Source organism: Macaca fascicularis, chromosome 10 (genome assembly GCF_037993035.2).
Source record: "Macaca fascicularis isolate 582-1 chromosome 10, T2T-MFA8v1.1".
Taxonomy (NCBI): Eukaryota; Metazoa; Chordata; class Mammalia; order Primates; family Cercopithecidae; genus Macaca; species Macaca fascicularis.
In genome coordinates this window covers 21,825,773-21,896,295 of record NC_088384.1, presented here as the reverse complement: position 1 = coordinate 21,896,295, position 70,523 = coordinate 21,825,773, and the positions used below count along the sequence as shown (strand labels likewise).

The 70,523-nt window shown below is 48.5% G+C and overlaps 1 protein-coding gene across 34 annotated transcripts; it reads right to left on the bottom strand.

Moving 5' to 3' along the window:
* Window positions 1-18,564: 18,564 nt before the first annotated feature.
* Window positions 18,565-70,032, bottom strand: ASCC2 (activating signal cointegrator 1 complex subunit 2). 34 transcript variants are annotated; one of them, XM_065522296.1, is made up of 22 exons: window positions 69,925-70,032; window positions 65,831-65,939; window positions 64,934-65,007; window positions 63,679-63,776; window positions 57,205-57,363; window positions 56,671-56,841; window positions 53,931-54,060; window positions 47,409-47,476; window positions 46,074-46,184; window positions 44,822-44,934; window positions 39,445-39,519; window positions 38,124-38,231; window positions 37,813-37,881; window positions 37,543-37,617; window positions 35,328-35,508; window positions 32,394-32,608; window positions 31,372-31,491; window positions 23,544-23,643; window positions 23,327-23,457; window positions 22,371-22,470; window positions 20,416-20,495; window positions 18,565-19,142 (listed from the first exon to the last, which is right to left on the bottom strand). In XM_065522296.1, the coding sequence occupies exons 4-22, from the start codon at window positions 63,757-63,759 to the stop codon at window positions 18,971-18,973; spliced, it is 2,259 nt and encodes a 752-aa protein (XP_065378368.1). In that variant the 5' UTR covers window positions 63,760-63,776; window positions 64,934-65,007; window positions 65,831-65,939; window positions 69,925-70,032; the 3' UTR covers window positions 18,565-18,970. The 34 variants fall into 34 exon arrangements, 18 of the variants coding, with proteins under 18 accessions (XP_065378368.1, XP_073860167.1, XP_073860164.1 ...); XM_074004066.1 differs by lacking the exon at window positions 64,934-65,007 and adding an exon at window positions 63,035-63,207; XR_012418862.1 differs by lacking the exon at window positions 57,205-57,363 and having other exon boundaries at window positions 32,462-32,608.
* Between the last annotated feature and the right edge of the window lie 491 nt (window positions 70,033-70,523).

The following is a 70,523-nucleotide window of genomic DNA, read 5'->3' as shown; positions in this document are numbered from 1 at the left end:
CTGTAATCCCAGCTACTCGGGAGAGACAGGAGAATTGCTTGAACCTGATATCACACCACTGCCCTCTTGCCTGGGGGACAGAGTGAGACTCCATCTCAAAAAAAAAAAGTCAGACCAAGATGTAGATGTAGATTTTTTTTTGTTTGTGTTTTGTTTTTGTTTTTGTTTTTTTTTTGAGACGGAGTCTTGCTCTGTCACCCAGGCTGGAGTGCAGTGGCATGATCTTGGCTCACTGTAACCTCCGCCTCCCAGGTTCAAGTGATTTTCCCACCTCAGTCTCCTGAGTAGCTGGGACTACAGGCTCCCGCCACCATGTCTGGCTAATTTTGGTATTTTCAGTAGAGACGGGCTTTCGCTATGTTGGCCAGGCTGGTTTCAAACTCCTGATCTCATGATCCACCCGCCTCAGCCTCCGAAAGTGCTGGGATTACAGGCATCAGCCACTGCATCCGGCCATAGATACAGTTTCAACCAAGGCTTCCGCTGACCCTGGTGAGTTCTGAAGCATGGCCGTTCAGAACTGTCCTGATCTGGGTGAGCAGGGCCATTTATAGCCTCTTTTTCTTTTTGAGTTTTTTTTTTTTTTTTTTTTGTGGTAGAGACGGGGTTTCACCATGTTGACCAGGTTGGTCTTGAACTCCTGGACTCAAGCGATCCGCCTGCCTTGGCCTCCCAGGAAGTGCTGGGATTACAGGTGTGAGCCACTGCACTCAGGCTATAGCCTCTTTTGGTTACTTACGGGAGGCTGCTGCCTAGGAAGTGGGCAGACAGGGCAGGGCAGTTCTCTTCAGCCTGGCCAATCCCCGAAGAGGCCGACAGCACATCCAGCACCCGAGGTGGTAAATCCTTCATACTGAAGTGGGTATGGGTGCCCACCACACTCCCCTCCCTACCTCTGCCTCTTTCTCAGGTCCATTTTATACCTGCATTTGCTTCTTGAAGCTGTGTAACAACAGATTGGCAAAATAAAAATCACTAGATGTCCTTTTACTTATTAAATTCAGAGTTTTTTTTTTTTTTTTTTTTTTAAATATCCAGCATGAGCCAAGATGTGGGAAATAGTTTCAAACACTGCTGATGGGAAGACCCATTCGACAATATCAGTCAAAAAACTTGGCCGGACGTGGGGGCTTATGCCTGTAATCCCAGCACTTTGGGAGGCTGAGGCGGGCGGATCACAAGGTCAGGAGATCAAGACCACGGTGAAACCCCATCTCTACTAAAAATCCAAAAAAGAGATTAGCCGGGTGCGGTGGTGGGCACCTGTAGTCCCAGCTACTCAGGAGGCTGAGGAAGGAGAATGGCGTGAACCTGGGAGGCGGAGCTTGCAGTGAGCGGAGATCATGCCACTGCACTCCAGCCTGGGGGACAGAGCAAGACTCCGTCTCAAAAAAAAAAAAAAAAAAACTTGACCCAGCAATTCTATGTCTAAGAATTTATCCTGAGAAGATAATCATGATTGTGGGCAAATATTTAGCCAGGAGACTCATCATTGTAACTTAACAGCAAATAATTAGAAACAACCTAAATGTACAACAACAGGGAATTGCCCGACTAAAGCATGGTGTAATAGAAGACAAGCCATTCAATATGATGCAGATGAGAAATAGAAAGATATTCACAATATCTCATTACCTGAGTAAATGGTGATAACAGCATGTGTAGTACGATCCCGTATTTGTAGAAAACCAGTGTGTATATTTTTTTCTAAAAAAAAAAAAAATCTGGGGAGGATAAGAACTAAAATCTTTTTTTTTTTTTTTTATGTTTACTTCTTGCCTATTATCTTTTTTTATTTTATTTTTTTTTTATTATACTTTAAGTTCTAGGGTACATGTGCATAACGTGCAGGTTTGTTACATATGTATACCTGTGCCATGTTGGCGTGCTGCAGCCATCAACTCGTCAGCACCCATCAACTTGTCATTTACATCAGGTATAACTCCCAATGCAATCCCTCCCGCCTCCCCGTGATAGGCCCCAGTGTGTGATGTTCCCCTTCCCGAGTCCAAGTGATCTCATTGTTCAATTCCCACCTATGAGTGAGAACATGTGGTGTTTGGTTTTCTGTTCTTGTGATAGTTTGCTGAGAATGATGGTTTCCAGCTGCATCCATGTCCCTACAAAGGACACAAACTCATCCTTTCTTATGGCTGCATAGTATTCCATGGTGTATATGTGCCATTTTCTTAATCCAGTCTGTCACTGATGGACATTTGCGTTGATTCCAAGTCTTTGCTATTGTGAATAGTGCTGCAATAAACATACGTGTGCATGTGTCTTTATAGCAGCATGATTTATAATCTTTTGGGTATATACCCAGTAATGAGATGGCTGGGTCATATGGTACTTCTAGTTCTAGATCCTTGAGGAATCACCATACTGTTTTCCTTAATGGTTGAAGTAGTTTACAATCCCACCAGCAGTGTAAAAGTGTTCCTATTTCTCCACATCCTCTCCAGCATCTGTTGTTTCCTGACTTTTTAATGATTGCCATTCTAACTGGTATGAGATGGTATTTCATTGTGGTTTTGATTTGCATTTCTCTGATGGCCAGTGATGATGAGCATTTTTTCATGTGTCTGTTGGCTGTATGAACATGTTCTTTTGAAAACTGTCCGTTCATATCCTTTGCCCACTTTTCGATGGGGTTGTTTTTTTCTTGTAAATTTGTTTGAGTTCTTTGTAGGTTCTGGATGTTAGCCCTTTGTCAGATGAGTAGATTGCAAAAATTTTCTCCCATTCTGTAGGTTGCCTGTTCACTCTGATGGTAGTTTCTTTTGCTGTGCAGAAGCTTTTTAGTTTAATTAGATCCCATTTGTCAATTTTGGCTTTTGTTGCCGTTGCTTTTGGTGTTTGAGACATGAAGTCCTTGCCCATGCCTATGTCCTGAATGGTATTACCTAGGTTTTCTTCTAGGGTTTTTATGGTATTAGGTCTAACATTTAAGTCTCTAATCCATCTTGAATTAATTTTTGTATAAGGAGTAAGGAAAGGATCCAGTTTCAGTTTTCTACTTAAGGCTAGCCAATTTTCCCAGCACCATTTATTAAATAGGGAATCCTTTCCCCATTGTTTTTCTGAGGTTTGTCAAAGATCAGATGGCTGTAGATGTGTGGTGGTATTTCTGAGGACTCTGTTCTGTTCCATTGGTCTATATCTCTGTTTTGGTACCAGTACCATGCTGTTTTGGTTACTGTAGCCTTGTAGTATAGTTTGAAGTCAGGTAGCGTGATGCCTCCAGCTTTGTTCTTTTGACTTAGGATTGTCTTGGCAATGTGGGCTCTTTTTTGGTTCCATATGAACTTTAAAGCAGATTTTTCCAATTCTGTGAAGAAACTCATTGGTAGCTTGATGGGGATGGCATTGAATCTATAAATTACCTTGGGCAGTATGGCCATTTTCACAATGTTCTTCCTTTCCATGAGCATGGTATGTTCTTCCATTTGTTTGTGTCCTCTTTTATTTCACTGAGCAGTGGTTTGTAGTTCTCCTTGAAGAGGTCCTTTACATCCCTAGTAAGTTGGATTCCTAGGTATTTCATTCTCTTTGAAGCAATTGTGAATGGAAGTTCATTCATGATTTGGCTCTCTGTTTGTCTGTTACTGGTGTATAAGAATGCTTGTGATTTTTGCACATTAATTTTGTATCCTGAGACTTTGCTGAAGTTGCTTATCAGCTTAAGGAGATTTTGGGCTGAGACAATGGGGTTTTCTAAATATACAATCATGTCATCTGCAAACAGGGACAATTTGACTTCTTCTTTTCCTAACTGAATACCCTTTATTTCTTTCTCTTGCCTGATTGCCCTAGCCAGAACTTCCAACACTATGTTGAACAGGAGTGGTGAGAGAGGGCATCCCTGTCTTGTGCCAGTTTTCAAAGGGAATTTTTCCAGTTTTTGCCCATTCAGTATGATATTGGCTGTGGGTTTGTCATAAACAGCTGTTGTTATTTTGAGATACGTTCCATCAATACCGAATTTATTGAGCGTTTTTAGCATGAAGGGCTGTTGAATTTTGTCAAAGGCCTTTTCTGCATCTATGGAGATAATCATGTGGTTTTTGTCTTTGGTTCTGTTTATATGCTGGATTACGTTTATTGACTTGCATATGTTGAACCAGCCTTGCATCCCAGGGATGAAGCCCACTTGATCATGGTGGATAAGCTTTTTGATGTGCTGCTGGATCCGGTTTGCCAGTATTTTATTGAGGATTTTTGCATCGATGTTCATCAGGGATATTGGTCTAAAATTCTCTTTTGTTGTTGTCTCTGCCAGGCTTTGGTATCAGGATGATGTTGGCCTCATAAAATGATTAGGGAGGATTCCCTCTTTTTCTATTGATTGGAATAGTTTCAGAAGGAATGGTACCAGTTCCTCCTTGTACCTCTGGTAGAATTCAGCTGTGAATCCATCTGGGCCTGGACTTTTTTTCGTTGGTAGGCTATTAGTTATTGCCTCATTTTCAGAGCCTGCTATTGGTCTATTCAGGAATTCAGCTTCTTCCTGGTTTAGTCTTGGGAGAGTGTAAGTGTCCAGGAAATTATCCATTTCTTCTAGATTTTCTAGTTTATTTGCGTAGAGGTGTTTATAGTATTCTCTGATGGTAGTTTGTATTTCTGTGGGGTCGGTGGTGATATCCCCTTTATCATTTTTTATTGCGTCTGTTTGATTCTTCTCTCTTTATTAGTCTTGCTAGCGGTCTATCAATTTTGTTGATCTTTTCAAAAAACCAATTCCTGGATTCATTGATTTTTTGGAGGGTTTTTTGTGTCTCTATCTCCTTCAGTTCTGCTCTGATCTTAGTTATTTCTTGCCTTCTGCTAGCTTTTGAATGTGTTCTTGTTTCTCTAGTTCTTTTAATTGTGATGTTAGAGTGTCAATTTTAGATATTTCTAGCTTTCTCTTGTGTGCATTTAGTGCTATAAATTTCCCTCTACACACTGCTTTAAATGTGTCCCAGAGATTCTGGTATGTTGTATCTTTGTTCTCGTCGGTTTCAAAGAACATCTTTATTTCTGCTTTCATTTCGTTATGTACCCAGTAGTCATTCAGGAGCAGGTTATTCAGTTTCCATGTAGTTGAGTGGTTTTGATTGAGTTTCTTAGTCCTGAGTTCTAGTTTGATTGCACTGTGGTCTGAGAGACAGTTTGTTATAATTTTTGTTCTTGTACATTTGCTGAGGAGTGCTTTACTTCCAATTATGTGGTCAATTTTGGAGTAAGTGTGATGTGGTGCTGAGTAGAATGTATATTCTGTTGATTTGGGGTGGAGAGTTCTGTAGATGTCTATTAGGTCTGCTTGCTGCAGAGCTGAGTTCAATTCCTGGATATCCTTGTTAAATTTCTGTCTCGTTGATCTGTCTAATGTTGACAGTGGGGTGTTGAAGTCTCCCATTGTTATTGTATGGGAGTCTAAGTCTCTTTGTAAGTCTCTAAGGACTTGCTTTATGAATCTGGGTGCTCCTGTATTGGGTGCATATATATTTAGGATAGTTAGCTCTTCCTGTTGAATTGATCCTTTTACCATTATGTAATGGCCTTCTTTGTCTCTTTTGATCTTTGATGGTTTGAAGTCTGTTTTATCAGAGACTAGTATTGCAACCCCTGATTTTCTTTGTTCTCCATTTGCTTGGTAGACCTTCCTCCATCCCTTTATTTTGAGTCTGTGTATGTCTCTGCATGTGAGATAGGTCTCCTGAATACAGCAGACTGATGGGTCTTGACACTCAATCCAGTTTGCCAGTCTGTGTCTTTTAATTGGAGCATTTAGTCCATTTATATTTAAGGTTAATATTGTTATGTGTGAACTTGATCCTGCCATTATGATATTAACTGGTTATTTTGCTCGTTAGTTGATGCAGTTTCTTCCTAGCCTCGATGGTCTTTACATTTTGGCATGTTTTTGCAATGGCTAGTACCGGTTGTTCCTTTCCATGTTTAGTGCTTCCTTCAGGGTCTCTTGTAAGGCAGGCCTGGTGGTGACAAAATCTCTAAGCATTTGCTTATCTGTAAAGGATTTTATTTCTCCTTCACTTACGAAACTTAGTTTGGCTGGATATGAAATTCTGGGTTTAAAATTCTTTTCTTTAAGAATGTTGAATATTGGCCCCCACTCTCTTCAGGCTTGTAGAGTTTCTGCCGAGAGATCTGCTGTTAGTCTGATGGGCTTCCCTTTGTGGGTAACCCGACCTTTCTCTCTGGCTGCCCTTAAGATTTTTCCCTTCATTTCAACTTTGGTGAATCTGGCAATTATGTGTCTTGGAGTTGCTCTTCTCGAGGAATATCTTTGTAGCGTTCTCTGTATTTCCTGAATTTGAATGTTGGCCTGCCCTACTAGGTTGGGGAAGTTCTCCTGGATGATATCCTGAAGAGTGTTTTCCAACTTGGTTCCATTTTCCCCCTCACTTTCAGGCACCCCAATCAGACGTAGATTTGGTCTTTTTACATAATCTCATACTTCTTGCAGGCTTTGTTCATTTCTTTTTTCTTTAGGTTTCTCTTCTTGCTTCATTTCATTCATTTGATCCTCAATCGCTGATACTCTTTCTTCCAGTTGATCGAGTCGGTTACTGAAGCTTGTGCATTTGTCACGTATTTCTCGTGTCATGGTTTTTATCTCTGTCCATTCGTTTATGGCCTTCTCTGCATTAATAATTCTAGTTATCAATTCTTCCACTTTTTTTTCAAGATTTTTAGTTTCTTTGCGCTGGGTACGTAATTCCTCCTTTAGCTCTGAGAAGTTTGATGGACTGGAGCCTTCTCTCATCTCGTCAAAGTCATTCTCCGTCCAGCTTTGATCTGTTGCTGGCGATGAGCTGCGCTCCTTTGCAGGGGGCGATGCGCTCTTATTTTTTGAATTTCCAGCTTTTCTGCCCTGCTTTTTCCCCATCTTTGGTTTTATCTGCCTCTGGTCTTTGATGATGGTGACGTACTGATGGGGTTTTGGTGTGGGTGTCCCTCCTGTTTGTTAGTTTTCCTTCTAACAGTCAGGACCCTCAGCTGTAGGTCTGTTGAAATTGCTTGAGGTCCACTCCAGACCCTGTTTGCCTGGGTATCAGCAGCAGAGGCTGCAGAAGATAGAATATTGCTGAACAGCGAGTGTACCTGTCTGATTCTTGCTATGGAAGCTTCCTCTCAGGGGTGTACTCCACCGTGTGAGATGTGGGGTGTCGGTCTGCCCCTAGTGGGGGATGTCTCCCAGTTAGGCTACTCAGGGGTCAGGGACCCACTTGAGCAGGCAGTCTATCTGTTCTCAGATCTCAACCTCCGTGTTGGGAGATCCACTGCTCACTTCAAAGCTGTCAGACAGAGTCGTTTGTGTCTGCAGAGGTTTCAGCTGCTTTTTGTTGTTGTTGTTGTTGTTTAGCTGTGCCCTGTCCCCAGAGGTGGAGTCTCAGTTGAAAATGCAGAAATCACCTGTCTTCTGTGTCGCTCGCACCTGGAGTTGGAGACCGGCGCTGTTCCTATTCGGCCATCTTGCTCCGCCCCCGCCTATTCAAGAACTAAAATCTTAACAGTGATTATTTCCACATGATAGGATTATCAGTAGTTTTCCTCTGCTTATTTGTGTGAACCACACTGAGCATGTTACTGCTTTTGTACTAAGAGGGGAAAGCACTGTAAGTTATTAAAAAGAAATAGATTCCATCTCCGTGACTCAGTCAGCCCTTCCAAAAACAAGGAACAAGGGCTGTCCTACAAATGAGTTTGAAGTCTTCCAGGGAGAGGACAGAAATCATTGAATTTAAAATGCCTGAGCAATGTGCACATTTGGAGAGAATACAAATTCCTTGCACAAGACGGAGGTTGTGGCAGCCGCTTGAGTGATAGCAAAGGACGAACACTCTGTACTATGTGGGGCAGGCAACCAGCATACGCAGAGGATCACACGCACAAAAATAGTGCCTTCTCTGGGCACTCACCCGGGGGCAGGCCTGGGCCAGGTGCCGCACATGCACCCTGTGTCACTGGATCCTCATCCCAAGGTGGAAAATGAGGCTCAGAGAGGTTAAGTATCTTGACCAGGGTAACACAGCTAGTGAGAATAGAGCAGAGATCCAAATGCAGGACCATTGGCTATGCTCATATTACTCTGTGCCATGTACAAAAAAAAAAAAACATTTTTCTCTTTGGGGCCTTGGCCTGATATGCTTGGATTTATATACAGACCGAATGCCAAGGGCAGACTCCAGCAGGCATCAAGGACAAGGCAATGATGGAGTGTAGCGAAAGTGTTGGCTGGCAGCTGCTTGATGCTGACTGCCTTCTTGCTGCTCCTGGCGTATCCTCATTTTGAAACTTCTGCCTAGACCAGGCACGGTGGCTCACACCTGTAGTCCCAGCACTTTGGGAATCTGAGGCAGGCAGATCGCTTGAGCTCAGGAGTTTGAGACCAGCCTGGGAAACATGGGGGAACCCCATCTCTACAAAAAATACAAAAATTAGCTGGGTGTGGTGGTGTACACCTGTAGTCCCAGCTACTCAGGAAGCTGAGGTGGGAGGATCGCTTGAGCTTGGGAGGTGGTGGTTGCAGTGAACCAAGGTAACTATACTGCCCTCCAGCCCGGGTGGCAAAGTGACACCCTGTCTCAGAAGCAAAACAAAACAAAAAAAAGCTTTTGTCTGGAACTTTCCCTGACTGCTCTGGAACGCTTCTCCATTGTACTCCTTTTTTTTTTTTTTTTTTTTTTTTTTTTTTTTTTTGAGACGGAGTTTCACTCTTGTTGCTCAGGCTGGAGTACAATGGTACTCTCTCAGCTCACTGCAACCTCCGCCTCCTGGGTTCAAGCGATTCTCCTGCCTCAGCCTCCCAAGTACCTGGGATTACAGGCATGCACCACCACACTCAGCTAATTTTGTATTTTTGGTAGAGACGTGGTTTCACCATGTGACTCAGGCTGGTCTCGAACTCCTGACCTCAGGTGATCCACCCACCTTGGCCTCCCAAAGTGCTGGGATTACAGGCATGAGCCATCGCGCCTGGCCTCCATTGCACTCTTGTAAGGCCAGACTGATGCCCCTGCTCAAACACCTTCAGTGGCTCCCCGCTGCCCACAACAAGACCAAGTTCATATTCCCTAGCCTGACATGTAAGACCCAGGCTACCTCAAATCTCACTTCACAAACCTACCAAGTAGGATCCCGGCTGGGCTTCCCTTTGCTCTAGCACCTTGTGCCTGGGCATGAGTTGGGACAGGACATGCCTGAATTTGAATCCGAGCCCTGCTGCTCTTCAGCTGGGGCTCCTTGGGCAGGTTGCCTCCCCTCTCTGAGCCTCATTTTCCTCAGCTGAAAAATGGAGTAATGATTGCGACGTGTCACAGGGCGGTTGGGAAAGTATATGAGAGAGTGCTTGTGATGTGCTTAGCACAGGTCTAGGAGGGGTAGTTTTTTTTTTTTTTTTTTTTTTTTTTTTTTTTGAGACGGAGTCTGGCTCCGTCGCCCAGGCTGGAGTGCAGTGGCTGGATCTCAGCTCACTGCAAGCTCCGCCTCCCGGGTTTGCGCCATTCTCCTGCCTCAGCCTCCCGAGTAGCTGGGACTACAGGCGCCCGCCACCTCGCCCGGCTAGTTTTTTGTATTTTTTAGTAGAAACGGGGTTTCACTGTGTTAGCCAGGATGGTCTCGATCTCCTGACCTCGTGATCCGCCCGTCTCGGCCTCCCAAAGTGCTGGGATTACAGGCTTGAGCCACCGCGCCCGGCCTAGGAGGGGTAGTTTTGTTATGTTGCCACAGAGAGCAAATGAATGGGTGGGTCTCCCCGCACAGTCTTCAGGGACCTGTGCCTAATTAGCGTATTTGATCCACAAAAATGCAGGCTGAGAGCTTTGGGGCTGACTGTACAGCTGAATCAGCCGAGTGCCTTCCCGTCGTCGTCCCAGCTGCTTTAAAATTGTGTTCTCGGCATCCCTTCCCTCCCTCTGAGGCCCGATCGCTTTCCTGTGTTCTCCTTTTTGTCCCTTGGCAATCCCATTTTTCATGCCTCCAACACTATTTTAAGCCCCAGCAACCTTGCGTCTTCCTCGGGCATCCGTTATCTCTCCCAACACCTTTCACCGAGAACGGAGTCCTCTCAGTTCCCTCCATCCTTGCTGTCTGAGCAGCCTTCTGTCTCCCTCCTGTGCAGGCCCCAAGCAGGGAGGGCCACCTCCTGCCCTGGGGCTGCAACTCCATGCGATGCCTGATCTCCTTAGGTCACCAAGCTTTCCTAATGAAAACATCTCCCTCCATTGGTCCCTCTGCAGGGAATCTTTTCCCTCCACTGGCAGACAGGAGAGGCTACGGCAGAGCAGAGATTGGGGAAATATGTCCTGCCCAGCTTCCTACTCTCTTCCCTTTCCCCTGCCCCTCTGCCAATAGGATGACTTGAATTACAGGCTATATTAGTAAAAGCATGGTATTTAGACCAAAGGACGTGATAGGCCTTCTTTTTCGTGCCGAGTTAACCACATGTGGAATGTTGTGGCTTCCAGTTCAAGTGCCAAGCTATAGGGAAGGAAAGCCTATAGGGGCTGAGAGAATGGACTTCAGAAGCCGCAAACCTGGGTTTAAATTCTGACTCAGCCACTTTGCAGCCAGACGCAAGAGACTGAACTTCCTTTTTTTTTTTTTTTTTTTGGTGAGACAGTCTTGCTTTATTGCCCAGGCTGGAGTGCAGTGGTGCGATCTCAGCTCACTGCAACCTCCGCCTCCTGGGTCCAAGCAATTCTCTTGCCTCAGCCTCTCTAGTAGCTGGGACTATAGGCGCATGCCACCACGCCGGGCTAATTTTTTTATTTTTAGTAGAGATAGGGTTTCACTATGTTGGCCAGGCTGGTCTCGAACTCCTGACCTCAGGTGATCCACCCACCTCAGCCTCCCAAAGTACTGGGATTACAGGCATGAGCCACTGCGCCTGGCCTGAACTTCTAAACAAGGCTTTTTTAATCAACCTATTTCCTGGCTTTGTTTCAAGGATTCACTGAGGGTAATTTCCAGTCCTACAAGGCTGTGTGGGGCACCTCCTCTGGGCTCCCAGGACACCCAGTGCACACTTACCAGGCCTGTCTTCTGTGTCCAGGCCATCCAGAGCCCGAAGGCTTCTGGGAGATGGCCCAGGAGGAATTAGGGCAGCTATGCCAAGAGAGTGGGGGGTGGGGTACACAGAAAGCCAACTGGAGCATTGGCAGGAGGTACCTGTCACTCCTCTCCCAGGCTGGTCCCTGTGGGCAAGTCCCTGTGAGCTCACTAGCCTGTCTCATGGCAGGCTGGGACTGTACACACCTTATCCCAGCTACCCTGCCAACATCTCCAGTTTACTGATAGGACAACTGTGGCTTCGAAAGGTGAGGCCACCTTGCTCAAAGTCAGAGAGCCAGGGAGTGGCTGAGCCCAGCTCATTTCTGACCCCAGAGCCTAGCCCCTGCTCTGAATGACAAAAGCAAAAATAGGCCACCAGCCATTTAGAGGACCCTGGTCCCCCAAGGAAAAAGTCTGACCTGGCCATCACGTCTTACTCTGAATTAACACTCTACAGAGTGTCAAATGCCTTTCTGTGTAGACCCCTCTCAAGCAGGGGAGTGTGGTTTTCCGGGTGTGACAGGCCACCTCCTGACAGGTCACCAAGCTGGTCCTCATCTGTCACTATTACTGTCCTATGGCAAGGCCTCTGACCCTGAAGCCTGGGCTGTGGACATTGGCTCTGTCATGTGGCACCTGGGGAGTCCATCAGAGTGAAGGGGCCAGTAGCTTCACTTTCTTCTAAACAAACTCCCATCCAAAGGGCTCAACTATGCAGTTTCCAGCCTTCCTTAGAGACAAGGGCTTGAGGAGAGGCTGTTTCACGACAGAATTCACCCATGGAGGCAAAAGCCTTGGAGTTCAAGTCACCCCCGATTCTGTCCCACCAGCAAGAACTACCCAAAACCCAGGGAGACAGGCAGCTCTATAACTGTTTATGGCCCTAGGACCCCAGAATTCCATGCTTGGAGCTGTGCCCACCCCCCCACCGGAAATAGCAGGTGATGTATGCAGAGAGGTTTCCGGCAGGGTGATTAAAAGAAGGGAGATGGCTGGGCACAGTGGCTCACGCCTGTAATCCCAGCACTTTGGGAGACCGAGGGAGGTGGATCACCTGAGGTCAGGAGTTCGAGCCCTGCCTTGCCAACATGGTGAAACCCAGTCTCTACTAAAAATACAAAAATTAGCTGGGCCTAGTGGTGCGTGACTATAATCCCATCTACTCGGGAGGCTGAGGCAGGAGAATTACTTGAACCTGGGAGGTGGAGGTTGCAGTGAGCCGAGATTGTGCCACTGCACTCCAGCCTGGGTGACAGAGCAAGACTCCATCTCAAAAAAAAAAAAAAAAAAAAAATGGGAGAGGTGGAAATGGCTCCAAAGACAGGGTAGACAGGGCTGCCTGCTCGTCACAGGAGTTTCCATCTCTCCCATTTGAACAGGGTGTACTGCTTTCACAGTGCCCTCCTCATTCTGATCTCGTCTGATCCTTGAGATTACCTGTGCCCATGAGGCAAGAGGGCAAGGGACAATGCTTATCCCCCACTTGTCTTTTTCTTCTTTTTTTTTTTTTTTTTGAGAGGGAGTCTCGCTCTGTTTCCCAGGCTGAAGTGCAATCATGCGATCTTGGCTCACTGAAACATCTACCTCCCAGGCTCAAGTGATTCTCCTGCCTCGGCCGCACCACTATGTCCGGATAATTTTTGTATTTTTAGTAGAGATGGGGTCTCACCATGTTGGCCAGGCTGGTCTCGAACTCCTGACCTCAAGTGCTCTGCCCACCTGGGCCTCCCAAAATGCTGGGATTATAGGTGTGAGCCACTGCGCCTGGCCTCCCCCTTTTCTTAAAAGAAGAAACCAAAGCCCAGAGAGGCCAAGTGACTGACCCAAGGTCACACAGGTGCTTAAAATCTAGGGCTAGACCCTAGCCTCCTAAATTTTAATCCAGTGCTCTTTTCACTACCCCAGGCCACCTTTATGAACAAACGAACAGTGAAAAAGGACAAGTATGTTGAAGCCTGGAGTCTGGATGTAAAAGAACATTCAAGATGCAGACCAGCCCCTGAGATGGGAGGTGAGGGGGAGCCTGCTTGTAAACTCTTCAAAGAAAATTCCCAACCTGGCTGGGCACAGTGGCTCATGCCTGTAATCCCAGCACTTTGGGAGGTCAAGGCGGGAGGATCACTTGAGCCCAGGTGTTTGAAACCAGCCTGGGCAACATGGTGAAACCCTGTCTGTATTATTAAAAATAATAATAAAATAAGAAAGAGAAGTCCCCAACTTTATAGGAATCATTGGTGGTGGTTCCCCTTTTCTACCTGGCTCTTCCGGGTAAAATCACTTTAAGGAGGAGAAAACCATAATTACCTCCCTGGGTTGGCAGAGCACTTAAGGGACATGTCAGAGTGCTGAGAGTAGACTCCTGTTGCTAGAAAAGGCAGCATCACTGTCATTTCATATTTAGAAAACTAGAATTAAGTACCTGTCATTTTTGTAATTCAGACCACAGTAAGTAAAGCTGGAGGAAACCTCCATGACTGGGAGAGACCCACAGAAGCTCAGCAAAGTCTTTTTTTTTTTTTTTTTTTGAGAAAGAGTCTTGCTCTGTTGCCCAGGCTGGAGTGCAGTGGTGTGATCTTGGCTCGCTGCAAACTCCACCTCCTGGGTTCAAGTGATTCTTGTGCCTCGGCCTCCTGAGTAGCTGGAGACTACAGATGTGTGCCACCATGCCCAGCTAATTTTTGTATTTTTAGTAGAGATGGGATTTCACCATGTTGGCCAGGCTGGTCTCCAAGTCCTGGCCTCAGGTGATTTGCCTGCCTCGGCCTCCCAAAGTACTGGGATTACAGGCATGAGCCACCGCACCCGGCCCCAGCAAAGTCTTAAGCAGGACAAAGCTCCCCACCCCCAGGGGCCGGGGGAGGGGGGAATGTCTGGAATTCCAAAGCCTAAGATTGGGGCTGGTTGGGGGTTGAAATAGGTTGAGAAAATCTGGACTAAATGCCCTTTAAGATGTACTGAATTCTGCCAGTCTGTGTGAAATCCTCTTGCTGATTATCGATCGTCGGAAGGGAATTTTCAGTGTGATGCGAAGTGAGAATTTCATGCTCGTTTTGAGGACCCCACCCCACCCTGTGTACACATAGGGTAACCTCTAGACAGAATGAATTTTTTTTTTTTTTTTGAGACAGGGTCTTGCTCTGTTGCCCAGGTTGAAGTGCAGTGGCATGCTCAGGGCTCACTGCAGCCTCCACCCCACCAGGCTCAAGTGATCCTCCTACCTCAGGCTCCCGAGTAGCCAGGGCTACAGGTGCATGCCACCACACCGGGCTAATTTTTCTATTTTTTGTAGAGATGAGATCTCGCCATGTTGCCCTGGCTGTTCCTGAACCCCTGCGCTCAAGTGATCCACCTGCCTTGATCTTTCAAAGTGCTGGGATTATAGGCATGAGCCACTGCACTCAGCCCTCAGAATGAATCTTTAACGCTAGTTCTGACTACTGAATTGCAACAGCCTCTGGCCACAGTGAAAGCCCCTGCCTTGCTGCCCCACACTCAGAGATTTAGAGAAGGCCAGATGCCAAGTTGCTCTGGGGAGCCTCTGCTCCACCCTTCCTCTCCCTGGGGACTAGCCTTCCTCCAGGTGGGTCCCTTGGAGCCTGGGTGCCTCCTCAGCTCCTTCCAGGCATCACATAAACATGCTCTGGATGCCAACACCCCTCCCCACCTCTAAGCCCCCTCTTCCTTGTCAATGCCCATTTCCTTCCAAGAAGGATCCTCCTGTTCCATTCGTCCTGCTGGCTGCCTCCCTGCCACTTCCTGGCAGAGCCCCAGTGAACCCCATTGCCTCTGCCTAGTTGATCTCTCTCTCTCTTTCTCTTTCTTTGCTTCTGGGAATTCTCTTTGCTCTCAGCCTTTTTCTCTTGATTTTGCTTGTTTATTTCTCTTCCCACTCATTCCTTCATTCATGTATTGGGACTTAGCACAATTATTATTAATCATTTTTCCAAAATGTCTTATTTAATATCCATATGCCTCTTGTACTGTGATTTCCAAGACGGCAGAGTCTGGGTCTTTCTCACACATGCCTGGCACATAGTCGATTTTTGGCGAATATGTGAGTAGATGCACTTGCCCTCCCCTTCCTTTTCCCTTCCAGCCGGGCTGACTGCCCAGTCCCTGACTCCTGAGAACAAGCTGCAAACACTGAGAGCTGGGCTTTGAACCAATGACTGGGCCGTGGGCTGGCCTGCCTTGTGGCCTTAACTCCCTCCCTTCTGCCTTCTTTTCTTTTTCTTTTTCTTTTTTTTTAGAGACAAGGCCTTGCTCTGTCATCCAAGCCTGTGTGGTGGCTTGATAATAGCTCACTGCAGCCTCGAACTCCTGAGCTTAGCCTCAGCCTCATGAATAGCCGGGACGGGGACTACAGCTGAGCACCACCATGCCTGGCTAATTTTTATTTTTTAATTAATTTAAATTATTATTATTTTGAGACAGAGTCTCGCTCTGTTGCCCAGGCTGGAGTGCAATCCGCTCACTGCAACCTCTGCCTCCTCGGTTCAAGCGATTCTCCTGCCTCAGCCTCCTGGGTGGCTGGGATTACAGGTGCGTGCCAACCGGCTACTTTTTGTATTTTTAGTAGAGATGGGGTTTCGCTATGTTGGCCAGGCTGGTCTCGAACTCCTGACTTCAGGTGATCCACTTGCCCCAGCCTCCCAAAGTGCTGAGATTATAGGTGTGAGCCACCATGCCCGGCCTCTATTATTTTCATTTATGCACATTCCCTTCCAGACTTGCTTGGTTTGTATGAGAAAAAAGAAATTAACATTTTCACAATCATGGTGCATCACACAATCATGTATTCCACTTTTAAAAATTCTGGAATATTTAGTTTCCCATGTCACTACCAAGTCTGTCAATATCATTTTAAATGGCTACACAACACCCCCTTGCATTTTTTGTTTGCTTTTTTTTCTTCTTTATAGAGGTGCTCGAGTTACCCCCCTGCATTTCTTGAGTATTGACTTTTATTAGTTTTTTGTTTCCCTCCCTGTATGATTTTACCCAAGCTCCTGGCATGGCAGGGCCATGCAAGTTCTCACCAATCCTTTCTTCTTCCAGACTGCACCTGGCTCTTTAAGCCTAACCTGTCCTCCCACCCCTGTGGGGACTCTCAGGTCCCTTTTAGTAAACAAGGACAGGCTCTGCCCCACCACCTCACAGAGGCACAGAAGCACTGTTCAAACACACATGCCCACGACATTGCCACCCACGGACTAGGAACAAAGACACTGGAGTCTTAAGTCCTCTTGGAGACACAAGGTCTTCAAAGCTTGCCGGCAAATGTGGTAGTCGTGCTCTTTGCCAGGGCCTAGAGAAGGCACTTAGAAAATAACTGTGTAGAAGCAGCAGTGGGGAGGTGGGATGCAGTGACCCAGCAGGCATTTCTAACCCCACTTTGCTTCTAACACTTCAGCAGCTGCAATTTTTTTTTTTTTCTTTTTAAGAGACAAGGTCTCTGGCTGGGTGCAGTGGCTCACGCTTTTAATCACAGCACTTTGGGAGGCCGAGGTGGGCATATCATGAGGTCAGGAGTTCGAGACCAGCCTGGCCAACAAGCCTGGCCAACATGGTGAAACCCCATCTCTACTACAAATACAAAAATTAGCCGGGCATGGTGGCATGTGCCTGTAATCCCAGCTACTCAGGTGGCTGAGGCAGCAGCATTGCTGGAACCCGGGAAGCGGAGGTTGTAGTGAGCTGAGATCGTGCCACTGCACTCCAGCCTGGGTGACAGAGCAAGACTCCGTCTCAAAAAAAAAAAAAAGTCTCATTCGTTGCCCAGGCTGGAGTGCAGTGGCATGATTATAGCTCACTGCAGCCTCCAACTCCTGGGCTCAAGTGATCCTCCAGCCTCAGCCTCCTGAGTAGCTGGGACTACAGGTGTGCACCACCATACCCACCTTATTATTTTCTGTAGGGATCGGGTCTCACTCTGTTGCACAGGCTGGAGCAGCTGCCAATGTTAATTAAACCTTGGGATCTCTTCAGAGGATTTAATTGGCACCAAGTGGAAATATTTCATCCAGTCCAACTGGATCACTGTACAGATGGGAAAACTGAGGCCCTGAGAGGCGAGGCGGTAGGTGTAGGAACACCATTCTGGATAGCCCCTGAGCTGTTCTCAAAGCACCCCTGAAAGAGTGCTTTCGAGATCTGAAATGAGATAGTAGTAGTTCCTCAAGGGAGATGAAGTTTGACCTGGCACTATATTCTGAAAAATTTGAAAAACTGCCTCCTCCTCAAATCCTTTAAACCAGGATTTTCACATGAGGCCTGAACACCAGTCTAGGTGGGTGGGAGGTATAGAGACTAAGAGAAGGTGAGAGGGGCCGTGTGAACAGGAACGGGTAAGACCAGTAAATCCTGGGAACTCCCAACTCACCTCGCCTTGCTCCAGGGACAAGCACTGGACCTGAGGAGTTCAGGGAGGTCCCTGGCAAATGCCTCCAGGAGGAAACAGAGTCTTCCTGCTGCCCATCAGGACGGCTGACCCTGGGCCTGATCTCAGCTAATTCAGCAGCTCAGGGGGAGGACACCATCCCCGTATCTGCTCTGCATCTCAAATAGACCAAGAGAGCTGGCAAGGCAGAGGGATTGCTATTGATTTTCACTTGTGTGGGCTGACCTAACAAAACCAATCCATCAAGTGCCTGTCTGCCTCTGCTTCAGACTCTCATCCTAAGCACGTGCAAATAAATTGCACCAGCATCCAGGGTGATTTGTCAAGGTCCAGCCAGGCATGGGCCCTGGCTTCCGCTGACAGGATGGGGCTCCAGGCTGGGCTGGGCTAGGGTCAGCCCAGTCAATGCCCCACTGTTGACTCGCCACTGACAACATGCATGGTGGCCTGGCAGCTGCTGCCACGCTAGGAACTGGTTGGCCCTGCCTGGGAAGGGGCTTTGAGGAACCAAGTCCCACTCACTTCGACAGGGCTGGGCAGTGACATTCTCACTTGTTTCTTCAGGTTTCTGTGTGAACTCTCGATTTGGGGGGATTTATTACAGTGCAGATGCAACCACGAGGTGCTGAGTTTGGGTGCTGCCTCTGCCACTGGCTGAATGTCCTCGCGCCCGTTGTGAGATGGAGATGACACCACCTACAGGGTCTATAGCCCTATAAAGGCCAGGGTCCAATTCCTGTTCTGCCACTTTCTAGCTGTGGCCGGGGCAGGTGCCTTCAGCCCTTGGTGCCTCATTTTCCTCACCTGCACTATGGGGCTGAAAATGGTCCCTACCTCCTACGGTGGAGCTGTCATAACTGAATGAGAAAATGGACCACAGGGGCTCCCCCCACCCAGCCCTTCATTCCACTAGCAAGGACTGGAGGCTCAGAGAAGGGGGTGACAGTCTGGGGTCACAGAGCATTAGGGGAGTTACAGGGGCCGTAAGCAAGAGAGGCTGATGGAGACAGCACCTGACCATTCTGACTGACCATCCTGCCCTCCAACTGGTGGCCGTCCCTGAAGAATGAGACACAGGGAATGTGGGTCATGGGCATACACGGATCTTTGTTTGAAAGGGTCAAAAATTTTATTAGCAGGCCTTTTTCTGTTTTTGAATATACAGGTTTCCTGCTGTCCAGGGTAAAGGGGAAGTGGTGTCTTGTGGCCCGAGGTTTGCGGCGCTTGCCTTGGGACTCCATGCCCGTCCCTTTCCCACCAGCACAGCTGGGGGAAGGTGCCTGCTTGCCGGCCCCATGGATTCTTCGGCTGTGGCATAAGGCACTGTGTGTTCTGCAGGAAGGCGCTCATGGCTGGCTGGTAGATGAGAGGCGGCCTTCTCAGGGGCTGCAAAGCTGAGGCTGTTGAGGGGTCGAGTTGAACTTGGGGACCCTGGTGAGGAGGCCCCAGGTGATGGGAGCGCAGCCTGGTGAATCTGGTGCCGCTGCCTCCCCGCTGGCCCTGCACCAGGCCTCAGGATGGGATCATGCCTTTGCTCCTCTTGCGGTCAGCCATCGTTCTCCGGTTGTGGTTGGCTCTTGTTGCCTTGTTGGCTTCCTTCTTCCTGCGTTCCTGGGTTGTCTCGCGGCTCTGCCCATGGCCCCGGGGGCTGCCGGCCACTGCTGTTGAGCTGTCATGCCGGTACCTGAGGGAGACACAACCCATCCCACGAGAATCTGTCAGCCGGAAGAGACTCTGGCAGGGAGAGCGCACAGCCTGCCTTGGTGTTCACTGGGAAAGGACACACAGACTGGGCTGGGTCACCCATGTCCCAACTTCAGATGGAAGGAGAGATGGAACCCGGCAGGGGCAGGGCCCTGGGGCTCTGACCAGCCCCGAGCCTGGTGTTTTCTCTCAGCCTTGCTTCCAGGTGCCCCCATCGCTATGTGTAGCGGAGGCACAGCTAGAGGGCTGACACAGCGTACAGGAGACGGGGCGGGCTTTGGGGGGGGTCTCCTCCTTTCTCCGTCTGGGGCCACATGCTGCAGCTGAGACATTACTCCTGTTCTCCACCCTAGGGCTTTGCTTGGCAGCCTCCAAAGACCAAGAGCACTCACAGATGCGACCTAGGGCCCTTTCAGACCATCTAGACCACCGGGATTTGCCAGAGCTCTGCACTTGGGGTTGGGATGGATGAGAAGTCAGGGTTGCTCTGCTCCCTGCTCAACAACCTTGTGTGGCTCCCCACTGCCCTCAAAATGAAATCCAGATGCCTTCCCTGTGGCCAGGCCTCCTGCACCCAGTAGACAGTGCTGCATGAAGCCTAGGGCCACGATCGGGGAGTGGGCTTTTACTCCTGGCTTGGCCTTAGGTGGAGGCAGATCCTTGGCCCCTCTGAATATTTCCTCACTGGGAAGATGCGGGGCCTGGATGAGGAGTCTCTGGGTACTGATCTCAGTTCCCCTCAAAGATCCCTCTCCTGACCATGCCTGCTTTCTTTTCTGCCCTCATATGACAAACTCTTCTGAGCCCTTTTCACCCTTAGGGGCCCAGCTCAAGTGCTCCTCACTTCCATACCTCTATCAGCCGGAAAGGATGTGTGTCTGTCTGAGCTCTCTCACATTTACACTCTGCCTGACATCAGCTAGCCCTGGACGCACTGGGTGATAAATCCCCTCCTGTGTTCACCAAATAATGGTTATGAGTGGGGACCCTGGAGCTGAGCCATCTGGGCTCCATCTTTGCTCCGTCACGTACTAGCTGTGTGACCTCTGGCTGGTTACCTAACGTCTCTGGGCCTGAGTTTTTTCATCTGTCAAATGAGGATAGTGATAATGGTAGCTACTTCACAGGGTTGTCGTGAGAACTAAATACACATGGAGCACTTAGGGTGTACGTGTGGGTTTCCTGGGTGGCTGGTTGGGCCCTCCCCAGATGCTGGGAGGGGTCCCCCTAGAAGCAGCCCCTTGAATGCTCACCCCTTCTTGGCGAGAAAGGCCATGCGCCTGGCTTCTGCTTTCTCTCTCAGCACTGCAGGGTCCTGCACGAAATGGTCAGGCTGTGGAAGGGAGACGAGACCAAATCTGGAGTCAGGAGCTGCCGCATTTTCCTAAGCGGCAGTGAGGCCCTGCTCAAGTGAATCTTGTCGATGCCTCCATGTCATGTGTGGGGGGAAGCTGCAGCCTGGCAGAGCAATGCCCAGGAATGGAGCGGGATTACTGTGGTCTGAGGTTTCCATTAGGAGCCCCCTGCCCCACCTCTTCCCTGAGCAGGTGGCAGCTGAAGGGACTGAGGCTTCCTGGATAGGCTGGTAGAGTGGATAGACCATAGTTATGGCAAAACAATGACAAATGGGAGTGTCGGGGAGGCCAGGATGGCCACTATGAGAGGCCATGAAGGGCCCTGAAGGCTGTGGGAGCCACCCCTGGGAGCTGAGTGGTCCTGGGAGCTGCAGGCCTAGGCCTCACTCTAGCACCACCAGCAGCATGTGTGAGAGTGCCCACTCTCAAGGACAGCCTTCTGTGCCAATAGTGCAAGGAAAAACCGGGACCTAGGAACCACAGACAGGCTTTGGTGGCCAGTAGCTTTAAAAAGGAAAAAAAAAAAAAGGCCAGGCACTGTAGTTTACATCTGTAATCCCAGCACTTTGGGAGGTCTAGGTGGGAAGATCACTTGAGTCCAGGAGTTTGAGACCAGCCTGGGCAACACTAGGAGATCCCATCTCTACAAAAACATATAAAAACTAGCCAGGCGTGGTAGTGTGAGCCCATAATCCCAGCTACTTGGGAAGCTGAGGTGGGAGGATTGCCTGGGCCTGGAAGTTTGAGGCTGTAATGAGCCATGACTATACCACTGCACCCCAGCGTGGGTGACAAAGCAAGACTCTGTCTCTACAAACAACAAGAAGGCTGGGCACGGTGGCTCACGCCTGTAATCCCAGCACTTTGGGAGGCCGAGGCGGGTGGATCACCTGAGGTCAGGAGTTGGAGACCAGCTTGGCCAACATGATGAAATCCCATCTCTATTGAAAATACAAAAAATTAGCCAGGTGTGGTGGCGAGCTCCTGTAATCCCAGCTCCTTGGGAGCCTGAAGCAGGAGAATCACTTGAATCTGGGAGGCGGAGGTTGCAGTGAGCCAAGATCGCGCCATTGCACTCCTGCCTGGAGGACAGAAGTGGGACTCCATCTCCAAAACAACAACAACAAAACACACACACACACAAAACTGGTAGGTTTTACATAAAAATCTGGGCTGACCCCTTGCCTGAGAAGCAGAGAGATCTGTGGAAACCCTGAGTCTGTGCTTCCACCGAGGAGCCCCTGAGGCAGGGCATGTGCTTCCCGCTGCTCAGCGCAGTCCCCACCAGGCCCCGCTACTCATTGCTGTTGGTGACCCAGCCCCAGAAACATCTGAATTTGTCACCCTGGTGTGGGGCATGATCCCAGCTTGCTGCCCCGTCACCTGAGTAGTACCGCTTTTATCTATTCTATATGTTGAGGTTCCAGTTAAGATTTCATTCAAATAAAAAGTTTAGCTGCTAAAAAGTAGAATTTTCTAACCTACTGATCCAGATGACCTCCCAGGGCCCTTGGGCTCTAACTCCTCTCTGATTTTAAGAATTGCCATCCTGGGCAGGGTGCTGGTAACTGCCCTTCTCCTGACCTCCAGGTTCCTGGGCCTAATAATGAAGCTGGCAGCTCAGAGGCCCTGCCTTTAATCTGTCCCCTGGGTCCTCACTAGTGGGCAGCAGAAGTGAGTTCTAAGCCAGCAGCTCTCCAAGCAGACAACCTGGGCTCAACGTGACTCCTCCTGTCCCTGCCAGTGACGCTGGGGCTGCCTCACGGCCAGATGTAGGGAGGGGTGAGGGGCACTTCTGATTCACCCTTCAGAACTGCACTTTCCCCTTCATCTGCCACCTGCCAGGGAGGTACCTTGGGAGCCTCGTCAGCCTCCTCTTCCTCATCGTCGTCATCCTCCTCCTGCCCTTCTCTAGGCACTTTGGTTCTCAGCACCTGAGGGATGGTGAATGGCCTGAGGGTGTGGAGAGAAATGAGATCAAAGACAAGGTTCAACCAGGAGCAAGAGCCACAAGGAGGAGGGAACCTGGCTGGGTGAGGGGGGGCCGCCAGGAGGGCTCAGGAGGCTGAGAAAAACCAAAGGGGTTTCAAGCCAGCTTTGCTCCAGCCCCTGGATTCTCTGAGGTTAACAGAATTTGAGGTGGGGGTTCAGGGGGAGGCTGAGATGGGGCCAGGAGGGTCTCCAGTTCTCTCTCTAGTCAGGACAGCTCTGCTTTGTATTGGGGAAATCGCTGTAACATTCCACCTGAAAACGTTTTATTCAATTAAGAAGAAAAACGGACTGCACGCGGTGGCTCACACCTGTAATGCCCACACTTTGGGAGGTTGAGGTGGAAGGACTGCTTGAGCCCAGGAAGTGAGACTAGTCTGGGCAACATAGTGAGAACCCCACCTCTGCAAAAAAGAGAAGAGCTAGCAGGGTGTGGAGGTGCGTGGCGGGGTGTGGTGGGGTGTGGCAGTGCGCACCACTACACCTGTAGTCCCAGCTACTCAGGAGGCTGAGGTGGGACGATCACTTGTAGTCCAGGAGACCAAGGCTGCAGTCAGCCATGATTCCATCACTGCACTCCAGCCTGGGCGACAGAGAGAAACTCTGTCTCACAAAAGAAAAATGCAAAGCTACTGCATGACACCGAATAAATGTTGCCCCATTTAGGGTGGGCTGGGGGGTGGAGGAGCACTGGATTAGGAGTCAGGAGGACTGGGTTTGGGCCCTGGATCTGCCACATCTGTGTAAACAAGTGGGTGAGGGAGACCCACGGGCCTGCGAGCTGCTCTGCCCTGGAATGCCACCCCCTCTATGGCCTCACCTGCGGCTGATGAGCTCGTCGTCTGAGTCTGCATCATTGGCGCCCACCTGGTTGCCGTCGTATGTGTCATCGTACTCATCCTCGTAGTAGACACTGTGGTAGGGCAGGCTCTCGCCTGGCTGCAGTGGCACCTGCAATGACATAAGCATGGGTTTGGGGGGCTCAGGGGCTGGCCCGGTCTCCCCGGCCCCGCAGAGACCTGGCCTTGGTAGCCTACCTCCTCCACCACCACGCTGTACTGCTCGTAGCGCTGCCGCTGTGCCGCCACTGCACGCTTGTCGTTCAGCAAACTCCGCGTGTTTTCCTCCTTCCCGGTGCTGAGAAGGAACAGCAGAAAGAGAGGAAGGAAAACCATCAGGCTTGGAAGGTCACAGGGTACGGAGGGTCCATAGACCACAGGCTTAACTGCTCCAGCCCTCAGACTGTCACAGAGACAAATGAAATCAAGCCTTGGTGAGGGCGTGGGAAGGTGGGACTCTCACTGCTGCTGGTGCCCATAAGGATGGCTCCAGTCACTTTAGAGGGCATCCCAAGAGCCATTGTTTTTTCTTTGTTTTTTGTTTTTTTGAGAGGAAGTCTTGCTCTGTTGCCTAGGCTGAAGTGCAGTGGCACAATCTCGGCTCACTGCAACCTCCGCCTCCCAGGTTCAAGCAATTCTTCTGTCTCAGCCTCCCGTATAGCTGGGACTACACACCCAGTTAATTTTTGCATTTTTATTAGAGATGGGGTTTCACCATGTTGGCCTGGTTGGCCTCAAACTCCTGACCGCAAGTGATCCCCCCACCTCAGCCTCCCAAAGTGCTGGGATTACAGGTGTGAGCCACTGTGCCAGGCCAAGAGCCACTGTTCAAAGGTAAAATGGGGCCAGATGCAGTGGCTCACTCCTGTAATCCCAACACTTTGGGAGGCCGAGGCGGGTGGATCACGAGGTCAGAAGTTCAAGACCAGCCTGGCCAAGACAGTGAAACCCTGTCTCTACTAAAAATACAAAAATTAGCGGGGCATAGTGGTGGGTGCCTGTAATCCCAGCTACACAGGAGGCTGAGGCAGGAGAATCACTTGAATCTGCGAGGCAGAGGTTGCAGTGAGCCGAGATCATGCCACTGCACTCCAGCCTGGGCGACAGAGCGAGACTCCGTCTCAAAAAAATAAATAAATAAAAAAGGTAAAATGTGCTCACCTTTCAACCAGGATATTCCCTGTCAAGGCATGGACCCTAAAGAAACACTGACTGTGTGTACAGAGGTGTGATTAGGGATTTTCTTTTAAGCATTGTTTGCAACAGTGAAAAATGGAAAGCAACTAATGTCCATCATGAGTGAAAGAGCCAAATGAACTGTGCCACATCTAAATTACAGATCGCTGTGTGGCAGTTAAGAAAGACATTGATCTATTTGTACTAACTCGGAAAGAATTCTCACTTATTCCCAAGGAAAAAAAGCAAGCTACAGAAAAATGCATACAGTATGATCCCAAAAGCAAACCACACTAACTCTGTTTCTATGGCCACATACCTATGCATGTCAATGCAGAGAGAAGGCTAGTAAGCCCCTCACCAAATGACAGTGGTTACTGCTTGGAAGCACTTGGAGTTGTTTAAATCTTTTTTTTTGTTACAGGCTACAGTGCAATGATATGATCTTGGCTCATTGCAACTTCCGCCTCCTGAGCTCAAGCGATTCTCGTGCCTCAAGCTCCTGAGTAGTTGGGAGTACAGGCGCGTGCCACCATGCCTGGCTAATTTTTGTATTTTTTTATAGAGATGGACTATCTGCCATGTTGGCCAGGCTGGTCTGGAACTCCTGGCCTCAAGTGATCCGCTTGCCTCAACCTCCCAAAGTGCTAGGATTACAGGAATGAGCCACCGCGCCCGGCCTAATTTTTAAATTTTTTTGTAGAGACAGGGTCTCACTATATTGCTCAGGCTGGGCTTGAACTCCTGGGCTCAAGTGATCCTCTGCTTCAGCCTTCCAAAGTGCTAGGATTACAGGTGTGAGCTACTGTGCCCAGACTGGATCACTTAAACAAAAATTTTTTTCATTTTAAAATTTTTACTTGTTTATTGTTTTTTCAAAAATGACCTTTCCTTGCCAACAAACAAAAATTTAAGCAGCAGCAAGGCCACATGTGGCTTTCTGACTGAGCTCAAGGGAGCCCTAGGGACCTTTGGGATGTAAGAAAAGGTGGGAGGCTCAGTCCTCTTCCTATCACCCCCACCTCACCACAGCAGCCTTCTGTCTCTTCCACAGCTCAAGTTTCCATGTAAAATTTCACTGGAAGAAAATGTTTGGAAGCCCAACTCCGGTCATGTTACACGTGAGGAAACCTGGGGCCGGACGCGGTGGCTCATGCCTATAATCCCAGCACTTTGGGAGGCCGAGGTGGGCGGATCGCGAGGTCAGGAGATCAAGACCATCCTGGCGAACACAGTGAAACCCCGTCTCTACTAAAAAATACAAAAAATTAGCTGGGCGTGGTGGTGGACACCTGTGGTCCCAGCTACTCGGGAGGCTGAGGCAGGAGAATGGTGGCACCCAGTGAACCCAGGAGGCGGAGCTTGCAGTGAGCCGAGATTGTGCCACTGCACTCCAGCCTGGGAGACAGAGCTAGACTCCGTCTCAGAACAAAACAAAACAAACAAAAAGGTGAGGAAACTCGGGTGCACTGGGTTGGGGAAGGGACATGTTTGGGTCACAAGTGAGCTGAGCTCGGCAGAGACTGAGGCTTCTTAACTTGTGGCTTTGCAAACCTGTGAAAAAACCTGGCTTGTCAGAAACATACCCAGGCCTGTGGAATGTAGCTTCTAGCCCTGCAGGGGAAAATCAATATCAGATGCCAGGCAAGAAAATCCAGCTTAGCTGTGAAATCGGGTCTCTGGAATGTATCAAGGGTAAGATAATAAAAAAAAAAAGAAAAGACACAAAGCCAAACACAGCTTCCATAAAAATCTTCTATTAACTGGCTTTTGGTGCAGGGAAAGGCAGGCGTCTGAGTCCGTCTCAGTCTGTCGGGCTGTCTGCCTGGCAGCCAGGGCAGGTCAGGACTGCAGCCTTCAGCGTGGTGGACAACGGTTTGCCTCCCTTCACGTCTTTTTTTTTTTTTTTTTTTTTTTCTGAGACAGAGTCTCACTCTGTTGCCAAGGCTGGAGTGCAGTGGCGTGATCTCAGCTCACTGCAACCTCTGCCAACCAGGTTCAAGCAATTCTCCTGCCTTAGCCTCCCGAGTAGCTGGGACTACAGGTGTGTGCCACCAAGCTCGGCTAATATTTTGTGTTTTTTTTTTTTCAGTAGTCTTTATTAAGGACCTGCTCTGTGCCAGGCAAGGTATGAGGCTGAGTTGGGGAGAGATTCAGAAATGAAGAAAATATAGCTCTGCCCTCATGAACTCAGTGTAGTGGGGATGACAGACCAATCAACACAAAATGTGCTGAACAGAGGCCCTGGAAACAAAAGGAATGAACTTGGTTCAGGAGGACTGCCGGGGCATCTGTAGGAAGGGTTAATGGAGGTTCCACGGTAGGAGGCTACTTGACTGGACCAGGAGCCCCAGGGTATGGCAGGAGGGATGGTGCACTTGATTTAGACCAGGGAGAAATCTCAGTTCAAAGAAATCTTTCACATCCACCAGGGAAGGGGCCTGTGACTGTGACCTTGGCCCTGTACCTGGCTTTCTTCGCTAAGTTGAAAAAGAGGTAGAGAGGAAGAAAAAGGAGCCCAGGCTTGTTCAGGCGGTAGGTGCCACTGGTAGGAGCACATCCATGCATTTGACACATATTTCCTAAGGGCCTAATAGCTTCCAGGACCTGCGCTGGGCCATGAGACTGAGGAAGAATGAGAGGCGTCACCATCCTTTCTGCTACACCTTTGGCTTCTGGTCCATCCCGTCCCTGGTTCTGTGCAGTGGGGCAGTTCTTCCATGCTATGTGGCCTCTGGTTATGTGGCTTCCTGGCAGGGCCAGGCAGAGAAGCATGGCAAGCTCCACCCACCCAGCTGTGCCCTGGAAGAAGACACACGTAGGGACAGTGAAACCCAGGCACCCGGGCAGCCTGTCCAGGGAGGTGTAACCTTGGCCCCAGACATAATTTGGAGCCAGGAAGGAAAAAGAAAAATCAGGATCAAAGTCAGCTGGGAGAAGATGCATTAGAGGCCAGAACTTCAGTCAAGCCTGGAAACACAGGCAATGGTGGCTGCAGAGACCCGCTGGAGCAGGTAGCTTCCTCAGCCTCCAAGTTGGAAGCAAGCCCAGGGAACATGCGGGTTCCCCTGAAACCTCACCACCTTTCCCTTCCTCATCTACTCAAGCCTGTCCTTCAAGGCCCAATTCAAACTGGTCCTTAGCAGGGTGACCCCTGCCTTTGAACTTCTAAAGAGCGTGCAGAAGCAACAGACTCCTTTTCCAGGTGAAGAATCAGGGGATCCAGAGAGGCAGAGCAACCCTCTTAAGGTCACACAGCTACTAAGAGCAGAGCCAGGGCCAGGCATAGGTCTCCTGCTTCAGGTCTGCTTTGCCACTTCCTGGGCTGTGTGACCACAGGCAAGTCCCTCATCCTCGCTAAGTCTCAGTTCCTTCTCTCGGCGCCCACTTCCCAGGGCTGATGTGAGAAAGAAATAAGATGACATGTAGAAGTAGATCCAGCACCTTCTGGGCTCAACAAAGTGAATCCTGTTTCTTTTACTACAGGACTTTTCAGAGCCTTAATGTGCTCTGTGACTCCCCAAAAGGCAGACCAAGGGCACAGACATTTAAAAAAAAATTAAATTATTTTTTGAGACGGGGTTTCACTCTTGTTGCCCAAGCTGGAGTGCAATGGCCCGATCTCGGCTCACCACAACCTCTGCCTCCCAGGTTCAAGCGATTCTCCTGCCTCAGCCTCCCAAGTAGCTGGGATTACAGACACCTGCCACCACACCCGGCTAATTTTTTGTATTTTTAGTAGAGATGGGGTTTCACCATGTTGGCCAGGCTGGTTTTGAACTCCTGACCTCAGCTGATTCCCCCATCTCGGCCTCCCAAAGTGCAGGGATTACAGGCATGAGTCACCATGCTCGGCCGGCACATTTTTAGAACACATATTATCTTCCAGGGCACCATGGAATTGTCCAAAGGCATTAGGGGACCCTGCCTCTTGCCCACTGACTCCTTCACTGGCTATGATATACCTGTAGCACATGTATTGATGTCTGCACAATAGCCATGCTGCACCTCACCTATTCTCCAAACAGACCCTACATTTTCTTTAGGTCTTTCTACCTTTCCATTGGACCCTGGAGCTACAGGCCTGGACTCTGTGACTTGGTTTTCCTGATGAGATATGAGGGGTATTGGAGACTTCTGGGAAAGGTACCCTAGTCTCTAGGAGAGACACAGGAAGACCTGGTCTGGACTATCTCCTGGCACTGTCATGTCTGGAAGCCATAGTAGAAACAGCTCCTGCTGCAGCCCCCACTGCAGCCTCAAAGGAAGTAGCCTGACCACGAAGTGAGGCCCCAAGAGACAGAAAAGATACATTCTGGATGATAGCTCAACCAAGCCTAGACTGCCCTACCTTACACTGCCTTGTCATGCAAGGGAACAGATTTCCTTACTACTTAGGCCACTCAGTTCAACAACAGCCTATCTGATTCAACAACAAACACATTTTAACTCCAGTACCATCTGCAGTGTCCTACCTAATTTCTCATGTGATTAGGACATGTGTCCTTGCTGAAGTTCCTGTGTACCCCAACCCAGCACCTCCCACTCTGTCCTTACTTGTTTAATGGTCTTCCTCATGATCGTTTGAAGGCAAGGCCTGGGTATCCAGCTCACCCTGTTTCCCTGGTGTCTAGCATACGATCTGGTGCTAGTAAATCGCTTAATAAATATTTGCTGAATGAATAAATAATGAACACATGAATGGAGGCTTTGCCTCTTTGCAATCTGCAGCCCCTGGGCTACCCAGCACAATGAGTCTCTCTGCATGGCAGCCCAGAGGGCCCCAGGAGCAAGGGCACAGCGCTCCAGAAACCTGGCCACCTCAATGCCAGCCACTCTGCTGACCCTGACAGCTGGGACCAGCCCCTTGGCAAATGCTCATAGGTGACTTACGACCTACGTGGGGTGAGATGAGACCTTACAATACCATGGGCCCTGGGCAAAACCACAGATCAAGGTGAAAGGCCATGTCCAGAGATGGCTAACTTCCGTGGGGAACTTACCAATCAGGCTCCCTGGATTGGAGCAGGGGGCCAGCCTTCTACCAGCCTGGAGGACCCCTTGTCTGCTCCTTGCCCACCGCTAGAGCTACAGAGGGTCATGCTAGCCTGGAAAGCAGCCACTGGTCCAGGATAACATCTTTGGCCTGGGATCTGGGGATGTCGCAATGATGCAGGATAACACCTCTAGTCTGGGATCTGGGGGTGTTGCAATGTGTATGACTAAGCAGTTTGCAAGTGCTTCCTGTCCAGCCAGCCAGATGGCTTTGTAGTTGCCCTGCGTCGGTTCCCCAAGCCCTCAGCCAGCCAAGCTTTTAACAGTGAACGGCCCTAGGGAGGGGTAACAACACAGGGCCCTAACTGAAGAAGCACCTGACATTTCCACCACTGGGGCTCCTACCACAAGAATGAGGCTGACTGGTCTCCTCCCTCTCTGAACCTCACAATCCCCATCCACGTGATGGTGAAAGAGCAACCTGTACTTGTCCAGAGGTCCCCTGATTTCTAGCTTCCATGCAGAACTCGGGGGGACTAGAATACATCTTATTTTGCAGTTTTCCACTTGGATGTTGTACTCTTTACCAATACATCCGACTCTCTGTCCCTCTGATGGGTCATCATTCCAAAGCTGAGTGAACTCTTTTTTTTTTTTTTCTTGAGACAGGTTGTTACTGTGTCACCCAGGCTGGAGTACAGTGGCATGGTAACAGCTCACTGCAGCCTTGACCTGGGCTTAAGTGATCTTACCGCCTCAGCCTCCAGAATAGTTGGAACTATAGGCGTGTGCCAGCACACACGGCTAATTTTTGTATTTCTTGTAGATATGGGGCTTCACCATGTTGCCCAGGCTGTTCTCGAACTCCTGGGCTCAAGTGATCCACCTGCCTTGGCCTCCCAAAGTGCTGGGACTATAGGCATGAGCTGCCGCACCCGGCCCTGCTCTTTTCAAAACATAAAACATGCCGGCCTTGTCGGTTCATGGGACCCTTTGCTGTACTCACTATGGCCTTGGGACCACTGTCCCTGTTGCTCACTCTGCTTGGGAACCTCTCCTTCCCTCCTTTGCAGAACTGACCCCTCCTCACCCTTTAGCTCTCGGTGCCATGTCATGTTCTCAGAGGAGCCTTCCTGCCTGGGGTGAAGCCCTACCAAAGGCTCAGAATTCTGTGCACCTCCAGCTTGTAGTATTTGTTATATCTGTGATTTGGTGTTGCTTGTTTGATGAGTTGATTAATGCAAACTCCACGTGGGCAGGGGCCGTGTCTGTTTCACTCCCCACTATATCCTCAGAACCTAATTAATCCAGAGCCTAGAATGCTGTAAGTATTAGACAAATATTTGTTGAATAAATGAATAAATCATGAACGGACTTTTCAATGCCAAAAAAGTAGGAAGGACATAAACTAAAAATAAATAGAAAGGCCTTAAAGTGGAATATGTTCACCTTCTGAAAAGCTCACTCAAAGTCCTTAATTTTCTCATTTTGTCACAGCCTGGGGAAAATCAGGTCAAAGAGTGGTTTCTGGGAAGCACTGTCCACCAGTGATTTGATGGTTAACACATTAAAGATGTAAGAAGAAGGGAAGCGGGGATAGTTTTGGCCCTTCTGGCCTTTTGCTATCAACAAGGGGGATTCACTAACAGCCTCCCTGCACAGAGTCAGAACCTGAAGACCGATCATTAGAGAACCTGCTTCTAACCACTGGGGGTGCACAGGTCTAGGGTTGTGAAGGGATCCCTGTGCTGATACTCCATGTCCAGTTCTGCGAAGATGGAGCCCTTGGTTTCCCTGTGTCCTCTCTGCACTTCCAGAGTTGGGGTATCGGAACTGCATGGCCCACTGCACTCACCTCTTGCCCTTGTGCACCCGGCTCAGGTCTACTGAGTCCCTGCTGAACACATCAAACTCGTCATTCTGGAAGACGTTGTGGCGAGACGTCAGCAGGGGTGTAGGGTCTGGTTTCATTTCTCTGGGTGGGGGACACAGAGATCAATTTAAGGGGGCCCTGCCAGCTGAAGCAACGTGCACCCCACGCCTCCCTGCTGTGTTAAATCCATCGGATTTTTCAGTCCCCTTCAACAGACACTCCTAGGACACAATCTCAAACCTTGAAGAGGGAGATAAGCCTCCGCCTGACCTGGCCCCTGCCTGGGTATGCAGCCACACCTCGAACAAAGCTCCCCCTCCATACCCTGCATGCCATTCACACAGGGTTTCCTTCTGTTTCTTAAAAGCGCTATCCCTCATTTAATGCTTGTAATAGTCCCATGAGATCAATAGTCACAGATCACTCAACGTCATCGTGCCTCAGTGCCCTCATCTGTAAAATGTGGCACAAGGAGGCTGAGGAACTTGTCCAAAGGCACAAAGCTAACTTCACTCATTCATTTGGTAAACATCACTTGCTTATGGAAGACACACCCTTTCGGGCACTGGTTCCTGCTGTCCCATGGGGCCTTCAGGGCAGCAGTGGGCCAAAGAAATGGTAGATGTGATGAAAGTGAGAAGCTGTGGCCATCCTCTCTCACAAATCTAGTGGGAACGTGGTAATGACAGGGGCAGGTCAGGAATGTAGGGGATCAGAAGGGCTCAACAACTCTGTGTCACATCCCTAAAGACACATCCATGGCTCTAATCAACCTTCCCACAAAGTGTGGCAGGGATGTGTATACTCTGCCCTGCGTGGGGCAAGTGAAAAACTCCTGTGGGGCCTAAGGTTTTTATGTTTCCCCAAAGAGGGCTTTAGTTTAAATGGCTGGGAAGAGAGAACAAGCTGAGTCCTGGGCCACAAATGAGGGAAGGAAGAGAGGAAGGGGCCCCATCCTGAGGCAGCCTGGGCAGCGGGAGCCTCCTCCCACCTGTCTCTCCCACCTGTCTAGGTTGCGGTCCAGCTGGCTGAGGGTGGGGGCCAGCCGCTCCTCCAGGATATTGTTGATCACCTGCTCTGGGTCGTAGTGGTAGTACTCCAGGCAGGCCAGGATGAAGCCCTCACCAAGGTCTGGCAGCAGGTCCTTCACTTGGGAGATGAGTGAGTCCAGCTCCACCCCACACACAGCAGGGCCCACAGCCGCGGCTGCTCCCATGCACTGTAGTGAGAGCCAGAGCCAAGAAGGGGAAGGCTAAGTGGGCCGGTGATAGGGCCACAGGCCCCAAACAGCACTGGACTAGGCATGAGGGATCTGGTTCAAGTCCTGGAACTGCCCCTCCTGCCTGTGAGAACTTCGCCAAGTGACTCAAGTCTCTCTGAGCCTCCATTTCTTTCTCTGTGAAAAAGGGGGCTCGTGATTGTTATGATTATTGCATGCCTGTATCAAAATAGCTCATGTAACCTATAAATATATACACCTACTACATATCCAGGAAAATAAACAAAAAATAAAAAAAATTTAAGGCCAGGTACAGTCGCTCATACCTGTAATCTCAGCACTTTGGGAGGCTGAGGCAAGAGAATTATTTGAGCTCAGGAGCTAGATCAGCCTGAGCAACAGAGCAAGACCCTATCAGTTCAAAAAATTTTAAAAAGTAGCCAGGTGGCTGGGCGTAGTGGCTCATGCCTGTAATCCTAGCACTTTGGGAGGCCGAGACAGGTAGATTGCCTGAGTTCAGGAGTTCAAGACCAGCCTGGGTAACACAGTGAAACCCTGTCTCTACTAAAAAAATTAGCCAGGCATGGCGGCATGTGCCTTTGGTCCCAGCTACTTAGGAGGCTGAGGTGGGAGGATCACTTGATCCCAGGAGGTCAAGGCTGCAGTAAGCTTGATCAAGCCACTGCACTCCAGCCTGGGTGACAGAGCAAGAACCTGTCTCAAAAAATAAAAAATAAAATAAATTAGGCCGGGCGTGGTGCTCATGTCTATAATCCCAGCACTTTAGGAAGCTGAGCCAGGCGGATCATCTGAGGTCAGGAGTTTGAGACCAGCCTGTCCAACATGGTGAAACCCCATCTCTACTAAAAAAATACAAAAAATTAGCTGGGTGTGGTGGTGGGTGTCTATAATCCCAGTTACTCAGGAGGCTGAGGCAGGAGAATTGCTTGATCCCAGGAGGCGGAGGTTACAGTGAGCAGAGATCGCACTATTGCACTCCAGCCTGGGCAACAAGAGTAAAACTCAATCTCAAAACAAAACAAAACAAAACAAAAACAAACCAACCAAATAAATAAATTAAATTAAATTAAAATTTTGAAGGGACTGTATGACTTACCAGCTGGGCTACTGGCTGTGTGACTTTGGGCAGGGTGCTTCCCCTCTCTGAACCTCAGTTTCCTCCTCATAAAATGGGCCTATACCACCCACCTCATGGGGTTGTTTCAAATAGTTCAAAGATGGCACAAAACCCAGTGAGCACAGTACCTGGCACAGACCAGGCCCTCCATAAACAGCCCTGGTTTCTACCGATTCTTTCTACTAATCCAAGGTCCTTTTCCAACTCTAACAAGTTGACTGACGTTGGAGGCGAACAGCAACCACCAGAGCTGGACTGTGTGGAGATGCTCCCCTTTAATTATAAAATTATAATTTCCTTTTTTTTTTTGAGACGGAGTCTCGCTCTGTCACCCAGGCTGGAGTGCAGTGGCACGATCTCAGCTCGCTGCAAGCTCTGCCTCCCGGGTTCACACCATTCTCCTGCCTCAGCCTCCCGAGTAGCTGGGACTACAGGCGCACACTACCGCAACTGGCTAATTTTTTGTATTTTTAGTAGAGACAGGGTTTCACCGTGGTCTCGATCTTCTGACCTCGTGATCCGCCCGCCTCGGCCTCCCAAAGTGCTGGGATTACAGGTGTGATCCACCGTGCCCGGCCTATAATCTCCTTTTTAAGTAAGGGGCACGCATTTTATATATTGCTCAATATTACTTAATTGTGTTAGCCTTTTAATTTAAGGACATTTACAGATCACAACAATACAAATCTCCATGAGTCTGCTAAGCAGCGAAATGGGGAAGAGGGTGGGAAAAGGTGAAGGAAGCTATTGTTTTCCAAGGCCCTGCAGGAATCACAGGGCCTGGGGTCTGGGAGGAAGGACAGCGGCATTTGTTAATGGAGCACTGAAGGCCAGCCAGGCTCAGGGTGAGCCTGGGCATGTGATAGCTCTCGGAATCCCAGCACCTCGTGGAGGTGGCCACTGCATGTGTCCCTACCTTACAGATGAGGAACCAAGGTTCAATGTCAGTGACGCGCCTAAGACCATACAGCTGCCACGTGGCAGAACCAGGTCACACCCCTGAGCTGCCTGGTTTGAGTCTGTGTGGTCTTCACCACTCTTATCATGCTGCCTCCCAACATGCAGGGGAGTCCTGGCCTTGGTGGCCAATCAAGACAGCCACAGATTTGGCCAGTCCTGGTAAAGCCTGGAGAGAAGGCACCAGATCCGAGGTTTCTACATTTGTTCAGTGGCATCCTGGAGCCCCACTGAGGGGCTTCCGAGAAGGCCAAACCATGGGACTTGGCACTGTTCCCAGTTGCAACCAAAGGAGCTCCACTTTTATCTGTTGAGAGGAGAGCTCCGGGAGGGGCTCGTGGAAACATTCACAGAAAGTTTCGCCCCTTCATTTTATAGAGGGGAAGCTGAGGTTTCGATAGTTGAAGCAACTTGCTCTCTCCTCACACCCAGTCCAGCATGCCCCTGGCTTGGGACCCTCTAAAGGCAGCACAGAGCTGACCAGTTGCTTGAGGCTGTCTATTCCCAAAAAACCTTTTTCCCTGAGTATAAAAGCAAAGAAGGGAGGTTTCCTGCTGCCCCAGCCTCTCAGATGGGGCCAAGGAGGGACAAGCGCAGAGGGAAAAGTGCCACCCAGACACATACCTCCTCTTCCTCCGAGTTCTCCGGGTGTGATGACGCTTGACTGACTGCCTCTGCCATCACCGTGACCCCATTAGGCTCCTCAGTCACCGATGGATCTTTAGCATCTGTGGCTTTCCGTCTGTCCACCCCTTCCCATGCACTCTCGACTGCCTGGAGGATGTAGGCAGTCCGCGTCTCATCCCTGTGAGGACTTGTTAAAGGGTCTGTCTTAGGTTCCTAGCTCTGAAGCAGCACAATTTCTCAGTCCCTCCCCAGCATCTGACCACATGGTTCCTGCCAGGGGCTTTCTGGGCTATACCTAAGCGGGCATCACGGGCACCTGGGATGCATGGGAAAATGGGCCAGACTACAGCCATGCTGGCTTCACAACCTAGGGCCTGCCACTCAGCAGAAAGCAGCTCTGAGTAAAGACAGGGCCAGGGCTGCCATCAGTGTCCTGGGGCACAGGTTTGGACGAGCCAGCAGCTCTTCTTTTGTACTGACTGCCAGGAGGAGGGCGTGGTAGGGCCACTGCCACTGGACTTCCTGTCCAACTAGCTGAGGGCATTCTGCAAAGGTTGTGGGCCATCAGGTTTCCCTGAAGCAGGACTGAGCAATCTACTGCAACCACTAGAATGACCCATAGGCTGCCCCTCCCTGTCCTTCCTCCTTGTCAACCACCCTGGGCACTGTGAAGCCAGAAATCTGAGAGTTCCCTTAGACTTCCTCACTCTGCTTCTTGTCCAAACCCTCATCACCCATGCTTGGATGCCAGCAACAGCCTCCTCACTGGCCTGAGCCTCATGGTGGTTCTGGGCCAGTCCATTCTCTTCCCTGTGCCAGACAGAGCTTTTCCAAAGTATAGAACTGCCCATGTCACCTCCTGCTTCACAACCTTCCACGCTCCCCAGCGCTTGCAGGACAGAGCCCAAACTTCTTAGTGATGGTCACCCCAGGGCTGTGCACATTGCTGGCCTTCACCTCACCTGCAACACCCCAATTCCTCCTCCTGGGAGACCCCTCCTTAATGACTGCCCCCTGTACTCTATACATGACGTCTGTGGCTCCAAGGAGCCTGTTTTCTCTGTCCTCTGTCCACTGGGAACATTCTTGTCCTTGTCCTTGCTCCTAGCTTGGTGCTCTCCCACTCTTTCTGCTGTTCTTCTGCTTGGACATCACTTCCATCTGACACCCCCACCTGGAGCTCCGCTGGGTGAGGCGCCTCCTCTGGTTTCCTGCCCTCTGAAATCTTCCCACGTGACGCTCTAACTGCCTGTTTACTTGTCCACCTCCCCTCCTGCTGTGAGGAGGAGCTGAGTACATCTTGGTCATATAGGCCCAGATGTTCAGGAAACACATAGGGAAATTAGGACTGCATCCCCCCTGCCCCAAGCATCAGAGCAGCCATCTTCTCTAGAAAAGGCGAGGCTGGGAGGCTGGGCGTGGAGGCTCATGCCTGTAATCCCAGCACTTTGGGAGGCTGAGGCGGGCAGATCACGAGGTCAGGAGATACAGACCATACTGGCTAACACGGTGAAACCCCGTCTCTACTAAAAAAATACAAAAAAATTAGCCCCCATCTCTACTAAAAAAATACAAAAAAATACAGGCGGGCGCCTGTAGTCCCAGCTACTTGTGAGGCTGAGGCAGGAGAATGGTGTGAACCTGGGAGACGGAGCTTGCAGTGAGCCAAAATTGCGCCACTGCACTCCAGCCTGGGCAACAGAGAGAGACTCTGTCTCAAAAAATAAAATTAAAAAAAAAAAAAAAAAAAGGCTGGGCACGCTGGCTCATGCCTGCAATTCCAGCACTTTGGGAGGCCGAGGGGGGCAGATCATGAGGTCAGGAGATCGAGACCGTCTTGGCTAACATGGTGAAACCCGGTCTCTACTAAAAATACAAAAAATTAGCCAGGCGTGGTGGCGGGTGGCTGTAGTCCCAGCTACTCGGGAGGCTGAGGCAGAAGAACGGTGTGAACCCTCAGTGAGCCAAGATCGCACTACTGTACTCCAGCCTGGGCGACAGAGCGAGACTCCATCTCAAAAAAAAAAAAAGAAAGAAAGAAAAAACAGAAAAGGCAAGGCTGGGACCTTGGCAGGCCACCTCGGACAGCTGGCTGACCCATGCGTGGGTTCTGGGGCTAAACCTCTTTCCACTCCTCTGGGTTCCAGCAGCCTGTCTCACCTCTGACCTAGTCAAGCTGGGCCCTGTCGCAGTGGCTATGGTAGAAGGATACAAGACTGACGAGGCCTGCTGCAGCAAGCTGATGTCTTCGGCCACGGGGAAGAGTGCATCATAGTCCCGGAGGAACCTGCAGGCAGAGGAGAGCAGATGGGATGGACAGGGCTGGGGCCACAGGAACACTGTGCTGCTGCAGGCCACTCCCTGTGTCTACTGCCCGACCTTATTAGAGCTGTGGTGGGCCTATGGCGGGGGCTCTATCATGTAAGGCCTCTTGGGGACTGGTGGGAGGGTCATAGGCCTGGCCCAGCTCAGCCGCACTCACCTCTTCTCCTGCAGCAAGGAGCTGAAGATCTGAAGGAACTCTTCGATGAAGCCCTGAATGTTGTCACAGCTAGAACAGGACACCAGGGAAGATAAGCTCATGCAATGCAAGATGAGCTACAGCTCCTTTATACACCCCCTGCCCCTCTTCAGGGCTGAGGCCCGATGGACGAATGAGGCATTTTTCTCAGTTTCTCATCTCTGTTCAGCCAACCCCAGTGCAGGGGAGGAAGCCAAGACAAAAGAATGGAAATGCTCCTGCAGGGCTTGGGGAGGAGACTCTTCCACCAGGAGGCAATTCCTGAGGGTTACCTGCTTTCTAGGATGGGAAGGAGGCAGATCTGATTCAGGATGATGTGGAAAATCTCTATCAGCTTCTTCCTGGAATGGGAGAGCCTCTGCCACAGGTCACCTAGAAGCCTAGGCCAGAGAGAAAAAAGACACAGGTTTAGGAGACAAAAAGGGCCTGAGGTGTCAGGCGCAATGGTTTACACCTGAAATACCAGCACCTTGGGAAGCTAAGGTGGGAGGATCACTTGAGCCCCAGGAGTTTGAGATCAGCCTAAGTAACTAAGTGAAATCCTGTCTCTACAAAAAACACAAAAAATTAGTCAAGTGTGGTGATGCAGGCCTGTAGTTCCAGCTCCTGGGGAGGCTAAGGCAGGGGGATCGCGTTTGCCTGGGAGGTCAAGGCTGCAGTGAGCCATGATGGCGCCACTGCCTTCCAGCCTGAGTGACAGAGCAAGACTCTGTCTCAAAAAAAAAAAAAAAGGAAAAGAAAAAGAAAAAAAGGCACGAAGGGAGCTTCTCCCCAGCAGTTGCAGGTGCCTCCCTGGAGCACAGAAGGCCTCACAATTCACTGCTGAGAGCAGCTGGCAAAAGCCACAGGCCCAGAGAAGCCAGCTGCTTCCAGGGCTGCTTCTCAGTTCAAATGGTGGGTCAGGAACCAGCAGGCTGAGTATCAACAATGTGAGTAACAGCTGAGGGTAGGGCTTAAATGCAGGGGCCAGCCATCATGGTATTTTGGGGGATTGGGTTAACAGACATAACTGCCTTGGGACAAGCAGGACTTTGGGTCAAATCTCCTTCATGCTGTTTAGTAACACTTAACTCTAGCTGTTGCGATCTTTCTAGTTAGGTCCTCACACAAGTCTTTACAGACAACACACACACACATATATATATATTTTAATATGCTAAGAGTTTAAAAAAAAAAAAAAAAAGCAGTTCAAGACTAGCCTGGCCAATACGTCAAAACCCCATCTCTACAAAAAATACAAAAATTAGCCGGGTGTGGTGGCACACACCTATAATCCCAGCTACTCGGGGGACTGAGGTGGGAGGACTGATTGACGTCAGGAGGTCAAGGCTACAGTGAGTTGTGACTGTACCACTGCACTCCAGCCTGGGTGACAGAGTGAGACCCTGTCTCAAACAATAACAACAACAACAACAACAAACCAATGCAGAGGTCAGGAAGTGGCTAGACAGGGATGCAGAAGCCCAAAAGCAGCACAGTCCCTGGTCCCACCCACTTGTCTTAGAGATGGGGATGCTAATGCCTAGGGAAGGCAGGGCCCTGCTCGGGGCTTTCTCTCCCACAACAACATTCTTAATTTTGTCCCCGCCTCACTTGCTATCTTCAAGCCTCCTCTTCTTAATTGCAGACTCCATTTCGGGAATTGCTGCTTCGTAGAAGGAAGCTAGTCTGTGCAGGCACACACAGGGAAAATGTTGGATTAGTTCATAAATACCACACTTCGTAAGAACATCAAAGCAAACCCCAGGGAGTGGGAAGGTCCATTTCTTCTTTTTCCACACAATTTTCTCCAGGGACCCCTTGGTTCTTCCCTGAGCTCACCCCAGACTGACCCCCTGGGGCTGGTCCCAGGAATAGCTTCATAAGAAGTGACCTATAGCCATGTCCCTCATTCAGATGGGCAACTAAGGCCCAGATAGGCTCATACTAACAGAGGAATCAGAAGACCACTCAGGACCCACTGAAGTTTGAGAAGCAGATCAAAGATTACTTGCTTGTAATTTTCTTGCTCAAACACTGTCAGTTAGCCAGGCACAGTGGCTCAGGCCTGTAATCCCAGCACTTTGTGCGGCTGAGGCAGGAGGATTGCTTGAGCCAGGAGCTCAAGATCAGCCTGGGAAACAGGCTGGTGAAACTCCATCTCTATAAAAAATACAAAAATTAGCCAGGCATGGTGGTGCACACCTGTAGCCCCAGCTACTTGGGAGGCTGAGGCAGTAGGCCGGTAGGTTACGGCTACAGTGAGCCATGATCATCACACCACTGCATTCCAGCCTGGGTGACAGAGAGAGACCCTGTCACAAAAAAAAAAAAAAAAAAAAAAAAAAAAATTGTTCTGGCTGGGTGTGGTGGCTCACGCCTGTAATCCTAGCACTTTGGGAGACCAAGTTGGGTGGATAACTTGAGGACAGGAGTTTGAGAACAGCCTGGCCAACATGGTGAAACCTGGTCTCTACTAAAAATACAAAAATTAGCCGGGAGTGGTGATACATGCCTGTAATCCCAGCTACTCAGGAGGCTGAGGCAGGAGAATTGCTTGAACCCGGGACGTAGAGGTTGCAGTGAGCCAAGATCGCACTACTGAACTCTAGCCTGGGCAACAGAGTGAGACTCTATCTCAAAAAAAAAAAATTGTTTTAATATGAAAATCTCAACACAGTATTTGTATTTGGTCAAAATAGGCTAAATGTTCTCAGGATTTTTTCCAATCCCACTGGAAATGAGAAAAAATATATTAAAATAAAAAGTAATAATTAAAAAATTTAAGAAAAAAGTAAATGTATCATATTTTCTACATTGGCTTATGAGTTAAGCCAGTTAGCACTGTTTCTATAACTTTTAAATTAACTAATTAATTTTTTTTTTTTTTTGAGATGAAGTCTAGTTATATTGCGCAGGCTGGTTTTGACCTCCTGGGTTCAAGCGATCCTCCTGCCTCAGCCTCCCAAGAAGCTGAGATTACAGGTACCTGGCTTAAAACTTTTATAAAATTAAGGCTGTGCACGGTGGCTTCTGCCTGTAATCCCAGCACTTTGGGAGGCTGAGGTGGGCATATCACTTGAGGTCAGGAGTTTGAGACCAGCCTGGCCAACATGGGAAACCCTGTCTCCACTAAAAATATGAACAATAGCTAGGCATGGGGGCGGGCACCTGTAATTCCAGCTACTTGGGAGGCTGAGGAGGGAGAATCACTTGAATCTGGGAGGTGGAGGTTGCAGTGAGCCGAAATCATGACACTGCACCCTAGCCTGGAAGACAGAATGAGACTCTGTCTCAAAAAATAAAAAAAAATGTAAATTAAAAATAATTTCTATGAAATTATTTTCAAACAAATATAATTATACTAATAAAAAAAAAAAAAAAAGAAAAACACCTGCTAGCAGTTCCCTACCTCTTATGACAGCAAACCATAATTATTTTCTCTGGTACATCCATATCTGTCACAGTACAGCCAATCTTGCTTCTCACCTTGGTGATTTCACACCACCCTTTCCCAACTCAAATTCAAACTCTCCATCCCAGTCGCACGGCCCCTCAACATTCTTCCAGAGATCAGCACTCCCACAGCCCTCTCTGGCTTCCTCTCAGGCTAATGCTGGCCACTGCTCTCCTCTTCTTTCTCCTTATTCTCCTCCTCCTCCTCCACGCAGCATTCCAGGCTCACCTCCTCCCTGTGCACTTCCTGATCATGCTCACTCATGGGAATTCTTCCTTTCCAGAACTAGATGCACTGCATGTGGAATATATTGCCCTGTTGCTCTGGCAAGTGAAACTGCAGCTGCCTCTTTTCTGTGGTATAATTCTTCCCCCAAACATCTTAAGCTTCCCAAAGCCGGAACTGCAGCTTAAGTGTCTAGGTTGGTGCTGAATTTGGAGCAAGTCCTCTGTAAACATGTGCCTGTCAATTGGCTGGTTTCTGGCAACGTCTATCCTACTACAATGCTATACACAACAAAGGGTAACTAGGCCAAAAGAGGCGGGTCCCACTAGGCCCACAGCATAGCCCAGAAAATGACAGAGAGGGCAGTTTGGCCTAAACAGGTTTAGCTGTTGCCAGGATATGTTGCTGGTGGGAGAGTAAATTGGAACAACCCCTATGGAGGGCGATTTGGCAAGATCTATGGAAATTAAAAATGCACATTCCATCTGTCTCTGCTAGTCTACTTCTAGGAATTATTCCTCAGATATACTTGCAGAGGTACCAAAGGATGTGTGTGTAAAGTTATTCTTGGTTTTTTTTTTAATGAGACAGAGTCTCGCTCTGTCGCCTAGGCTGGAGGGCAGTGGTGCAATCCCTGCTCACTGCAACCTCTGCCTCTTGGGTTCAAGCAATTCTCCCACCTCAGCCTCCCGAATAGCTGGAATTACAGGCGTGTGCCACCACATCCAGCTAATTTTTGTATTTTTAGTAGAGGTGGGGTTTCACCATGCTGGCCAGGCTGGTCTTGAACTCCTGACCCCAAGTGGTCTGCCTGCCTTAGCCTCCCAGAGTGCTGGAATTACGGCCATGAGCCACTGCGCCTGGCTTCTGTAGTATTTTTTTGTATAGCAAGCAACTGAAGAAAACCTAAAGGACCATCAATGGGATCTGGTATTCCATACAGTGGAATTCTACCCAGTCATACCAAAGACATCAGAGAAAGAGTGCTTAATGCACGGATACGGCACCACTGTTTAGTAAAAAAGTAAAATGCAAACAGTAAATACTCATAATATGCAAGCCTTAAATTTTCCAAAAGGAGGGAGACATATAATGTGCATAGTTGCTCATATGTGCATAATATACTTGCATATCTCTGGAAAATTTCACCAAAAAAACCTAATGGCGATGGCTGTATGTGAATAATAGAATTGGGAAAGTGGAAAGGGAGACTTCTCAGTGTGTATTTTATACTTTTTGAGTTTTGAACCATGTGAATATATTATTTATTCTTAAAAGGGCAGAAAGAGGCATACTCAGCTATACTTGAGTAGATGGGAGAGGAAGGAGGAAAAAGGTTATTTTGAGAGGGATTCTCAACAAAGCCGACTGGGCAACTGTAACCACTTTCAGAGAGTTCTGGAGAACTGAGGTGGCTGCATTTGCTCAGGAGGGCGTTCCTGGCCTCCAGCACGGTTGGAACAGCCTGGGTCAGCCCCAGGGTGTTTGTGGGTCAAAGGCAGTGTTGCCTTTAGTCAAAAGTGTTTCCCTTTCTTCCTCCTCACCCTGAGATGGGCATAGCTTCTCTCCTGCCTCTGCTGTCCCTTGCAGTAAAGTCGGCTCTTCCAAAACTTACCCCTTCCCCATCTCCAAAGAGCCTTTCAAAAGCAATCTGTGCCACATTTGGGGAAACACTTTAACAAAATGGGAAAATGCCTACGATAAGCGAAAATACGCAAGGTACAAAATTCTAAGAATAATACGATTTCTTATGGTGCTTTTAATTTCCTACTTTTCTGGATTTGCCAAATGTCCTACAAGCACATGCTGCTTTTATCATGAGAAAAGATACCTTTTTTAAAAAGTGGACAGCTACATACCCCTCTCTGCTGGGGAAAATGCTGGGCAGCACGTTATCCTAACATTCTCTGGGAGGCTCAGTAACCCTAATGTCTGATTTTTATAAGCTGAGGCGACCAGGGAGGGGTCACAGCACCAGCTGCCATCTCTGGCACATGTAAGGACTAAATAAATGTTTTGTTAAATGGGTGAGTAAATGACAGAACGGACAGGCAGCTGAATGGACGGAGTTGGGCAGCTCCCAGAGGCTGCTACAAACGGTGGGGAGAGACGTCTTGCTAGAGTGGCAGTCAGAGGCCACGGGGAAGAGGCCTGTGCCCACAACTGCGAGGCAACATGCAGGTTGCCAGCCCTTTCACCCTGGCCTGGAATGCCCATGCCCACCCCTTACTGCACTAGCAACAGATGCTCTTGGCGCTAAGAGGGCAAAGTGGGTCTGCCTCCCTCGCTCATATTCTCTTTCCCATCTGCCTCCATCCCACCAGGATCTTTCTAAAGGCTCCTTTGGATAAAAGCCTCCAGGGGCTCCCCACTGCCTACAGCATAAAGGCCCTGCCAGCACATCCCAGGCTCCTCACAATCTGACTTCTACTGACTTACCCAAAGTGGGCTCTTGTTACTGGCTTGTTTTCCTGCTGTCCTGTGTGTCTCCCCACTCTGCCTCATGTCACACTTCACTCCCGAGCTCTCTCTCTGGGCCTCTGCATGCTTCACTTCACCTGCCTAAGATGCCCTTCCTGCTATGGGATCTTTTCTTTGTCTGGAAGATATCTGTTCCTTCAAGACATCCTTCAAGGGTGATCTCCTAGCCCCACGTTGGAGCACTCTGTTGTTTCCTTGTGTGTGTTCCCCTCGGGCTACTCTATTGAACTGAAACTATTCTTAGTTGTGTGTTTTTTTTTTTCTTTTTTTAGATGGAGTCTTGCTCTGTCGTGCAGGGTGGAGTATAGTGGCGCAATCTCAGCTCACTGCAACCTCCGCTGCGCGGGTTCAACTGATTCTCCTGTCTCGGCCTCCTGAGTAGCTGGGACTACAGGTGCATGCTGCCATGCCCAGCTAATTTTGTATTTTTAGTAGAGACGGGGTTTCACCATATTGGTCAGGCTGGTCTTGAACTGCTGACCTCAGGTGATCCACCCACCTCGGCCTCCCAAAGTACTGGGATTACGCATGAGCCACCGTGCCCGGCTCATTGTGTGTGTGTGTGTGTGTGTCTGTGTGTGTGTGTGTGTGTGTGTGTATTTTTTTTTCCCCTACCCTATCCTGGTCTTGGCCAAAAAATGGGAGTGCTTCTAAAACACAGGCTCCACACAAGCAGGAGGCTTATCTGTTGTTTTCACTGCTGCATCCCCAGGCTGGAAGACTGGCACATTCTAAGCACCCAGTAAATATTTGTTAAATAAGTAAATATTTGTTAAATTAGTACATAAGCCAGTACCTCTATTTCAACAGCCAGAACTACTGCCATACCTGTAACAAAAGTCATGCTTCTGGAAGGTCTGGCAAGCCAAAGGGAAGATATCCAGAAAGGCCCAAAGTGTGGTGCAGGTATCACAAAGGTAGAGAACAATGTCCTTTAACTCCTGTTGCCAAAAGAATACACTGCATTATTCTCCTCTGCCCGCACATACAGATCTGCAGAGTGTCTGAGACAACTTTAACACGGTCAGGGTCCCAAACAGGCAGGATGCTAACATGGGAGGAAGGGAACACTGGAGGTTTCGGGCAAAGCCTGGTTGGCTGGTCCATCTTCAGGAGCATGATCTGGGTGAGTCACCTAACCTCTCTAAGCCTCAGGTCTTTCTATGGTAGCTCCAATGGCCTTACACACAATCATCGCTAGGGTTACTTCCAGTTCTGAGATAATATGATTCCCTCTTCTAAGTTAAAGGAAAACCAACTCTTGAATCTGAAGACATCATGCAAAGAAGGAACATCCGAGGCAGGACAAGACTATCAAGTCCATAGGTTTTTCACATCTTGAAGAGGGTATACAAAACACTTTCTTCTAAGTTTTCTACACACTTTCCTGGTTCTTATGACAACTCTGAAAAGTAGGCTGGGAAGCTGTTGAGGATCTCTATTTTACAGATAAGGAAACCGAGGTTCTGAGGGGTAAAATGATTTGTTCCCACAGCACCTGCCACGTGCCCTTCTGAAATGTGATCACAATCTCCAGGAGGATAGCTCATAGCTGCCTTGTTCCTGTTCTATCTCCAGGGCTTAGGGCAGCACCCGATACGTCGAGGCTTCCTGATTGTTTGCCTTCTGTCACTCTTGTCAACTCTAAATTCCATGAGCGCGGGGGCCAGTCTGCTTTTGTTTGCTGCCTTACCTCCAGACATAGCACAGGGTCTGGCACATGCTGCAGACTCCTCAATGTAAGTCCACTGAATGAATGGCTCAATGAATAATGCACAAATGAACATGTCAAACTGAAACAAATGAGGACTCTGAATTCTTATTCCCCGGTTCTTTCCACTACTCTGTAAATGAGGCTCCCAGAGAGAAATCCAAACCAACTGAAAATGCTCTAAACCTGTGTGATAGGACATAACAGTTGCTCACTGCACTGGGGAAAGGGGCCCTGGCGGGGAAGGGGCCCTGGTCTGGGAAGAGACCACTGGGTCCTCTACTGGGGCAATCTTCCCAGCCTCTGGGTAGCCAGGCCCTGGATGGAGGGACCCAGCAGGAAAGAGACTGGGCTGAAGGGCAACCTTACCAGGAGAGGCATGTCGCTGGGGGTCAATCGGCCCCTCTCCTCGAGCTTCTGGGGTGTGGTACTGGCCCCGTCCCCTTGCAAACCACAGTGCTGGAGGATATTGCTGAAGACCTGTGAAAGACAAGAACGGGCTCTCTCACATCATACTGAACCAGGGCTAGGACCCCTGGCCGGAGCCAGGGTCAGGTGATCTGAAAACTGCCTTGGAGTTTCTAGAATATTTATCCATGTTTTCAGGATATAAGCTGAGACAATTACCTTCTCCAATAGTAAGGTCAGAGTAAAAACTATGTAAGATGGGAATGATGGGAGCATCCTTCTTACAGGAGGGCGGAGAGGATTAAAAAGACAACCTGGGGCCAGGTGTGGTGGCTCACTCCTGTAATCCCCAAACTTTGAGAGGCCAAGGATGGAGGATCATTTGAGGCCGGAAGTTCAAGACCAGCCTGGGCAACATAAGTGAGACCCCTCATCTCTACAAAAATTTTTTTAAATTAGCTGGGCAAGATGGTATGTACTTGTAATCCCAGCTACTTGGGAGGCTGAGGTGGGAGGATCAATTGAGGCCAAGAGTTCAAGGCTGCAGTGAGCTATGATTATGCCACTGCACTCTAGCCTCAGTGACAGAGCAAGATCCTGTCTTCCCTCCCAGAATCCTGTAGATATTATCTGACCGTATAGGCCAAGCAAGTATGATAATGAACATTTAAGATATACCTTTCGCAATGTATAACAAATCTTTAGAGCCCCTGTAGATAGCTATTTATGGAAACTACATTGAAATAAGACAAATCAACAGTGAGAGGAAAACAGAGTCCATCGTAGGGACTGAACTGACTGTGCCATTTTTAAGGAGGCTAGCATGTAAGGATTCCAAAACTTACTGTGAATAGTGGATATCTCTTAGTGGTGGGATTATGAGGGAATGGTAATGTTCCTCTTTCATTTTTTATTTTCCAAATTTTCTACAATGAACATTATTTCATGAAATAATTTTATAAAACTTTAAAGCTACTTTTTGAGAAACACTGGTCTCTTAAAGGGATATCCTTAGAGGCATATGGCTGTTGGCAAGCAACACAAAATGCAAGCCAAACTCCGTCTGTAGGAGCGCCAGACAGCCAGCCCTTAGGCTTAAGTCTTGTTCAAAAGGGAAAAGGGCGAATTTAAAGAGGTGTAGTCAGGGGTAAGACAAAGAGACTGTCTGGGGAGACGGGGGAGTCAGGGAATAAACTTTTCCTCAGCTCTTCCAGGACGTCAGGAAACACCACTGAGTTGGGGAGGTGGCCTATACCCCAAGCTTAACCTCCCTTGGGCAGGGCCAAGAGCCGGTACCTGAAGGATGGTAGGCAGGGTTTCATCCAGGTCATTGTAGTAACTTGGCTGCTGTGTAAAGATGTTTCCTAAAAAGAGAAGAGAAAGGTCAGAATTGAGAAAAGGTGGGGGCTTGGTGGAGTGAAGAGGACACATTACATATGGTTGCCAGCATATCTGTGACCTTTCTCCCTTTTCTTAATCCCATCTGCAGCTAGGACCTCGGATGAGTTCTGGCCCCAGGCCTTGCTGGCGCTGAGCTTTGGCCCAGCCTAGAAGCTTCCCCAGGATTGGGGAGGGACCTTGCTCAGTATGATTTAACCTTTTAAGTACCTCTGCCTAGTGAATTACATAAAAGACTGCCCTGGTCAAACCAGCTCACCCTGATGTCCCCAAGGAGTGATTACACTTGGGCACCCTGCCTCCTATGACAGCTATGGCTCTGGAAGTTGGAGTTATTCATCCAGGAAAATTAGCAGATAGGATCTCTTTGCTCAAGAAACATGGATGCAATAATCCAGGACTCTCCAATAATGTGAGGAGATTGCAGGGAGATATTTCTCTGGAAATTTCATACCTTCCACTTGTAGATATGCCAACCATACTAATCCTACTCCAAGGTGAGAGGCCTGAGAAGGACCTGGAGACAGATTTACCACACACTTGCAGTTGTTCCTATAAGATGAAGCTTGTCTCCAAGTGTTTACTATTCTCCAAGTGCTGCCGCTGTAAGTGCGTAGGTTTGAGCATATGGTAACTGGAACAGAAACCAAGTGTTCTGGCTGCCCAAATGGTGAGAGAGGGAGGGAGGGAGGGAGGGAGGGAAGATCACAGCTAGCTTGGGGATGTGACAATGTGAAATGCCAATGCCCTTAAGAGGCCAGGGTACTCGGCCCCCTATAATCCCACTATCTAAGGCTGGCTGATGGTCAGGATGTTCTGAATTCTAGGTGTTCTCTGCCTTTGGGCAGGTCTGTCCTTGGTTTCCTTATTGATGACCCTGCAGCCCTTGCTGGACTCTGGAGGATTTGAAAAATGAATGAGTTTAAAAACCAGATGGGGCTGGGTGAGTAAGCAAGTCACTAGGTGGCTGGACTTTCTGTAAGCACTTTCCTGGATGCCACGCCACTGTATTTCTTGATTCCAGAAAGCTGAGTTTTACCAGCCCAGACTTGCTCAGCACCTCCCATCTCCAGATGGGTGCTGATCCCATAACCTGTGAAGGTGTGCTCAGACCATCCGCACCCACCTCCTACTCCTGACAGGCAAGGAACGACAGAGCTATCTCCCCACCAAACTCTGTTCTTCCTATAAAACCCTCAAGGTTAAGTCCAAACTCCTGACGATGGCACAAAAGACCCTGTGAGATCTGGCCTCTGCTGGTATCCTAGGCTACCCTTTCTCCCTTCCCTACACCGCACTCCTCCCTCACACCATCCTCAACCTCAGAAAACCAGCCCTGTCCCTGCCTTCTGTTTGGAGTGCCTTCCTAGAGCTAACTCCACCATAAAGCAGGTGTCACCTACTCCACGCAGTGCCTCCTGACCCAGGCATTAGGAGAGGTTTCCTCTCACAATCCCCAGGGCCATACCATGTTCTCTAAAGCATCCCAACCACCTTGCACTGGGGAGGCACCCTCTCATGATCCTTCCAGTGCTGCAGTCTGAGTAAAGCGAGGTTTTACATTTGATCTATTAGTATAGATCAAATTTCATATTCTATTCTTGGGGTCTTCTAAGTCCCTTTCCTCACCTTCATCTGATTCTAATGACAGTGACGATCTTAACTTTTGATCTCCTAAAGAAATAATAAAAATGTAAGGAACAGCAATGGGATCCTTTGAAATGTCCCTTCTCAGATGAAAGCAGTTCAAAAACCCAGGGTGAATGGAGATACTGCCAAGTAGATCACTGCAGTCCACTATTGGGCCAAGGTCCAAGTCATTCCTGGTTTGCAAAGCAGTGCTGAGAGTCTAACTGAAAGGGCTTGCTTTCAAAATTACACTTGTTGATGCATAATACTAGCCTTGAAGGTTAAAAAAAACGTGGGGGAATAGGGATAGGTACTCAGGAGGTCAAGGTGGGAGGATCGCTTGGGGAAAAAAAAAGGCAATGTAAGGAACTGGGCTTCTACTCACAGAACACTCAACCAGTCCCCTTTCTCCCACCTTCTTTCACTTGTCAATCCTCTTACAAGTGATCACTTTGCCTGAGTTTCTGCAGTATAGAAATTGGAGGCTGCCCCTTCTTGTACCTTCTGCTCAAAGGTTAAAAAGAGAGCTGTTATGTACGTGTGTGTGAGAGAGACAGACAGAAACTGCAGGCACCTTCTCTGCATCTCTTCCTGTCTACACACACACACACACACACACACACACACACACACACACACACACAGAGTGAAGGGGCTCCTGAGGCCTGGTCCTGACTTCTTTTGTGCTGACTCCCCTCAAAGAGCCAAAGAAGGGGCTCTTCTTAATAAGCCAGTTTAGGATTCTCAATCTCAAGGTTTGAGAACTCTTAAAAAAACACCTCAGAATCTATGAAGGAGGACATTTTTCTGTATAGAAGTTTTCATCTGATTCTCAAAGGAGTCAGTGATCCAGATGATTCGGAGCCCAGGCAGTAAGTGAGTGGGCGTTCTCACTCTTCCATCACCACGCAGTCCCCTCTGGATACCTGCAGCATCTTACACCCAATAGGTCCCATGCTGAACCTCCCCTCTACCCACAGCTCCCTCTCCCACCTCCCAGAGGGCCTTTTTTTCTGCAACCAACACCAGTTCTAGATGACCTCACCAAGCCCTGCTTAAATCAGGTTCCTGGATTTCCTTTTCCTCCCCAGCAGCCCAGCCAGGCTCTCACCTTCAAACCCACACAGATGCGCCCACCTCCTACAAAGCCTCCTGTCTCCACCCGTCCCACCTGCATGCTGCCAGATGAATCTTGTTACCTGCTCCAAGTTCCTGTAGGCTCCACGGTCTCATCACAGCAAGAGCTCATGCTTACCAATGGTTGTGACATGCCAGTCATGGTGCTGAGCATTCTACTCATGCTATTTCAACAACTCAATTTGTTTTTACCTTTTTTTTTTTTTTTTTTTTGAGGCGGAGTTTCGCTCTTGTTGCCCAGGCTGGAGTGCAATGGCACAATCTCGGCTCACCGCAATCTCCGCCTCCCAGGTTCAAGCGATTCTTCTGCCTCAGCCTCCTGAGTAGCTGGGATTACAGGCGCCTGCCACCATGCCTGGCTAATTTTTTGTATTTTTAGTAGAGATGGAGTTTCGCCGTATTGGCCTGGCTGGTCTCAAACTCCTGACCTCAGGTGATCCGCCTGCCTCGGCCTCCCAAAGTGCTGAGATTACAGGCATGAGCCACCACACCCAGCCTCAACAACTCAATTTAATCCTTGCACCCATCCTATGGGTAGGTATATTATTAGTCTTTCCATTCTGCAGATGAAAAAACTGGGGCTTAGAGTAGTTAATTGAGTTGGTTAAGGGGACACAGCCAGGAATAGAGCTGTGGTATGAATTAGGCAGTTCAATTTCAGAGCCTGTCTTCTTAGCCACCAAGCAATACCACTCCCCAAGTGCTAAAGCCTGGCATGAAGCCCTTCCCAATCCAGCTCCAAGGCTCCAACTTCCCCTCCCCTGTCTCCTGCTGCTGCCCTCCTGGAATGCTCCACTCTCTAAGCAAACTGGCCTAAGAATTGTTTCTCTAACTAACTGTGCCTTCTGGTGCTCACTCGCTCCATCCTCTCAGTATGTGGTAAAATTACTAGCAGTCTTTCTTAGTCAGGGTCTAAGAGACAGGATCTCACTTTGTCACCCAGGCTGGAGGGCCGAATCAGCCTCCAGAGTAACTGAGACTACAAGGGCATGCCACCACGCCTGACTAATTTTTAATTTTTTGTAGAGACAGGGTGTCGCTGTTTCCCAGGCTGGGAAAAAAAAAAAGATTAACTGATGATCAGGAAATAATTAGATATGAATGAGAAACCAGAGACTATTCCAATGAAAACATTGGATGCAAAATTTCTTTTTTTCTTTTTTTTTTTTGAGATGGAGTCTCGCACTGTCTCCCAGGCTGGAGTGCAATGGCACCATCTTGGCTCACTGCAACCTCTGTCTCCTGGGTTAACGTGATTCTCCTGCCTCAGCCTCCCGAGTAGCTGGGATTACAGGTGCATACCACCACACCCGGCTACTTTTTTGTATTTTTAGTAGAGACGGGGTTTCACTATGTTGGCCAGATTGGTCACAAACTCCTGACCTCGTGATTTGCCTGCCTCGGCTCCCAAAGTGCTGGGATTACAGGCGTGAGCCACCACGCCTGGCTGCAAAATTTCATATACATTATGATCGAGTATGGTTTAAGAAAAATACAGAGAAAAGACTAGAAGGAAAAAACAACCAAATGGTTGTTTCTTGTAGAAATCTGGTAACTGCTTTCCTGCTTCACTATGCTTTATATCCTTTCAAAATTTCTTTTTTTTTTTTTGAGACTGAGTCTGGCTCTGTCGCCCAGGCTGGAGTGCAGTGGCCGGATCTCAGCTCACTGCAAGCTCCGCCTCCTGGGTTTACGCCATTCTCCTGCCTCAGCCTCCCGAGTAGCTGGGACCACAGGCGCCCGCCACTTCGCCCGGCTAGTTTTTTTGTATTTTTTAGTAGAGATGGGGTTTCACCGTGTTAGCCAGGATGGTCTCGATCTCCTGACCTCGTGATCCGCCCGTCTCGGCCTCCCAAAGTGCTGGGATTACAGGCTTGAGCCACCGCGCCCGGCCCAAAATTTCTTAAATTAACATGTATTACCTTTACCATTAAGGAAAAGAAAAGGCTGGGTGCAGTGGCTCACGCCTGTAATCCCAACACTTTGGGAGGCTGAGATGGGAGGATCACCTGAGGTCAGGAGTTTGAGACCAGCCGGACCAACATGGAGAAACCCCATCTCTACTAAAAATACCTGTAATCCCAGCTACTTGGGAGGCTGAAGCAAGAGAATCTCTTGAACCTGGGAGGCGGAGGTTGCAGTGAGCCGAGATTGCACCTTTGCACTCCAGCCTGGGCAACAAGAGCGAAACTCCATCTCAATAAATAAAAAAAAGAAGAAAAAAAAAAAAAGGAAGGAAAGAATAAAGGAAAGCGACCATTACAAGGGGTAACTCAGTTTTGTAACTAGATATTTAGAAGACTATGTCCTACAAGCTCCAGGTGAGGGGAGCTGACAAGGGCATCCAGGGTGAACACCTCTCTGTGCCTGGCCCAACTCCATGAGTTACAATTCAAAGAGGATATCACTGGGACGCACCCTCTGTAACATCCCACAACGCTTGTGTTTCTTTTTTTTTCTTATTTGTGTGTGTGTGTGTGTGTGTGTGTATAAAGAGGAACCTCTAAAATAACTGCTTGTTTTTTATCAAACCTTCTAGCCCTCTGCCTGCTAATGGGATCCAACTGCTAATGTCCGTTCCTTTTGCAACCCAGAAGAGCCGTCTCTGAACTCTGTCCCTATCTGCTCTCAGCAGCAATGCAAATCATGACGTTTTTGATGCAGTGCCATCATCCCTCAAGCAGGAAGTTGCAGAGCAAGAGCTTGAGAGTCAGGTCTATGTGGACACACGTCCCAACTGGGCCACTTATTAGTCATATCCTCTCAGGCAAGTCCCCTACATTTGAACCTCAGTTTCCTTATCTGTAAGTGGGGATGATGACAGCACTCATCTCACAGGGCTGCTGTGAGGATCCAATTGACATGACATATGTGGAGTACTTGGCAGAATGCCGGGTCCCCGGAACACGCAATAAAGGTTAGCTTAGTTATCACTGCTGTTCTTACATTCATCGCCAAAGGAAACTTCCCCATTCCGATGTTTGACGCATGGCCAATTGCGTAATACTAATACACTCCCAAGCCAGAATGCTGGCTTACACTGTAATCTCAGCTGTTCAGGAAGCTAAGGCAGGAGGATCACTTGGGGCCATGAGTTCGAGACCAGTTGAACGACATAGTGAGACCCCATCTACCGAAAATTCGTTTAATTTGCTAGGCATGGTGGCATGCACCTGTAGTCCCAGGTACCTGGGAGGCTGAGTTGGGGGGATAGCTTGAATCCAGGAATGTGAAGCTACAGTGAGATATGATTGCACCACCGCACTCTTGCCTGAGTGACAGAGCAAGGCTTTGTCTCTCTTTTTTTTTTTTTTTTTTTTTTTTGAGATAGAGGCTTGCTCCATCTCAAACACTGCAACTTCTGCCTCCGAGGTTCAAGTGATTCTCCTGAGAAACAAAACAAAACAAAACAAAACAAACTTCCAGATCCTTGAGGAACTGTCTGGTACACAGTTTTGTTTCCACCTCCCTAGGTAGTGTCACTACCTAGTCATTTTGAGATGACACTCATATATCTGTTAAGCAATTTCCCAAGACTCCCTGCCCTTACCGCCCTGAGTCCCAGGGCACTGTCAAAGCGCTGGCCTTTGCAACCTTTAGTTTGGCATGTGGGGGCCATGTCGGTGCATCCTCCCAGTCCCGCATCCTACACACCTATCATCTTCTGGAGCAGTGGTGAGTTGCCTTTTCCAAAGAGCACACAGAGGTCCAGGATCTTTGGAATGTCAAAAAGGAAGTTATTGTAGAGGATTTCTCCAAACGCAGAAGGGGAAATGAAGTGATCCTAAGGAAAAATGCAGAGAGAAAGGATAGAGATTTTCTGAACACTCCTGCATTACAAATAGCAAACTCATGAGAAACAATCTTCAGGTCCATCAAATGGGGACTGGCTAATGATGCCTTATGCATAGACCTGGAGCAATGGCCATTCTCCCCACTTTTTTTTTTTTTTTTAATGTTCATCTATCTGTGTCTTTGTGTCTCTAGACTAAACATCCCCATGACTTTTAGAACTGGCTGTATTATCATGTCTTTTATTTTATTTTATTTTTTGAGACAGGGTCTGGCTCTGTTGCCCAGGCTGATGTGCAGTGGTGCAATCTCTGTTCATTGCAAACTCCACCTCTTCAGCTCAAGCCATCCTCCCACTTTAGTCTCTCGAGTAGCCGGGACTACAGGTATGTGCCACAACGCCTGGCTAATTTTTGTATTTTTTATAGAGATAGGGTTTCCCTATATTGCTCAAGCTGGTCTTGAACTCCTGATCTCAAGCAATGAGCTTGCCTCGGCCTCCCAAAGTGCTAGGATTACAGGTGTGACCCACAGTGCCCAGCCCCCACTTAAAAATTTTTTTAATTTAATTTTATTATTATTATTTTTTTAGACAGAGTCTTGCTCTGTTGCCCAGGCTGGAGTGCAGTGGCATGATCTCGGCTCACTGCAAGCTCCGCCTCCCGGGTTCACGCCATTCTCCTGCCTTAGCCTCCCAAGTAGCTGGGATTACAGAAGCTTGCCACCACACCCAGCTAATTTTTGTATTTTTAGTAGAGACAGGGTTTCGCCATGTTGGGCAGGCTGGTCTCGAACTCCTGACCTCAAATGATCCACCTGCCTCGGCCTCCCAAAGTACTGGGATTATAGACGTGAGCCACCATACCAGGCCCATTCTCCCTTTAAATGTAAAAAGAAACAAAACACGCTGTAAAACAGTCAGTTGGGAATTCATCCTGAAATATCTGCAGATAAATTAGTATGATATCTGGGATTGCTTTAAAATACTTCAGGAAAAAAAAGAGAACTAAGGGGAAGAGATAAAACGAGATTGGCAGAATTGTTGATAATTGTTGAAGGGTACATGGGATTTACTGTACTTTGTACATGAAAATTTTGTATTTGTGGCCAGGTATGATGGCTCGCGCCGATAATCCCAGCACTTTGGGAGGCTGAGGCGGGCGAATGAGGTCAGGAGTTCGAGATCAGCCTGGCCAACATGGTGAAACCCCATTTCTACTAAAAATACAAAAATTAGATGGGCATGGTGGCAGATCCCTGTAATCCCAGCAACTTGGGAGGCTGAGGTAGGAGAATGCTTGAATCCAGGAGGTGGAGGCTGCAGTGAGTAGAGATCATGCCATTGCACTCCAGCCTGGGCAACAGGGGTGAAACTCCATCTCAAAAAAAAAAAAAGAAAGAAAGAAAAAAAATTTATATGTATGTATATTTGGAAATTTCTATTCTAGGCCAGGTGTGGTGGCTAGTGCCTATAATCCCAGCTACTTGGGAGGCTGAGGAGGGAGGACTGCTTGAAGCCAGGAATTCAAAACCAACCGGGGCAACATAGCAAGATCCCCGCTGTCAAAAAAAATTTTTTTAATTAGCCAGGTGTGGTGGTGCCTGTAGTTCCAGGTACTTTGAAGCCTGAGGCAGGAGGATTCTTGAGCTCAGGAGTTTGAGGCTGCAGGAAGCTATGATTGCGCCACTGCACTCCAGCTTGGGTGACAGAGATTCTGTCTCTAAAAATAAAGAAAAAGGAAAAGAATATGTCCATATTATAAAACTTTTTAAAAAGCAAGATCCTATTTTTTAAATACACACACTCACACATTCAAAGGGAATAAATTCTCTGGAGAAATAAGCATGTAACAGGGTTGGGTGTAGTGGCTCATGCTTGTAATTTCAGCACTTTGGGAGCCTCAGGTGGGAATATAACTTGAGTTCAGGAGTTCAAGACTAGCCTGAGAAACATAGAGAGACCTCATCTCTACTAAAAATCAAATAAATTAGCCAGGCACGATGGTGCATGCCTGTATCTCAGCTATTTGGGGGGCTGAGGTGGGAGAATCACTTGAGCCTGGGAGATCGAAGCTGCAATGAGCTATAATTGTGCCACTGCACTCCATCCTGGGCAACAGAGTGACACCCTGTCTCAAAAAAAGAAAAGAAAGATGTACCTAACAGTGGTTATTTTGCAGGACTGAGATTTTGTTGGTGACATTCATATTTCTGCAATGTTTGGGTTGTTTAGAGACAGCAGTATTATTTTTAAAGTCAGGAAAAAAAAACAGTAAAGATTTTTTAAAAGAGTATACAAGTTCCTTTAAGAAGTCAGAATCAGTGTTCTTCTCTCTGACGCACAAGTCAAGGCAGTCACGCGTCAGCTGGCAAAGGGCCCTCGGCTCTCTTTGATGGAAACACTGGGTGTAACACAGACCAACCCAGTGAATTAGAGGATAAGGGAGGTGGCACAGATTTCTTCCCCAACAGAGGGAATAAAGATGGAGGGGAGACAAAGAGGAAACTCAATGCCTCCAGAGCCTTCCTTCCCAGGGGTGGAGAGCCTGGCACAGAGGTGTCGAGTGTCAGGTGACGACCTGTCATGGGATCAGTGGCTTACTTTGGATTCCTTGTGAGTGGACATGCGGAGGAAGGTGAGAAAAACACTTCGATGGAGGCGCTTCTGCATGTCAACAACCTCAGGGGCTGAGGCCACCCCCTCGTCAAACTTGCGGGGGACATAGCGCAGGTAGGAGTCCAGGCACTTCTGTAGAGTCTCATCAAAGATCACCTAAGCCAGGAGACAGAAGAGAGCGAGGATTTATCCCTGAGGCCCCAGGGACTTGTGGGTGGACTGTGCAGGGGCTCAATGCCCATCAGCCCTGCCCTATTCCAAACACTCCGACCCCAAGGGACCAAGGAGGTATGAATGAGCCGAGGACTAAACACAAGATTCTAAAATTGACACTTTGAAAGGTGTGTAAACATTAAGATTGTGATACAAGACAGAGCAATCCAAACCATAATTTCCTGTTAAGGATCCAGTGTAAGAAGTAGACAAAAAGCACCTCCTAAGGGAAGAAAAACAACAACAGCAACCAACCAACGGCATGTCATGTGCTTTGTCTTAGCGTTAATTTTGATAGAATGTTACCTGGCACCAGAATTTATCGTGAGGCAAGGCCAGGAGCCAGTCGAGGTCATTGGCTACGAAGGTGGCGCGTTCCAGGTACTCCTCCACTAGGGCGGGAATGTTGTCTTTAGGGGGCGGTTTGTATAACACAAAATACCGGTCTGCCTTCTGCTCGGGGTGCTACGGATCCAAAAACCACGTGTTAACGTGGCAGAGGTTAGTCAGCGAGGGCCCATTTGCCAACCCACAGCAATGACAACACTTGGCTGTTCCAACCGGTGACCCTCCAAGGAGCTTTTAAGCATAAAGAACCAAGTGTATCTAACAAAGAGGGCATGGTTGCATCCAGCGAACACTAGGCGGTAATTAAAATCCATGTTTTCGGAGTGGATTTAATGACACAGGGAAAGGTTAAGGGAAGAGAAAGCAGGATACAAAACTCTCTATTTAATATAATCGGTTTCCGTTTTTCTTTTTTAGTAAAAGGCGAAAGATTTATTTGTTCTGAAGAAAAACCAGAGCGTAGTTTTCGGTTTTTAAAAAGTATAAATATATTCACACACTGGTATCGATTTTTAAAAAAGAAGTTGGGGAGATGATGCCCCAAAGCTAATAATGGTTATCTCTGATGGGGGTGGGGGGTGGGGAATTGTGGCTTGAATAGACTTTCCCATTAAAAAAAAAAGAACATATATTCACATATTAATTTTTTTTTTTTTTTTAAGACAGGTCTCACTCCCGTTGCCCAGGCTGAAGTGTAGTGGCATAATCTGGGCTCACTGCAGCCTCTACCTCCTGGGCTCAGGTGATGCCCCACCTCAGCCTCCCGAGTAGCTGGGACTATAGGTGCACACCACCATGCCTGGCTAATTTTTTTTATTTTTAGTAGAGATGGGGCTTTGCCATGTTGCCCAGGATAGTCCCAAAATCCTGAGCTCAAGCCATCCACCTGCCTTGGCCTCCCAAAGTGCTAGAATTACAGGTGTGAGCCACCTCTCCCGGCCACATATATTACTTTTTAAATTAATTTTTAATTATATAATTTGACACAAGCATCTTTTCTTTCAAAAACTTACAAGGGTACAGAGAAGGTGAGCTGCCTGGGACTACACTCCCCGGCCCCATGTTCCCTGCAGAGGTAACCACTCACCATCTGGTGGGTGTCCTTGCAGACCTCTTCCAGGCATTTACATTAAATTATACCCATAAAAACGATTTGTTTGGGTCTGTTCTTTCTTATACAAATAGCATCATACTGTTTGTATCACTATGCTGTATCTTTTTTATAACCAGAAAAAAAAACTTCAGTAATTTTTTTTACATAAAATATTCTAATCAAGTAACTGTAAGTCTCAGCATAGAATCACAAGTTCTCCCTTCCAGCCCCTACTTGTCATGAACAAACCTTACTTTGTTCACCATAAAGAGGAGATGGGCTAAGTCTTCTCCTCTGACTACATAAGGGGTGCTTTCTCTGGGGAAGTGGGAACAGGAGCATGGCCAGGCAATGTGTCACCTCTTATCAACCACAGTCCATCCATTTCCAGGTCTGTTGATCCAGAGGATACAGAAAAACTGAGACTGATAAGAGGTCAGCCTCCTCAAGAACCATCTATGCCTTCCTACTGCCTTAGGCGAGTTTCCAAACTATAGAGCCTGTGGGTACCACAAGGATTCTTCAAGGCCACCTATCACGTGGGTCTGCAGGACCCCCTCCTATTTAAATGAAATTTATATCATGGAGTTACAGGTACAAATCCATTGAAAAAGAAATTCTGCTGGCTGAAACAAGTTCAAAACAACTGTCAGGAGCCAAAATACATCTCCTTGGTTTCCAAGCTTCCTTCCTCCTCTATCTGTTGGCTCTTTACCTCTTCCCTCACTTCTCACTCAGGCCAGGCTACTTGTTCTCCTGAGACACACACACACACACACACACCCCCAGGCTACTCATTCTCCTGACACACATACACACACCAGGCTACTCATTCTCCTGACACACACACACACACACACACACACACACACACCCCTGAGATTCTACTTTCCATGCAATCCCACAGGGGGAAGATGGACATCTAAATCACCAAGTGAGCACAAAACAGAGGAAGTGACAGCTCAGACCTGGCAGAGGGACTGTGGAAATGCCAAAGGGAATTAACAGCACCTGGAGGATAAGGGATGGCTTCCCAGAGCAAGCAGCCTTCCTCCAAGCCTCCAAGCATTCAAGCCTTGGAGGATAAGGACTTTAAACGAAAGAAACATTTTTATGGAGGCATAAACATGGGCCCTAACAAAAGGGCACAGATTGTACTGGGAGGTGGGAGACAGATTTGGCGAATGCTGGAATGATGCAAATGAAAGCTGCCACTTATTGTGGACCTGCCCTGTACCAGCCACTAAGCAGACACAACCCACAGCCCCTATTTCTTTTTTAATCTACAAAAACTATTTAATAGACAAAGTATTCATCCCATTTTAGAGGAGGAATCAAACAGTAAGGTTCAGGAACTTTCCCAAGGTCATGGGATTAAAGAGACAACTGAGGCAGGATTTGAGCCAAAGCTTACACTGCAGACCTATTAAACGACCCCTGGTATCTGTGTGCCATCCTGGTCTCACTGATCGTCCTTCTGACCCCAGTTCCAATCTCACCTCCTCCAGGAAGCCTCCCTGACTCCCACCCCAGCTGGATTAGGAGCTCATCTAAGCTCTCCCTCAGCACCTGCATTCTGTGCTCACCTCTCTATACCACTTGAACAGCATTAAAAGTGCTTTCAGACCAGTGGTTTGCATGGGGAAAGGGTGACAGGAAGGCATGAATTGCAGGCAGGCACAAGAAAACTTTTAGGGGTGGCAGAAATGTTCATTGATGATGATAGTTTCATGCATGTATACAGATGGAAAAACCAATCAAATTGCATATTTTAATTTTTAAAATGTTGGCTGGGTACAGTGGCTCATGCCCGTAACCCCAGCACTTTCAGAGGCCAAGGCGGGCCCACCACTTGAGGCCAGGAGTTTGAGACCAGCCTGGCCAACACTGTGAAACCCCGTCTCTTATCAAAAATGTAAAACTTAGCCAGGTATAGTGGCACGTGCCTATAATCCCAGCTACTCAGGAGGCTGAGGCAGGAGAATCGCTTGAACCTGGGAGGCGGAGGTTGCAGTGAGCCGAGATCACGCCACTGCACCCCAGCCTGGCAACAGATGAGACTCCACCTCAAAAGAAAAAACCCTTCCTTTTCATAGGTGTTGACAAATTGCATATTTTAAATATGTGCAGTTTATTGTCCTTCAACGATGCCTGAATAAAGTTGTATAAAATGGGAGGACCAGCTGGGCGTGGTGGCACACGCCTGTAATCTCAAGCTACTCAGGAGGCAGAGGCAGAAGAATTGCTTGAAACCGAGAGGCGGAGGTTGCAGTGAGCTGAGATCGCGCCATTGCACTCCAGCCTGGGCAGGCGACAGAGTGAGATTCCGTCTCAAAAAAAAAAAAAAAAAAAAATGGGAGGACCAGTCTTCCCAACTGTCTCCCCCACTAGCCTGTAGGTGTCTGGAGGCAGCCTGAGCCTTGCTTACCCAGCATTCCGAGTCTATAGAACAGCACCACGCATTGAGCAGACTTTCTGTACAGATCTGCTGGCTGGACAAAGAAATGAATGGAGGCTGATGGGACGTCGTAGCTCACGCCTGTAATCCCAGTGCTTTGGGAGGCCAAGGTGGGCGGATCACAAGGTCAGGAGTTCGAGACTAGCCTGGCCAATATGGTGAAACCCCATCTCTACTAAAAACACAAAAATTAGCCAGGCGTGGTGGCAGGCACCTGTAGTCCCAGCTACTCAGGAGGCTGATGCAGGAGAATCGCTTGAACCCGGGAGGTGGAGGTGGCAGTGAGCCGAGATCGCATCACTGCACTCCAGCCTGGGCGACAGAGCGAGACTCTGTCTGAAAAAAAAAAGGATAGGGTTTTGCCATGTTGCCCAAGCTGGTCTCGAACCCCTGGGCTCAAGTGATCCACTCGCCTCAGCCTCCCAAAGTGCTGGGATTACAGGCATGAGCCACCAGGCCTGGCCACAAGACTATTTCTTTTGGGTCAAGTATGTGCTATTCAAATAGTAGATCCTCAACCAACATTAGCTCTACCAATCATCCTGAAAAGGTGGTGTGGTAACTACCCTTTGGCTAGAGATCATGCCCCAAGTCAAGACTAAAGGGACAAATATAGGGTGGACACATATCTTAGTACAATCTTTCAGGAGCTTCCCATGGCCTTCAGAGTAACACTCTTCAGTCTGCCAACAAGACCCTTCCTCGATCAGGCAGCTGTCTCCCTCAGCTCATCTGCCTTCCCACCCTACCCCCCATTCAGTGCTGCTGTTGTTGTCCCTGTTGTCATCACTATTGTAAAAACAATTTATTGAGTGCTTACTATGTTCCAGGCACAGTGCTCATTCATAGACATCTCATTTAGTCCCCACAACCACCCTGCAAAGCTGGTCCTATTATTATAGTTTTTGGATTTGAGGCTTAGAGACGTTCAATAACTTGTCCAAAGACACAAAGACAAATATCCAAATATGTGTGAAATGAACACAAAGCCTGTACTTGCTAACTCTGCTACACTGTTGCTACCTCAAGTGACTTGTGGTTAGTGTAAGAGTCAGGCTCTCTCAAGACTCCAGGACTGCATACTAAGGTCGTCCTACCAGGTCCAGCTTTCTGTTGCTCTGCCCAGCTAGTATTAAGTCACCCTTCAATACCCAGTTCAGAAGCACTTTCCTTCAGAAAGCCTACCTGGGCTGCACGTACCCTCCCACCAGGCCCAAGGCCTCCCTGCCCCTATACACCCCACTGATCTGGATCAGTGGCCCCGGCTCTGCACTCATGAAGCAGCCTAGACTTCCTTCTATCACAACCCTGATCACACTAGAGAAGCTACTGGTCTGTCTTTCTCTTAGGTCGTGGGTTCTTCAAGGGCAGAGACCATGTCTTTTCTCTTTATAGCTCCAGCACCTGGCACATGGCCTGGCTGTAGTCCCTGACTCATGTACCAAATGTTTTCTGAGAGCCTCCTATGCGCCTGGCACTGGAAATCAGGAGTAAAGAGCAAGGACCAGGCCGCTGCTCTCACAGTGCCCGCAGTCTAACAACCCACATGTTAATTCCGTATGGGGGGAGGACTGAGGTGGAAAATCATACTTGACCACCCAAGGAGCCAGTATCCATCAGTGTTTCCAACAGAACTTTCTGCAATAATAGAACTGCTCTATATCTGTGCTGGCACTCACCACATGGGGCTATTTTAATTTAAAAGCGTTACAATTAAATTAAAAATCTAGTTCCTCAGCATACACTCACTATTCACATTACAAGTGCTTAATAGCTACATGTGGTGAATGAATTGGGTGGCTATTGTACCGAAAAGAACACTCCAGATTTTCTGATAAATATCTCCCACACATAAAAAGGTTATAAAAAGGAGACGAGACGTGAGGCTTTATAGCAGAAAGATTTTAAGGATATGTGTCCTAGGGTCTCCTCGGCTAGGTTCCCATCCTGGCTCCCCTAATTTCCTAATTCTGTGACTCTGAACTTTCAGTTTCCTCATCTGTAAAATGGGGACAATCAAAATGTCTATTTGTAGGGCTGTGATGTGGACTAAATGGCATAATCTGGGTGAAGTGTTTAGAATGGTCTGGCACAGGGCAAGTACTCTATAAATGTCAGGTACTATTATTAGAGAGTATTTAAGAAGTAATGAGAAGCCATCTAGAAGGCAGGAAATAAAACACCAATTCCTGTTTCCCACGACTTTACTCAAACCCCTAGAAAACACTTCCTCCCACCTTGTTCAAGGGAGCTCAAATTCTTGGGAAAACAACAAGCGGGTACAGGAACTCCAGGGCCGCATCTATCTCCTTCTTCAGCAGCCTGGCACCTCTCCATGGCTCTAATCTCTCTCTGCAGCTGGTAATCGACATGTTCGCAGACTCCTTATTTTTCAGTCTCACAAGCCCTGCTGGGGTGTTTGTATGTGGTGCTTCTTATCTCAGTTGCGATAAAACACAGTCCAACCTCTGAAATCAGCGTTCCCACCAAAATACGGATAGCAGCTTAGATAGCTCTGAAAACGCTACCTGAAACCTGAACACCCTCCACAGGGTCAAATCCCCAAACCCAGCTTTGGGCTGGACCCATTTCTAGCCCGATCCAGGCTGAATCAGAACTGCCATCAGACTGATTTGAAATAAAATGCTTTGGGGGGAAGGTGCAGGGTGGTGACATGGAAAATCCTATGCAAATTCAAGCTGCTGCTCGGAAGGAAATTCCTACTCTGGGCCTGGAAGAGACTAGTAGTGTCTCAGCTACTGAATCACTGACCATGGCCCTCGGGTCATTCTTGGAACAGATAAAGAAGGAATTTACTTTTTGCTTCTGAAATTGCAAGACTGACAATATCAGGCTGAATGGCCTTAAGGGACCGGCTCACCAGCGCTGGTGAAGTCCTCAGCTTTCCTGTCTTCAGGTCCTTGTGGGTGATCTGGAGTTGGTCCAGGGGCAGAGCTGGCATTGTGCTGCGTGACCCTCCTGAAAGGAATATGGATGGGAAGAAGAGAGCAGACACACAGACTCCTGGGGGCAGGGCCTGCTCTGGGGCTGATCCCAGAGTCAGAAGAGAAGCTTTGACCTCTCGCCTTAGGAGGCTCCTGTTGTGGTTCAGGACCTGGTTCATGCGCCTACTAACCCAGACAAAGTGACTGTTTTTTTGCATAAAGCGGTTCTCAGTTGTAGAAGAAAATACTTCCCCAGATGACTTCCACACTTTTTTTTTTTTTGAGATGGAGTCTCGATCTGTCGCCAGGCTGAAGTGCAGTGGCGCTATCTTAGCTCACTGCAACCTCCGCCTCCCCGGTTCAAGTGATCCTCCTGCCTCAGCCTCCCCAGTAGCTGGGTCTATAGGCACACACCACGCCTAGCTTTTTTTTTTTTTTTTTTTTTTAAGAGACAGAGTCTTACTCTGTTGCCCAGTGAAGTGGTGCGGTCATAGCTCACTGTGGCCTCTAACTCTTCAATCCTCCCACCTCAGCCTCCTGAGTAGCTGGGACTACAGGCATTCACCACTACGGCCAGCTAATTTTTTAAATTTTTTGTAGAGACAGGCTTTATTTTTTGACAGATGAGTTCTTACTACATCGCTTGGGCTGGTCTCAAACTCCTGGTTTCAAATGATCCTCCTGTCTTGGCCTCCCAAAGTGCTGCCTCTGCCTCCCAAAGCGCTCACAGGTGTGAGCCTCTGTGCCCAGCCTGTTTCCACCCACTTTGAGAAGTACTGGCTAAAAATACTTAGATTCTCTTTATTATGGCTCCAGCTCTGTGAGCTCACTAGCCTGTGAGCTCTATGAAGACAGTGCCCAGGCCTCTCCTCTTGCTATCTTTTCTGTGAGCATAGGACTGGTACAGAGGTGGCCTCACCAAATGTTTGAAGAACAACTACATATGAGGACACTCCTTTTAAAACTCTAGCCAGATTTTAAGTCTTTTGAGGGGTGAAGCCATGGGTCTTTCCTCACTTGTGGAGGGTGTTAAGATTTTACAATCTCTCTAGGCTTCAGGGAAGAAGTAGATGGAAGAATAGGACATGAGAAGAAGGGAAGAAGGACATGGAAAAACAGAAGGACTAGGGAAAAAGATAATTCACAGAAAACTGACAGTGCAAGCTCCTTTCTACAAAAGCCCAAACTGACCTCAGAGTCAGTAAGCGGCAGATCCAAGGTCTCCTGTCTTGCTGTCCAGTGTTCTTTTCACAGTATCACTTGGCCTGACCCACAGAAGGGACATACGTGTTAAATGAATCATGGAATAGAAGTGAATTAGGGCCCTCAAAAAACATGCCATAAAAGGCTGGAACAGTCTCAATGACAACATGAAGAGACAGAGGCTGGGGTGATGAAACTGTCACCTCTTGAGCCTTCACAGACAAGCAGAGGAGCACGGGAGACATGAGCTACCAGGTGTGTCATATCTCAGATATTGGGCCAGGCTTAATGATATGAAGAGCTCCTCTAAGTGAATTTCTTTTTTCTTTTTCTTTTTTAAAATAGAGATGGGGTTTCGCCATGTTGCCCAGGCTGGTTTCAAACTCCTGAGCTCAAGCAAACTGCCCATCTTGGCTTCCCAAAGTGGTGGGATCATAGGTGTGAGTGCCTGGCCTCTAAGTGCTTTTCTCAGCATTAACTTACTTGCCCAGTTAACTAGCTTTACATGTATTAATGCTCACAAAAACTCTAAGGTTAGTTCTATTATTATCCTCATTTTATCAGTGACAAAACAGAGGCTCACAGAAAACAAGAAACCTGCCCAAGGTCTCACAGTTAGTAGGTGGTGAAGCAGGCTGGTTCTTAACCATTCACTATACTGTGTCTAGTTTAGTTAAACTTAGGGGTGGGATGGGCTGAAGGGGTGGAGTGAGAGTCAAAGCCCTTCTAGAGGAGACCGTGAGTAGTCTTGATAATAGAAACTGACCAGGAAAGAAGGGTGCCCCAGGCAGAAGAAACAGCAGAGCAAAGGCAAGGAGGTGGACACAGCCTGGCACCCAAGGAACCTTGGTTCCGGCCTGTTATAAAGACTGTGAAAATCCCCACCCTAGAAGGAGTAATGAGAGAGGACCAGTCTGCCTAGTCCTTGACAACTGTTCCAGCTATAGGATCCCAGCAGATCAGACACACACGGTCTCTGCATACATGAGGTGGCCTGAAAAAAAATCACAAGGCAAAGAAAGTAATAAAGAGCTTGGGGTAAGTTTTCATCTTTCAGCTTTGCAAAGCATAGATTATATCTTCTGCTGCACCTATTTCTAATCAAGTTACTAGCTTACTAGCCTCTCACAACAACCCAATTAAGGACAAGGATTACTATGCTCAGATGTCCAAAGAGGGGCCCTGATTTGCTCGAGGTAAATACATTATTGGCCAAGCTGAAACCAAAGCCCAGGTCTTTTGCTAGGGCACCTGGGGCTCTCGTGCTGAATATGTTAAAAAACAATAATAATAATTTATTTTCCTAACCCTCTAGCCATGCTGGAAGGCGAGCTGGAAACACCACTGCTTTGCACACCAGTGCAGAACTCTAAATGACTGATAGGCCCAATTCCTTCCAGGCTTGGCCGCTGAAGATGGCTGCGGGAGTGTTGGCTGTGAGACACAGGGTGGAAAAAAAGTCATGAGGAGGAAGCAAGTCTCCACCCTTTAACCTCTAGGCCCCACAGTCCAGGCCGAGACAGGTAGAGACAGCATTTGCTTTCAGAAGAAATTCACGGCCAGGTGCAGTGGCTCACGCCTGTAATCCCCACACTTGGGAGGCCAAGGCGGGAGGACTGTTTGAAGCCAGGAGTTTGAGACCAGCCTAAGCAACATAGTGAGACCTCATCTCTACAAAAAATTCAAAAATTGGTCAGGTGTGGTGGTGCACACCTGTAGTCCCAGCTACTTAAGAAGCTGAGGAGGAAGGATCACTTGAGCCCAGGAGATCAAGGCTGTAGTGAGCCATGATGGCACCACTGCACTCCATCGTAGGTGACAGAGCAAGACCTTGTCTCAAAATAAAAAAAATAAAAAAAATGTTTTTTTTTTTTAAAAGAAATTCACCCTTACAAACCACTGCCCGCCAGGGCAGTTCAGGGCTAGTCTGGTGTGGTGGTAAGGAGACAGCGCTACAGTCCTACAGCCTGGGTTCAAATCCTGGCTCCACCTTTTCTTCTCCATGTTGAGACCCTGAGACAGTTCCCTAACCTCTGTAACTTTTGACTGCCTCTTCTGTAATATCAGAATTGTAATAGTACATAAACTTCCAGGGTTGCCATGAGAAGTAATCAATGTGAAGTGCTCAACCCAATACCTGGCACATAATAAGCACTCAATAAAATTTAGTTGTTATTATTCAAGTCTCAACCAGAGGCAAGACACTTTGGGCTTCCTGGTTTATTCAGCAAACAATTCCTGAATATAATCCGGGTCCTAGGCACATAACTGACTATCATTTGGCGTTAAAGCTGTAACAGGAAATGTCCTGCATATAATCTGGGTCCTAGGCATATAACTGACTATCATTCGGCATTAAAGCTGTAACAGGAAATGTACAGTAGAGAAATGAAGGATGTTACAAAGAAGGTGATCTATAACCTCGATGTTGAAGAATGGGGGAAAAGGTGACAGTCCAAGCAGAGAGCAAGCATGAACAAAGGCTCAGAGTCTTAAAATGTGCAGCTCTGGGTTGGGTGAGGTGGCTCCCGCCTGCAGTCTCAGCACTTTGGGAAGCTGTGACAGGAGAATTGCTTGAGCCAGGAGAGTGAGGTTGCAGGGAGTCATAATACATCACTGAACTCCAGCCTAGGGGACACAGTGAGACCCTGTCTAAAAAGTGTGGCTTTGAAGGAAGAGGGAGACATTTGGTGTTGCTGAAAACACAAGGTCAGATAGGGGATGACAGAAGTGAAGAGAGAAGAGAAGCTGGATAGGGAAGACAGGACCAGTTTAAAAAGAGCCTCAAAATAGCTTGAACCCAGGAGGCGAAGGCTGCAGTGAGCGGAGACCATGTCATTGTACTCCAGCCTGGGCGACACAGCGAGACTCCATCTCAAAAAAAAAGCCTCAATGCTACACTAAAGATTTTAGTATTTCTGGCCCGGCGCGGTGGCTCAAGCCTGTAATCCCAGCACTTTGGGAGGCTGAGACGGGCGGATCACGAGGTCAGGAGATCGAGACCATCCTGGCTAATGCAGTGAAACCCCGTCTCTCCTAAAAAATACAAAAAACTAGCCGGGTGAGGTGGCGGGCGCCTGTAGTACCAGCTACTTGGGAGGCTGAGGCAGGAGAATGGTGCAAACCTGGGAGGCGGAGCTTGCAGTGAGCTGAGATCCGGCCACTGCACTCCAGCCTGAGCGACAGCGCGAGACTCCGTCTCAAAAAACAAACAAAAAAAAGATTTTAGTATTTCACCTGAAAGCAGTGAGGACTCATGTAAGTATGGGAGAGACATGACCAGAAAGAGATGATGATAACCTGGTGGCAGAAAAGACCTTTTATAAACCATGGGAGAGCAAACAGTATGTTAATCATTTCATTTTTTTTTTTGAGATGGAGTCTCACTCTGTCACCCAGGCTAGAGTACAGAGGAACGATCTCGGCTCACTGCAACCTCTGCCTCCCAGGTTCAAGAGATTCTCCTGCCTCAGCCTCCCTAGTAGCTGGAATTACAGGCACATGCCTGGCTAATTTTTGTGTTTTTAGTAGAGAGAGGGTTTTGCCATGCTGGCCAGGCTGGTCTGGAACTCCTGACCTCAGGTGATCCACCCGCCTTGGCCTCCCAAAGTGCTGGGATTACAGGCATGAGTCACTGCCCGGCCATTCAAATATTTTTGAGCACCTATTATGTGGCAGGCACTGATGCCCAGAGAATATTAAGGTGGGCAAATAACAAACCTGGTCCTGCCCTTCACAGAGCTTACAGTCATAATGGGGAAAGACAGATACTTTTCCAACTAGCCATACAAACAAATAAAAACCAATACCATGATGTAGCTATATAGGTAAGGCTCATGAAGCTGTGGCAGCATTTAAAAGAGACACCTGGCTTGAGGGAGGAGGGATGTCAAGGAAGACCTGAGTTTTTGTCTAAAGCATGGGTACAAATTAACTAGGCAGGGCTGGGCACGATGGCTCACTCCTGTAATCCCAGCACTTTGGGAGGCCGAGGCAGGCAGATCACGAGGTCAGGAGATCGAGACCATTCTGGCTAACAAGGTGAAACCCCGCCTCTACTAAAAATACAAAAATAAAAAAAATAGCTGTGCGTGGTGGCGCATGCCTGTAATCCTAGCTACTCGGAAGGCTGAGGCAGGAGAATCGCTTGAACCCAGGAGGTGGAGGTTGCAGTGGGACGAGATCGCGCCACTGCACTCCAGCCTGGGCGACAGAGCAAGACCCCGTTTTGGGGGGAAAAAAAAAAAAATTGAACTAGGCAATCTGAACTTTAAGTTTCAAAAGGACACACAATAATCACGACTATGTCTGTGCCACCACTGTATTCCCCTGCCAGGCAGGACAGCGAAAGCCAAAAGCTAAGAAAGGGAAGGGAGCTCCCTACAAGCACCCAATTACAATATGGCCTGGGAACATCCCCGGGGCTATTGCTTCCTCAGTTTCTTTGTCATCATTCCTCTAGTCTCTCAATTGAATATTACTCTCCTCAGAGACCTTCTGATTGCTCTGCCTATAGTATCTACTCTCCCAGTTAGTGTCACAGCTTTAATGACCTCGTGCATTTGCTTGTCGTTGACCATCTCCTCCCACTAGACTGTAAGCTCCATGAGGGCAGAAGCCTTGTCTGTCTTGCTTTATGTGTATCCCCAATGCCTAGATCTGTGTCTGGCACATAGGAAGCACTCCACAAATATTTGCTGAACGAATGAGTGAACCCTGAGAAAACTGAAGCCCCGGGTGTGAGGACGTGGGGGGATCGTGGCTGGTCCAAGGCCACTCTGGGGCCGAACTTCGAACCCGTGGCTCCTGACCCTGGCGGCCAAGTCTCGGGAGCTGGGGGCGGCTCACAACCCCTCAGCGTACGCGCGGGCCCCGCAATGGAGGCCAGAGGGTGGGAGGGCCAAGGGTGCCAAAGGCACAGCCGCGGCTCCTCCGGGGCCTCTTGCCCTGCATCCGGCAGGGACCAGCCACGCACTCACCTCGGCGGCTCCACCACCAGCTCTGTGCCGCCACCTCCTCCGCCGAAGCCGCCGCAGCCGCCGACCACGGTGACAGCTCCCTGGGCGCCCGCACTTCCGGGGTCAAACGGCGATTCCGCAGGAGCAGACAGGAAGTCTCGGCCTGGCCCCGCCCCCAGAGCAGAGCAAACTACCGCCGGGAAGCCGGACCCGGGCAGCACCTCAATTCTTAAGACTCCGCCCCACACTCGGCAGTCTGTAGCCACGCCTCCTTCCCCTCCTACGTCCCCTACGTGATTACACCTCTCGGGAAATCCAAGTTGGGTACCTAAGAAGGCGTCTCGGAATCCCAGGCTTCCACCTTCTGCCCGACCTCCTTAGTCACCGTTTTACATATTTAATCCAGAAGAGAAATTTTAACAAGTCAAAAGCACGAACATAATATTAAGCAGATGTACGAGTACAGACTGCGATTTCGTTTACGGGAAATTCTGGAACAGACAGAACTCATGAGTGGTGATGGTGTTAAGATTGGTGGTTTCCTCTGGGGCTGTGGACTGGGAGGGGCCACAAGTGAGGCTGGGGTCACCCCTGTCTTCATCTCGGTGGTAGCCATGTAG

Bases quoted from the DNA above. Each gene is read 5' to 3' on its own strand.
- ASCC2 (XM_065522296.1), bottom strand. From the start codon at position 63,759: ATGCCAGCTCTGCCCCTGGACCAACTCCAGATCACCCACAAGGACCTG. The intron at 54,061-56,670 runs GTAAGCCACTGA...ATTTTTCCTTAG, and splicing joins CCACTCACAAGGAATCCAAA to GATCACTTCATTTCCCCTTC. The intron at 44,935-46,073 runs GTAAGGTTGCCC...TTTTGGCAACAG, and splicing joins CCAGCGACATGCCTCTCCTG to GAGTTAAAGGACATTGTTCT.